This window comes from Thamnophis sirtalis, unplaced genomic scaffold (genome assembly GCF_051295495.1).
Source record: "Thamnophis sirtalis isolate CommonGarterSnake01/CBP01778 unplaced genomic scaffold, rThaSir2_p1.2 scaffold_2, whole genome shotgun sequence".
Lineage (NCBI taxonomy): Eukaryota > Metazoa > Chordata > Lepidosauria > Squamata > Natricidae > Thamnophis > Thamnophis sirtalis.
This window is the reverse complement of record NW_028261382.1, coordinates 33,931,251-34,001,209: the sequence shown is the minus strand read 5'-3', so window position 1 is coordinate 34,001,209 and position 69,959 is coordinate 33,931,251. Positions and strand designations below refer to the sequence as shown.

The 69,959-nt window shown below is 46.9% G+C and overlaps 2 protein-coding genes across 6 annotated transcripts in view; one reads left to right on the top strand and one right to left on the bottom strand.

Annotated features, from left to right (window-relative positions):
• Positions 1–21,323: 21,323 nt before the first annotated feature.
• Positions 21,324–60,067, bottom strand: GAPVD1 (GTPase activating protein and VPS9 domains 1). 5 transcript variants are annotated; one of them, XM_087704717.1, is made up of 27 exons: positions 59,966–60,067; positions 51,913–52,140; positions 49,311–50,154; positions 47,920–48,009; positions 47,432–47,566; positions 45,909–46,098; positions 45,355–45,435; positions 42,787–42,947; positions 42,006–42,135; positions 41,624–41,749; positions 39,779–39,952; positions 38,601–38,741; positions 36,860–36,994; positions 35,283–35,402; positions 34,145–34,222; positions 33,675–34,039; positions 32,790–32,877; positions 31,664–31,744; positions 31,198–31,320; positions 30,982–31,096; positions 29,763–29,872; positions 28,798–28,957; positions 28,427–28,614; positions 26,499–26,712; positions 25,678–25,750; positions 23,974–24,171; positions 21,324–22,622 (listed from the first exon to the last, which is right to left on the bottom strand). In XM_087704717.1, the coding sequence occupies exons 2-27, from the start codon at positions 52,095–52,097 to the stop codon at positions 22,482–22,484; spliced, it is 4,446 nt and encodes a 1,481-aa protein (XP_087560843.1). In that variant the 5' UTR covers positions 52,098–52,140; positions 59,966–60,067; the 3' UTR covers positions 21,324–22,481. The 5 variants fall into 5 exon arrangements, with proteins under 5 accessions (XP_087560843.1, XP_087560844.1, XP_087560845.1 ...); XM_087704718.1 differs by having other exon boundaries at positions 36,860–36,985; XM_087704719.1 differs by having other exon boundaries at positions 42,069–42,135.
• Positions 60,068–68,286: 8,219 nt separating this feature from the next.
• Positions 68,287–69,959, top strand: part of HSPA5 (heat shock protein family A (Hsp70) member 5) — a 7,196-nt gene continuing 5,523 nt past the window's right edge. The window contains exons 1-2 of the mRNA XM_014055110.2: positions 68,287–68,410; positions 69,884–69,959. The exon at positions 69,884–69,959 is cut by the window's right edge and continues 82 nt beyond it. Coding sequence (XP_013910585.1) covers positions 69,923–69,959 — 37 coding nt within the window. The 5' untranslated portion in view covers positions 68,287–68,410; positions 69,884–69,922. The remainder of the gene's footprint in view (positions 68,411–69,883) is intronic.

The window sequence follows — 69,959 nt, the reverse complement described above, 5'->3', positions numbered from 1 at the left end:
AACCACCTAGGGAGGTAGATTGAGAGAGAGAGAGAGACCAGGTGGCTTTTGTGACTAAGGTGGGACTAGAACTCACTGTCTCCTGCTGATTCACCCAAAGCCATGCAGCCAGCCTTCACGTCTAAGGCAAGACTATAGCAATAGCAATAGCAGTTAGACTTATATACCGCTTCATAGGGCTTTCAGCCCTCTCTAAGCGGTTTACAGAGTCAGCATATTGCCCCCACAGTCTGGGACCTCATTTCACCCACCTCGGAAGGATGGAAGGCTGAGTCAACCTTGAGCCGGTGAGATTTGAACCGCCAAACTGCAGATAGCAGTCAGTTGAAGTGGCCTGCAATACTGCACCCTAACCACTGCACCACCTCGGCTCTAGAACTCACCATCTCCTAGTGATTCCCCCAAAGTCATACAGCCAGACTTTATGCCCAAGGCAAGACTAGAAGTCTCCATCACCTGGGGATTGGCCCAAAAACATCCAACCAGCTTTAGGGCCTAAGGAAGAACTAGAACTCACCATCTCCTGGTGATTGGCCCAAAGCCACCCAGCTGGCTTTGGACTCACTCTCTCCTGGTTCCTCAAACATCTGCATAACCTGCTAGAGTTTGACACGGTGGCCATAGCGTATTCGTTGTTTGGCGGGGACTTTTCGTTACGTTATGTGGGGTTTTTTTTAAAGAGGTGGTAAGAATTAAGGGATTGTCTAGATATTAAGGGGATGCTGTACCTTTCAGATGGATCCAGAAGAAGACCTTAATTCACTCTACTGCTTTTGTGGTGTAAGGCAGGGGTCGGCAACCTTAAACACTCATAGAGCCACAAAGGTCCTAACCGAAAGCCCCCCGCTCAATTCTGGAGCCGACCAGAAGTCTGGTTCCCCCACCATAGAGTCTCCTAATGCGGCATCCTTTTTCCTCTGCTGACCGGAAGTCTGGTTCCCCCACCATAGAGTCTCCTCCTAGTGTGGCATCCTTTTTCCTCTGCTGACCGGAAGTCCGGTTCCCCCACCATAGAGTCTTCTCCTAGCACGGCGTCCTTTTTCCTCTACCTGCCCTAACCGAAAGCCTTATCCATTGTGGAGCTGACCAGAAAACCCGCTCCTTGCCATAGGGTCTCCTCCTGGTGCGCTGTGCTTCCCCCCCCCCCCCATCACCAAACCGGAAGCTCCACTCAAAATTGCAGGACTGACCGGCGACAGGGAGCCACAGCAGAGGGATGAAAGAGCCACATGCAGCTCCGGAGCCGTGGGTTGCTCACCCTTGCTCTAAGGTCAAGAAGTGAGGTGTTTTCAGCACCATGGAGAGCAGCACCCTCCGAGATTAGGAAATTTGGATGCAACAAAATTGGCTGGCCCTTCCCAGAGGGAGACTAGCAGCCACAGAACAGTCCTCAAATACAAAACACCCCCCCCCTAAAAAATCAAAAGCATGCTTCCCACCCCTCAAAAATAAAAATTCCCTTCAGCTCTCCACATTTTTTTTCCTTCTAAAGCTTGTCCGCGAAGGCCGCTTCAGCACCGAATTATATTTTGCATCTCTGTTCTCTCCTGCACGCGCAGACATCGTCATCAGCCATGAGGACTAGCGTCTTGCTGAATCCAATGAACGCAAATGCGAGCAGCAAAACCGACCTCTTGTTTTGGAGGTGGGGACGCCCAGATAACCATAACGGAAAGGACTGGTTCTAAGTCACTTGTTCTCAGCCCCTTTGTAACATTGAAACCATCGCTAAATGAATGGTGGTATATCAAGGACCACCTGTATATCTCTCTTTTAAAAAAAATGCATTCAGAAATTCCCAAGTCTTGTTTATTTTCTCATCCCTCCCTCTCTCTCTCCCTCTCTTTCGCTTAATTAAGTGGTGGGGGGAGAGAAAGACAGACCCCAAAGTGCTGTTGGGAAGACGAGAGACGTCCAGCTTCTTGTCAATCTGGGCTTTTTCCAATTGATAGCCTAACACCTTCATTTGGAGAAGAGCCTGCCACTCCCGTTCAAATTAATCGCAACTCTTCCCTTTCATTATTATGATTAAAAGGACCTCGGCGAAGGTTGAAGCCTGCGTGATTCGTGGCTTAAAAGCTTGCCGGCGTCAGGCGAAGATGGCTTCGCTTTCCCCTGTCTGGTTTGTGATGACACCTCAGGAAAAACACAGGATGAAACATTTAAGAGGGACGGTTGCAGGAATTGGGTAGGTCTAGTCCATTGCAAAAAAAGGACCAAATTTGTCATTTGTCAGTCTTCCAATATTTAAGGGGATGCAATAGCAATAGCAATAGCAGTAGACTTATATACCGCTTCATAGGGCTTTCAGCCCTCTCTAAGCGGTTTACAGAGAGTCAGCATATTGCCCCCAACAACAATCTGGGTCCTCATTTTACCCACCTCGGAAGGATGGAAGGCTGAGTCAACCCTGAGCCGGTGAGATTTGAACCACTGAACTGCTGATCTAGCAGTAGCCTGCAGTGCTGCATTTAACCACTGCGCCACCTTGGCTCTTAGCAGCCAAGGTGGCGAACAACGGGGTCAATCCATTCTCCAAATCACCTGAAGGCAGGACAAGAAACAACAGATAGAAACTCATCAAGGAGAGGAGCAACCTAGGAGGAATTTCCTAACAGTGAGAACAATTAACCAGTGGGACAACAGGCCTCCACAAGTTATGAGTGCCCCAACACTGGAGGTTTTTAAGAAGAGATTGGACTTACTTACTTGGACTTAATCTTCGTAAACGTCAACGTCCACAAGGCAGTGACCGTTGCATTGTGAAGGCCAAAGGCAGAACGTCACGGATTACAGAGTTGTTTATCCGTGTGTTGTCCTGCCATTGGATTCTCAGCTTGTTTCACGGTTCCGTCGCCACGGGAACCAACACTCCCCATTTATCCGGGCTTGTGACCGGCTATGGTTTCCCATAGGTTAAGAAGAGATTGGACAGCCCCTTGTCCAGAATGGTAGGTCTCTTGGTTGGACTAGAAGACCTCCAAAGTCCCTTCCAACTCTTGTTATTCTGAAAAAGCTAAGCACCCTTGTTCGGAACAATAAAACAAGTTGCTTATATTACAGTGGTTAAAATAAAGCAAGGGGGTGGGGGAGGAAACCAAGAAAGAAAGAAAAAAAGTAAGAATATGATGCATATGCTCCGCAATAAAGCTAGAACTTTAGGTACTAAAATACATCCCCAAAACTGGTTTTGGCTTATCGGCAGGTAGGGTTACCTGCAACTATATACAGTAATATTTTTAAGTACTTGTATAAGGATACTAAGGAGCGCGGTGGCTCAGTGGCTAAGATGCTGAGCTGGTCGGCAGTTTGGCGGTTTGAATCCCTAGTGCTGCATAACGGAGTGAGCTCCCGTGACTTGTCCCAGCTTCTGCCAACCTAGTAGTTTGAAAGCATGTAAAAGTAAAAACTGAAGAAGCGGTTAGAAGATTCGAGGCCGTTATAATGAATTTATTGGATACTAGCCGATAACCTGGCATTGTCAGGTATTTATTTATAGGGGGGAAATGTCTGGATCAAACGTAATTTCTAATGTTGGATTTTCCCCCTTACCAGAGGGAACCCCCTTGTGGAGTACTGTGAAGCTGTTACCATGGCAACTCCACTGTAGAAGCCATTTTACGGCAGTACAGTAGAAGCCATTTGAAGGCACAACATGTTGCATCTTATCAGAACACACACACACGGGGAGGGTGTTAGGGGTGTCTTACCCACCCCCACCCCCAGTATTTGTCTCCAGAGAATACGTCATCTGTGTATGCTTTGGTTGAAATTGCTCGAGGCATTCCAGAGTTATGCTGGAACATGCATATATAATATATGCGTTCTATTCTTAGGTAGGTAGGTAGGTAGGTAGGTAGGTAGGTAGGTAGGTAGGTAGGTAGGTAGATAGATAGATAGATAGATAGATAGATAGATAGATAGATAGATAGATAGATAGATAGATAGATAGATAGATAGATAGATGATAGATAATAGATTTGTAGATAGATATAGATAATAGATTTATAGATAGATTTGTAGATAGATAGATAGATAGATAGATAGATAGATAGATAGATAGATAATAGATTTGTAGATAGATAGATAGATAGATAGATAGATAGATAGATAGATAGATAGATAGATGGATTTGTAGATAGATATAGATAATAGATTTATAGATAGATAGATTTGTAGATAGATAGATAATAGATTTGTAGATAGATAGATAGATAGATAGATAGATAGATAATAGATTTGTAGATAGATAGATAGATTTGTAGATAGATAGATAGGATAAGAAGAAGCAGAAGAAGAACAGGAAGAGGAGGAGAAGGAGGAGAATAAGAAGCAGAAGAACAGAAGAAGAAGAATAGGAGGAGGAGGAGAATAAGAAGCAGAAGAAGAGGAGGAGGAGAGAAGGATAAGAGGGAGACTTATCTGCTAAAAAAACCAAACCAACCAGCAGCTCTTCACGCATCCCATCTCTCTAAATTTGCCAAATTCACTTTGAAAGCTATCTCAGCCAGTGGGGTCTCTCGTTCTCTCCTGACAGCAAATTACTGGGGCTGTTCTGTGTGGTGAAAAATGTTTTTTTTTCCTCCCCTACCTCTCTTTTACATCTGTTTGGAACGAATTGACAATCGACACAATTGGATCGCTCTGAGCTGGTACCATTTAGAAATAAAGTTCCTCTTTCCCCTTTCTCCATGGGGCTGGATTGCAGTTGTGTCCTTAAGCGGTTACGGTATCCAATTACATAACCAAGCGAACAAACTCACAACCAAAATATCAACGCAGGGGAGGCCTCTTCTCCCAAATAAAGAAAGCTGGAAGTTGTCCCACTGTCACAGGCTTCTAAAGTTACTGAACTTATCCAGATATTAATTTTTTTTTCAAGTTTATGCTGTCCACGGGTCACGGAATAGAGTTTTCCTAACACTGAATTGCATACTGTGTTTATTTTCGTGGCACGACAAAACCGCGCTCCACTAAAGTGCGCCCGATTAAACCGCGTTGCTGACATCATCAGCAGGGTGACAACAGCGACCGCGGAGAAAAAAGGGCGCTTTTAATAGCGCTTTGAAAGCAAGCCGATTCACGTTAAGGTAAGGGTTAGGTTTAGGGTTAGGTTTAGGGTTAGGTTAAGCGTTAGGGTTAGGTTTAGGGTTAGGTTAAGGGTTAGGTTTAGGATTAGGTTTAGGGGTGTTAGGTTTAGGTTTAGGGGTTAATTTTAGCTTTAGCGCTCGCAGCGTGCTTTCTTCGTCGCGCTGTGATGACATCAGCTACGCGGTTTCGTCGAGCGCGCTTTAGTCAAACGCGGTTTTGTGGTGGAACCGTTTATTTTATTTGTCATCCAGCCTTAGAGGTAACTCAAGGTGGATAAGCCTACCTAATGCCCCTTCATCCTCCTATTTTTTCCAAGAACAACAATCCTGTGGGGTGCATTGGGCTGAAAGAGAGGGACTGGCTCAAAATCACTTAGCTGTTTTTTATGCCTAAGGTGGGACTAGAACTCACTGTCTCCTGGTGATTGGCCCAAAGTCACTCAGATGTCTTTCGTGGCTAAGGCAGGACTAGAACTCACCGTCTCCTGCTTTCTAGCCCGGTGCCTTACCCACTAGACCAAACGGGCTCTCTTCCTTTAATCCCAATCTGACACTACTAAGAATTCTGGTTGTTGAAATTCAGATATCTGAAAATTGGCCAGGTTTGATGACTGCGCTGCTCTGGAATGATCCAGCTGTCTGTTTTCTTGGGGAGAAAATGCCAAAAAATAAAAATTAAAAAACCAGACAAAAATTGGTTTCCATCGGTCTGTCTCTGCCTGTTTTCCAGCTTGGTTTCAATTTTTCTGTAACTGTGAAATCAGTTACGTTAAGGAAAGGGTAAGAAATGTGCTTCCCATTAGGCCGAAGGAAGAAATGAAACATGACACAAGGCTACACAAAATCCATACTCACATATACTGTATATCCCCAGACCTAAGAACTGGATTTAAAGGAAAATAGGCAGGCAGGCAGGCAGGCAGGCAGGCAGGCAGGCAGACGAGATAGATAGATAGATAGATAGATAGATAGATAGATAGATAGATAGATAGATAGATAGATAGATAGATAGATAGATAGATAGATAGATAGATGATTGATAGATAGATGATAGATAGATAGATGATAGATAGATAGATAGATAGATATTGGAGATAGATGATAGATAGATAGATAGATAGATAGATAGATAGATAGATAGATAGATAGATAGATAATAGATAGATGAGATTGGAGATAGATGACAGATAGATAGATAGATAGATAGATAGATAGATAGATAGATAGATAGATAGATGATAGATAGATAGATAGATAGATAGATAGATGATAGATTGATAGATAGATAGAGAGATAATATAGATGAGATTGGAGATAGATGACAGATAGATAGATGATAGATAGATAGATAGATAGATAGATAGATAGATAGATAGATAGATAGATAGATAGATAGATAGATAGATATTGGAGATAGATGATAGATAGATAGATAGATAGAGAGAGAGATAGAGAGATAGAGAGATAATAGATAGATGAGATTGGAGATAGATGACAGATAGATAGATAGATAGATAGATAGATAGATAGATAGATAGATAGATAGATAGATGAGATTGGAGATAGATAGATAGATGATAGATAGATAGATAGATAGAGATAGGTAGATAGATAGATGAGATTGGAGATAGATAGATAGATAGATAGATAGATAGATAGATAGATAGATAGATAGATAGACAGACAGACAGACAGACAGACAGACAGACAGATGTGATTGGATGGATGGATGGATGGATGGATGAGATTGGAGATAGATGGATGGTTGGATGGATGAATGGGTGGGCAGGTAGGTAGGTAGGTAGGTAGGTAGGTAGATAGATAGATAGATAGATAGATAGATAGATAGATAGATAGATAGATAGATAGATAGATAGATAGATAGATAAATATAGCTAGACAGACAGACAGACAGATAGATGAGAGAGAGAGAGAGAGATGATAGAAAGATAGTTGAGAGACACACATAGAGAGAGATGGATGAAAGATGAGAGAGAGAGAGTTGGAAAACACAGAGAGACATACATTCATAGTGAGAAGGTGGTTTCAAGAAACTCTGCTCTATCTTTTCCCTGTTTGGTTTTAATGATTCCTGACATCCTGTCGGCCATATTGCCAAGTGTCTTCCTGAGAAATGGAGGAACAGATTGCCTTCTTGACAGCAAAGAGGAGGAAGGGAGGGGAAGGTGTGAAGCAGAGAAAAAGTGAGGAAGAAAAACTGTACCAACCCCAAAAGCTTTCTCCTCCCTCCCTCCCCCCTCTCCCTCCCCTCTCTTTATCTTGCTCCCTGATTCTCTCTGTCTCTCCTTCTCTCCTCTCTCATCACTCTCTTCTTCTATCTTGCTCCCTGTTTCTTTCTCTCTTGCTCTGTTTCTCTCTCCTCTGTCTCTTTCTCTCTGTCTCTTCTCTCTCTCTCTTCCTGTTTCTCTTTCTCTTGCTCCCTGTCTCTCAGTCTCTTTTCTCTCTATCTCCTCTCTCTTTTTCTCTCTCTCCCTGTCTCTCCTTTCTCTGTCTCTTCTCTTTCTCTCCCTTTTTTTCTCTCTCTCTCTCTCCCTGTCTTTGGGAATGCATCCATTCAGTTTTTAACAAGTTGGGTTTAAGCAGGACGTATCAACCCGTGTGCTGTAGGAAAAAGAGCAGGCGGACCTGGGCAGGGGAGTTAAGCAAGTCATCAGCCTAGAATCATTACATTCCCACAAATAGTCCAACTCTAATCTCTCTCCAATTCCATTAAACTCTTGCCAGGCACCAATTCAGTGCTGGCCATTAGTTAACTAGTTTTTGTGTATAGCCTTGAGCAATACATTTTCTGAACTGCACACTTAACCTATGATCCTTTTTTCAGAGGCGTGGGATTGTTGTTAAAGAGACAGTTTGGTCTAGTGGTTACGGCATCAGGCTAAAAACCAGGCGGCCACGAATCTAGTCCTGCCTTAGGCATGAAAACCGACTGGGTGACTTTGGGCCAACCACTAGGAGATAGTGAGTTCTAGTCCCACCTTTGGCACAAAGCCAGCTCAGGGACCTTGGGCCAGCCATTACCCACCAGCCCTAAGAAGGAAGCAATGGCAAACCATTTCTGGGGGGAAAAAAACCTCACCAAGAAAACTGCAAGGAATAAATAGTCCATCTTCGAGAATCGGACCCATTCAAATATAATAATAATAATAATTAAATAATTAAATATTAAAAAATATTTAAAAAAATTATAATATTAAAACAGCAACAAACTGGTGGGAACATCAGCCTGAAAAAGTCACCGAAAATCAGATGGTCAAGATCTTGTGGGATTTCCGTATACAAACCGACAAAATACTGGCGCATAATACACCAGACATCACACTGGTTGAGAAAAATAAGGTCACAATCATAGACATCGCAATACCAGGTGATAGCAGGGTCGCTGAGAAGGAACATGAAAAAATCGCAAGATACCAGGACTTAAAAATCGAAATTCAACGACTATGGCACAAACCAGCAGTGGTAATTCCAGTGGTAATTGGCACACTGGGTGCTATTCCAAAAGCACTGGAATTACATTTAAAACAGTTAAAAATTGACAAAATCACCATCAGTCAAATGCAAAAAGTTGCACTGCTTGGATCTGCACGCATATTATGAAAATACGTTACGACGTCCTAGGCCCCTGGGTGGGGCCCGACTAGTAACCAATGCCAAATCCGGCGAAACAACTGGCCGTTGTGATACAATTGTATAATAATAACAATAATAATAATAATAATAATGCAACTTCAACTTCAATTCTATTATCCTATCAACAAATTCTCTGCTTCCCCTCCACCATTTCAAAACTCCCAAATTTCTCTGTCTGGGGGATGCAGTTCTCTGCCTATTTACATAAGTACCCGAGGCTGTTTTCCCATCTTTATGCATTAGCTTGGCGTAAATATACACGAGAATTATTTCAACACTAATTCTGTTTGAAAACATTCGAACCGTGCCTGTATATTCCTGGCTAAAAGCATGTCCCTTGAGTGGTACGCGTATTTTGTTTCTTTTTTTAAAAAAGAAAAATCTGCATTTATAGTTTAACGTCACATTTATAAGTAATCTAGGTCTGGGATCTAATGCCTCCTTTTTAAAAAGCTTTAAAAATTTATAGTGTTTATCGCAAACATTTACGCAATCTTACAAAATGATTTGTAGTGAGCAGAAATGCTTTAGGAGGACGATGAGAAATGAGAAAAAAGGGTTTTTTTTTTTGAGGGGGGGATTCTCCTTCCAACGAATAGGGAAACGTTCTGATTTGGCATACTTTTCCATGGAATTTCCCCCCATAAAGAAATCTGTAGAATAGTTCATCAATGTGTTTCGCTTTATATAAATGCTCCGTATGATTGACTCCTTTGATTTTTTTTTAAATAATGAAAAGAGTTTTAATAAAGGAGAATATTTGTAGCCCAGCCTTGAAACGAAGGACCCTCGGCAGTTTTTTTTATAGACATCTCATGATCCAACTACGTAATGTCATCAGTGCCAGAGTGAGGTTTGTTCCCTGTTTATATATAGAGAGTCGCTCTGAGTTGGTTGTTTTCTCGCAGAGGCTTCATGATCCAAAACTAGGTAACCTCATTGGTTATTTCCTCCACTTGATTTTCCTTTCTTAACCTCACTTGGGTGACTCTAAATCTCCTTTTCTAGACTATCCTTTGCATGGAACTTTTAATACTATGCCTTTCCTGGTCGTTTCGAGGATAACAGAATAGAAAGTTGGAAGGCACTTCGGAGGTCATGTAGTCCAACCTCCTGCTCAAGCAGGAGATCCTATACTGTCCAGTCTCTTCTTCGAAACCTCCATTGATGGAGCACCCACAACTTCTAGAGGCAAGGAGTTCCACCGATTCATTGTTCTCACGGTCAGGGAATTACGTCTAGGTTGCTTCTCTCCTTGGTTAGTTTCCACCCATTGCTCCTTGTCCTGCTTTCAGGTGTTTTGGAGAATAGCTTGACTCCCTCTTCTTTGGGGCAGCCCCTGAGATATTGGAAGACTGCTATCAAGTCAGCCCTGGTCCTTCTCTTTGTTAGGGGAGACATATCCAATTCCTGCAACCGTTCTTCTTCGTAGGCTTTAGCCTCCTAAATCATCGAAACGAGCGCTAGGTGGCTCAGTGGCTAAGACGCTGAGCTTGCCGATCAGAAAGGTTGGCATTTCGGCGGTTCGAATCCCTACTACAGGTCTATTTGCGTGATCAGGGGGTTGGACTAGATGACCTCTTCCAACTCTGTTGCTGTTATTTATTATCTCTGTTGCTCTTCTCTGCCCTCTTTCCCGAAAAGGAGCAGGCGTTGGTCTTTGAAAAAACAAGTCACTGATCTGTACGCACCACGGAAAAACCCAATTGGGAGAAGAATGGCCTCTATTTTTCTCCCCCTACAAAATCTGGGGCAGGATGGGGGTCTTTTCTATGTGAATAGCTGGCACCAGGTCGGAGTCCTTTTTATTAAATTCACCAGCCTGTTCACTGGCATTATTCCGCAGCAGGGACCCTCTCCAAGCCATTACTGATTCTCCAGGAGGGGATCTTAAGTGCAATTCTGCCTTGCTTTCTCAATCTCTGTTCTGGCTTGCCTCTCTATTGTATCAAAAGCTCCCCCCCCACTCTCTCTCTTTTGCATTTGCTTTCTAGACCCCCCCAAAAAATATCCAACGTCTTAACTTTGGAAACGGAGGTGAATTCTCCTCCCGGCTCCCAACGCTGAAGGCCTCCTCCTCGCCATGTGGAAAGTTTCTCTCTCGTTCCCTCCCCGTGTCTGAAATCCTGATTATTTGCCACTAAAGTCTCAATCTCTCTCTCTCTCTCCCCCCCCCCCCGCCACATCTCTGGAAAGGCTGCCCTCCCGCTGGGAAACAGAAGGCATCCCCTGCCCTTTCTGATTGGAATTGCGTTGCCCCCGGGGTTGCAACCCAGCCTGAGAAGGAGACCTACTGATGGAAATCTAATCTAATTACTGCAATGGCAAGGAATGGGTTTGTGGTAATGACACTTGGAGTGGGGTTTTTTTTCCCCCCTTGGCAAAACTTCCCTTCACTTCCGCCCCCCCCCCAATCCGCCCTTTTCTTCTTCCTTCCAACGTTAAAAAGCTTTCGAGAATGGAAGAAAGCTTTCTATTTGAATCAGAGAAAAGAATGTCTCTGGAATATATCTAGGGGTACAGAGCCAGTTTGGCTTGTCGGTTGAGGCACGAGGCTGGAAAGAGGGAGACTGAGAGTTCTAGTTTTAGGCATAAAACTCAACTGGTTGACTTTGGGCCAATGACCAGGAGACGGTGAGTTCTAGTCCTGCCTTAGGCATAAAACCCAACTGGTTGAGTTTGGGCCAATGACCAGGAGACAGTGAGTTCTAGTCCTGCCTTAGGCATAAAACTCAACTGGTTGACTTTGGGCCAATGACCAGGAGATGGTGAGTTCTAGTCCTGCCTTAGCCCTGAAAGTCAATTGGGTGACTTTGGGCCAATGACCAGGAGATGGTGAGTTCTAGTTCTGCCTTAGGCATAAAATCCAACTGGGTGACTTTGGGCCAATGACCAGGAGATGGTGAATTCTAGTCCTGCCTTAGCCCTGAAAGTCAATTGGGTGACTTTGGGCCAATGACCAGGAGATGGTGAGTTCTAGTTCTGCCTTAGGCATAAAATCCAACTGGGTGACTTTGGGCCAATGACCAGGAGATGGTGAATTCTAGTCCTGCCTTAGCCCTGAAAGTCAATTGGGTGACTTTGGGCCAATCACCAGGAGATGGTGAGTTCTAGTCCTGCCTTAGGCATAAAATCCAACTGGGTGACTTTGGGCCAATGACCAGGAGACGGTGAATTCTAGTCCCGCCTTAGCCCTGAAAGTCAATTGGGTGACTTTGGGCCAATCACCAGGAGATGGTGAGTTCTAGTCCTGCCTTAGGCATAAAAGCCAACTGGGTGACTTTGGGCCAATGACCAGGAGACGGTGAATTCTAGTCCCGCCTTAGCCCTGAAAGTCAATTGGGTGACTTTGGGCCAATGACCAGGAGATGGTGAGTTTTAGTCCTGCCTTAGGCATAAAAGCCAACTGGGTGACTTTGGGCCAATCACCAGGAGATGGTGAGTTCTAGTCCTGCCTTAGCCCTGAAAGTCAATTGGGTGACTTTGGGCCAATGACCAGGAGACGGTGAATTCTAGTCCCGCCTTAGCCCTGAAAGTCAATTGGGTGACTTTGGGCCAATCACCAGGAGATGGTGAGTTCTGGTCCTGCCTTAGGCATAAAAGCCAACTGGGTGACTTTGGGCCAATCACCAGGAGATGGTGAGTTCTAGTCCTGCCTTAGCCCTGAAAGTCAATTGGGTGACTTTGGGCCAATGACCAGGAGACGGTGAGTTCTAGTTCTGCCTTAGGCATAAAAGCCAACTGGGTGACTTTGGGCCAATCACCAGGAGACAGTGAATTCTAGTCCTGCCTTAGGCATAGAACCCAACTGGGTGACTTTGGGCCAATGACCAGGAGACAGTGAATTCTAGTCCTGCCTCAAGCATGAAAACCGGTTGGGTGACTTTGAGCCAATCAGCAAGAGAGCAGACCTCTCATAGCTGTTCATCATGTTCTCATTTGCCGCAGTGGATGCTGGGGTTTTTCTCTTTGCAACGTTTCGGGGACCGCACGCTACCTTGGGAAAACCTTTTGGGGGAAACAGGGCAAAACGTCTAACCAATCGCAAATGAGTGGATGCAGCCCAAGGGTGCACAAACACACACTCACACAGCGTGCCCCGCTTCTCATTTCACCTTCCTTACACCGTCAAGGTCAGTGAGATTGAGCGGCTGCCTCTTCTGCCCCTGGAGGATGCAACCAAGGAAAAGGAAGGAGAAGAAAAGTGTCTTCCGGCATTCAGAATCCGGAGCTGCGATGCCCCCCAGGGAAAGCATCCTCCTTTCCTTCTCGGGCTCAGCCCATTAGTCATAAAGAGGTGAGCTAGAAAAGCAATGGCCAGGTCTCGGGGGGGGGGGGGGGAGCAGGGCAAATGCTGATCTCTTGAAATTCCAGGTAGGAAAAGGAAAGAAAAGAAAAAGAAATAGTGAGAGGAGGAGGGGAGGGAGGAGAAGAGAATATTTTTAACTCAGGATTGAACTGTGGGGTCGGCTTGGTGGTTTTCTTGCAGGGCACTGAGGATGTTACCTAGCTTGGTAATGAAAGGTCTGCAAGGAAAGCACCAGGTTCAGAGAGCACCAAGGATAGGGAGGGAGGAAAGGAAAGGAAAGGAAAGGGAAGGGAAGGGAAGGGAAGGGAAGGAAGGAAGGAAGGAAGGAAGGAAGGAAGGAAGGAAGGAAGGAAGGAAGGAAGGAAGGAAGGAAGGAAGGAAACGGTATAGGGTTTCCTGCCTAGGCAGGGGGTTGGACTAGAAGACATCTAAGGTCCCTTCCAACTCTGCTATTGTATAGGAAGGAAGGAAGGGAGGAAAAAAGATGAAAAACAGAGGAGGGAGGGAGGAAGAAGTAAGGAGAAGGAGGGAGAGAGGAAGGAAGGAAAAAAGATGAAAAACAGAAGGAGGGAGGGAGGAAGAAGTAAGGAGAAGGAGGGAGAGAGGAAGGAAGGAAGGAAAAAGATGAAAAAGAGAAGGAGGGAGGAAGAAGTAAAGGGAAGGTGGGAGAGAAAGGAAGGAAGGAAGGAATGAGGAAAAAAGAGAGAAGGAGGGAGAGAGGAAGGAAGGAAAAAAGATGAGAAGCAGAGAAGGAGGGAGGGAGGGAGGAAGAAGTAAAGGGAAGGAGGGAGAGAGAGGAAGGAAGGAAGCCCATCATAACTTCAGACGGTCACTGAGCAAGGACTACCTGTGTACAGCCTTTTATATTTAGCACCTGGCATTGAATGGCCTGCAATAATTTTTGCAACACCTTGAAACCTTTAGAATTTGCTGCCTTTTAAACATCCAGCCTCCCTTTGATCTTCCCGTCTCTTTAAAATCTGTCCGTCCCGTCCCCCCACCCACCCTAAAAGCCGGGAAGCCTTTATAAATAGCTCGCTGCTGCCCTCTTGAGGCCCCGGGGCTCAACTCCTACCCTGAGAAAAAAAGGGCTGGTCCAAATTTAACCTCTTTGGGGGCTTCTGCTGGATAAGACACCCCCCCCCCCCCGGCAGCAAACTCTACTCCTGGCAAACTCAGTTAGTGAGCCTCTGGTTAGAGGGCTGTAAGCCAAAATCAAGGGTGTGGTTTTCCCAGTTGCAATGGACCATAAAGGGTGAAGGTTGGACCATAAGGAAGGCTGAGTGCCAAAGAATGGAGGCCTGTGAACTCTGGTGCTGGAGAAGACTCCTGCATTGAGTCCCTTGGACTGCAAGGCCATCCAACCGGTCAGTCCTAGAGGAGATCAACCCTGGTTGCTCTTTAGAAGGCCAGATCCTGACGAGGAAACTCAAAGACTTTGGCCACCTAAGAAGAAGGAAGGACTCCCTGGAGAAGAGCCTCGTACTGGGAACGATGGCGGGCCAAAGAAGAAGGGAAGGGCAGGGAAGGAGGTGGCTGGATGGAGTCACCAAAGCAGTCGCCATGAGCTTGAATGGACTCCAGGGGATGGTAAAGGACAGGAAGGCCTGGAGGAACGTGGTCCATGGGGTCGCGATGGGTCGGACACGATTTTGCGACTAACAACAAAGCCAAACCTTTGGAGACAGAGATGGATTGGAGCTACGGTGAGGTGTGCAAAAAATAAATGAGGAAAATTCATGTTTTCTTTCTTTAAAAAAAGGTATTTGCCTTCTCAAAAGTCGTAAGGAAACTCCACTTTCGAAGGATGTCAACTCTTCTTAATGAACGGCGACTAAGGATTGTCAGGATTAAGGAGTGAAGGATTAAGTCTTTACAGACTACAATCCAGGGGCTGTGCAGACACAGAGATGGGCTTCCTTATGACTTTCTCCCAGCGTTCAAACGTAGGCAGGGTCTGAATGAGGAGGCTCTGCAGATGATTACTGCATCTCCAGCACGGATTCAGCTGCGCCCAGCAGGACGTCCTTTATGGAGCTGGAGCGGGTGGGTGGGTGGGTGGGTGGGTGGGTGGGTGGGGGAGGTCTCCCCATTGGCGTTTTCTTCTGCAGATGAAGGATCAGCCCTTGCAATGGGACTCTTGCGGAGAGCAACAAAGACTATGGGGAGAGGAGGGGAGGAAAGGGAAGGGAAAGAAAGGAGGGGAGGGCAGATGAAAGGGGAAAGAAAGGAAATGACAAATAAAAAGGGAAGGGATAAAAGATGAAAAGGGAGGGGAAGAAGGAAAGGAAAGGAGGAAAAGGAAGGAAAAGACAGGTGAAAGGAAAGGACAGATGAAAGAGGAAAGGAAGGGAAAGGAAGGAAAGAAAGAAAGGAAAGGACAGATGAAAGGGGAAGGAAAGAAAGGAAAGGAGGAAAAGAAAGGAGGAAAAGGAAAAGAAAAGACAGATGAAAGAGAAAAGGAAGGGAAAGAAGGAAAGTAAAGGGCATACGAAAGGGAAAGGAAAGAAGGAAAAGAAAGGAAAAGACAGATGAAAGAGAAAAGGAAGGGAAAGAAGGAAAGTAAAGGGCATACGAAAGGGAAAGGAAAGAAGGAAACGAAAGGAAAAGACAGGTGAAAGAGAAAAGGAAGGGAAAGGAAGGGAAGGAAAGAAGGACAAGAAAGGAAAAAGGTGAAAGGAAAGGACAGATGAAAGAGGAAAGGAAGGGAAAGAAGGAAAGGAAAGAACAGATGAAAGGGAAAGGAAAGAAAGGAAAGGAGGAAAAGAAAGGAGGAAAAGGAAAAGACAGATGAAAGAGAAAAGGGAAAGAAGGAAAGGAAAGGGCATACGAAAGGGAAAGGAAAGGAGGAAAAGAAAGGCAAAAGGTGAAAGGAAAGGGCAGATGAAAGAGGAAAGGAAGGGAAAGAAAGGAAAGAAGGAAAGAAAGAGGAAAAGAAAGGAAAAGACAGGTGAAAGAGAAAAGGAAGGGAAAGGAAGGGAAGGAAAGAAGGAAAAGAAAGGAGGACAAGAAAGGAAAAAGGTGAAAGGAAAGGACAGATGAAAGAGGAAAGGAAGGGAAAGAAGGAAAGGAAAGAACAGATGAAAGGGAAAGGAAAGAAAGGAAAGGAGGAAAAGAAAGGAGGAAAAGGAAAAGACAGATGAAAGAGAAAAGGGAAAGAAGGAAAGGAAAGGGCATACGAAAGGGAAAGGAAAGGAGGAAAAGAAAGGCAAAAGGTGAAAGGAAAGGGCAGATGAAAGAGGAAAGGAAGGGAAAGAAAGGAAAGAAGGAAAAGAAAGAGGAAAAGAAAGGAAAAGACAGGTGAAAGAGAAAAGGAAGGGAAAGGAAGGGAAGGAAAGAAGGAAAAGAAAGGAGGACAAGAAAGGAAAAAGGTGAAAGGAAAGGACAGATGAAAGAGGAAAGGAAGGGAAAGAAAGGAAAGGAAAATGAAGCCTGTTTAGTTTCTGAATCCAAGCAAAGATTGACTTGATATGAAGCTCCTTCAGGGATGCCCCCTTCCGTGTCCTCCAAATTATTGGACCCTCCCAATAAAACCAGAAAAATCTCTGATTTGATAGCCCAACTGAGATGGAGCCGATTTCATCCTTCACTTGAAAGTTTGGGTTTTGTTTTTTTAAAAATTTCCCTTTCCTTTCTTTTCTTTCTTTCCCCCCTCACAACAGATTTCCTCCAGTCACAAAATGAGATTATGATTGTAAATTAAAGTGTAATTAGGCTTTATGCTTTTATATTCATTAACTCTTCCCTGTTAATGATGCAAAGGCTGGCGATGGGGAGGGGGGGGGGAGTGGAAGGAAACGGGGCCTGATGAAAATCACATCCAGAAAATAGAAGTGTGATTTAGATAATGGCCGGAATGTATTGTTCCTTGCACGTAATTAAACAAATGCTCCCATTTCAGCTTAGGAAAAAAAGAAGAGGGGGAATGGATGTTGAGTAACCCTGGAGAAGGAAATCTGAAACGGATTGTGATGAAACGCTGGTCCGATGGCTGGTGGGGAGATACACACCCGGAAGACAAGCAGGGGGAAGGGGAGATGGAGGGGTATTGAAACCTCACAGGCAGAAGGAAGAGGAGGGGCTTCAGAGAGGATTTTTGGACAGGTCCCAACACATCGGATGCTTCTTCCTTTAAAAAAAAATTGAGGGGGGTCTCGCTCAAGGAGAACTCATGAACACAGCCCTGTGGCTTCCTTGGCAGCAGCGTGGAAAAGATTGTTAAGCAGAACAACGGAGTTGAAAGGGAGCTGGGAGGTCTTCTAGTCCAACCCCCTGCTTAGGCAGGGAACCCTACACCACTTCAGACAAAGGGTTAGCCAACATCTTCTTAAAAATTTCCACTGTTGGTGTTCTGAGCGAGGCTTCCCGGGAGCATGAAAAAACTCCTTGTCCCGATAAAAAACCCTTTTATTAATTTGCTGTGAATTCTGCACATTCACATCCAGCAAAGTCTTTCGAGGGAGGATTTACGGTCACAGACCTTATCTGGCTTGGAGAGTTGCCAGGACAATATCTGCAGAACTTGGCAAGGACCCTTGGAGAGTCACGAACCAATGAAGCAAACTAATTGTCTCCTGCAAACTCCACTCCCCTTTTGCTCCTCTTTTATATCCTCTGGGAGGGGCCATTCATCATCCACCTGTGGCCTTACTCCCAAGTCGACCCCTGTTCTTTAGCTGTTCCTTTCCTCTGGCCACTCTGCGCATAAGCACACTGGAAACAGGCTCCCGCTGTTCTTCTGCCTCACTGATGTCTGACTCTGAAGGCAGCTGATAACTGTCAGACGGCCCTGGCCCCTTCTCTGCCTCCGACACAGAGCCCTCATCCGAGCCTTCCCCAGACTCCAGGACTGGCCCATCTTCCTCCCCAACCTCCTCACTGTCCGAATCTGCTGCCAGCTCTGCTGGCTGCCAGCGGGCCACAACAGTTAAAGCATTCACAACTTCTGGAGGCAAGCTATTGATTAGTTCTAGATTGGATTTCTCTTTGATAAGGTTCCATCCATTGCTTCTTGTTCTATTTATAAAATACATTAACTCCTTCCTTCCTTCCTTCCTTCCTTCCTTCCTTCTTTCCTTCCTTCCTTCTCCAGCCTGATAGGCTCTTGAGTTGCTTCTCTGAATGAACAAAAGGAGTATCTGCCATGAAAAATGACGGGAGAATTCAATAACACTCGGTGGTCCTCCTTCCAGAGTGCATATTTTTTCCTCCTTCCCCCAAAAGACAAGCGACTCCTGGACATCTCCCTGGGTTTTCTTCCTGAGCTTGTTGGCTCAAGATGCATCTCCCCCTTCCCCAAATTCACCCTTGCAGGTATATGATTTAATGAAAGGCACAATAAGAAGTGAGACAATTAGGATTTCTGCCTCATTATCATGGTAATCTTATCAGTGGGATAATGAGGTATTAATGGAGATTTAATGTGCCTCTCATAACACAATCCCTTGGAGACAACTCATAAGGAAATTGCCGTAAATCCACTTAATGATAGAAAGGTCCCTCAACACCGTCTTCAAGGGGATGAAAAATGCGGGCGGTGGGCCTCAAGGTCATCTGGCAAGGAAGACCAGGCCAAGATGTGGCAAAGGGCACTCTGGCTGGTCCCCACTTTCTCACAAACGGCCTTCCAGGTGGCAAGGAATCTCTTCCCCTTTTATCTATTTAGAATGAGAAGAGTTGAAAGGGGCCTTGGAGGTCTTCTAGTCCAACCCCCTGCTCAGGCAGGAGACCCTACACCCTACTGCAGACAAATGGATACCCTACATCATCTTAAAATCTTCCAGTGTTGGAGCATTCACAGCTTCTGGAGGCAAATCGTTCCACTGATTAATTGTTCTCACTGTCAGGAAATTTGTCCTCAGTTCTAAGTTGCTTCTCTCCTTGATTAGTTTCCATCCATTGTTTCTTGTTTTGCCTTCAAGTGCTTGGGGGTATAGCTTGACTCCCTCTTCTTTGGGGCAGCCCCTGAGATATTGGAAGACTGCTATCCTGTCTCCCCTGGTCCTTCTTTTCATTAAACTAGACATGCCCGGTTCCTGCAACCATTCTTCGTATGTTCCAATCCCCTAATCCTCTTTGTTGCTCTTCTCTGCACTCTTTCTCAGCATCCTTCAACCGCTCTTCATACTTCTTCTTCCCCTTCTGTCTTCCTTCCCTTCCCCCTCTTTCCTTCCTTTCTGCCTTTCTTCCTCTCCCTCCTTTCCAACTTTCTTTCCCTTTCCTATCCTCCTCCCTCTTCCTTCCTTCCTTTCCTTCTTCCTTTTCATTTCCCTTCCCTTCTCCCTCCCTCTCCTTCCCTCCATCCCTCCATCCATTCATGGATGGAGTACTTGTCTCGAAATTTCCTCCGAATTTTTCCAAGAAGAAAAGCACGTAGCCTTGCAGAGAAGGAACTTTTAAATGAAGAGGAAAATTGTTTGTTTTTTTCTATTGTACTTTTTCTATTTTCTATTTTTTGCTCGTGTTTCCATTGGATTCCCTGCTATTCTGACATTCAGGTGGGAAAATGCAGGCCAGGCGAGGATCGTTTCAGAGCAAAATGTCCTTACTGACGTATAATAAAGTTCTAAATGGAATCAGTCGATAAAATTAAAAAAAAAACTTTGCATTGTACCCCTTCTAATAGATATATAAAAATCATAGACTAAACCGTGGCGAATGTAGAATCTTGGGACTTTTTATGGGGGGAAAGGAAAAAAAATGACATCGTAAATTGGATGTTATTTATAGATCTTTTTAAAATGGAATTTAGTTTGTCTCTGTAGAGGAAGAGCTGAGCTTAGGTTTTATATGTATTTGCTGTAAAAGAAATTTGATTATTTTGTGTGTGTGAGAGAGAGAGTGTGTGCACCTTTGTTTCTCTCTTTATTTTTATTTTATTTGCACTTGTCAGCCGTTTTCCTTCTCTATTCCATCTTCTATTTTCTCTCTTGACTCTTAAGTTTGTATTATAAAATACAATACAAAGTTATATGAAAAAAGAGCAGAAACTAACCGAGGCGTAGTAAGGGGATATGGCCACTAGGTGGTGCTCTAAACCCACCAACCTAACCCAGAGGACTTGATAGCCAGGGATTAAACTGATTTCAATGGTTAAGCAGACATTTAACCAGGATTCCTGAGCTGGGTGCAAGGGTGACATCATCGTGCCCTTCCCATTGCACTGCCCTGGCTCCCAAGCAGCCCAATGTAGCCTGGCTCCTGCCAATCAAGCCCAAAATCTCTGATGCTAAGCGAGACCGTTGTTAAGTGAATCACTGCGGTCGTTAAAGCTAGCAATACGGCTTGTTAAGTGAAACTGGCTTCCCCACTGACTCTACTTGTCAGAAAGTCGCAAAAGGGGATCATGTGGGACACTGCCACCGTCATAAATACGAGTCAGTGGCCAAAAGTCCCGAATATCGAGTGCATTGACCGTTGGGATTTTGCAACGATGGCTCACTTTTTTCAGCGCCGTTAACTTCAAATTGAATTGTTGTAAGTTAAAAGTCAGGGACGCGGTGGCTCAGTGGCTAAGACACTGAGCTTGTCAATCAGAAAGGCCGACAGTTCGGTGGTTCGAATCCCCAGCGCCGCGTAACGGAGGGAGCTCCCGTGACTTGTCCCAGAATCTGCCAACCTAGCAGTTCGAAAGCAGGTAAAAAAATGCAAGTAGAAAAAATAAGAACCACCTTTGGCAGTTCGAATCCCCAGCGCCGCGTAATGGAGGGAGCTCCCGTGACTTCTCCCAGCTTCTGCCAACCTAGCAGTTCAAAAGCACGTTAAAAAAAATGCAAGTAGAAAAATAGGCACCACCTTTGGTGGGAAGGGAACAGTGTTCTGTGCGCCTTCAGCATTAAGTCACGCTGGCCACATATCCACGGAGACGTCTTCGGACAGCGCTGGCTCTTCGGCTTTGAAACGGAGATGAGCAGCGCCCCCTAGAGTCGGAAACGACTAGCACAGATGTGCAAGGGAAAGCTTTACCTTTAAGTTAAAGTCTTGAGAGACTCAAAATGAAACGTACACGAAGCAACCAGATCATTAAAGACTTCGCCCAAACGCCTGCAGCATGTTTTTTTTTTTAATAGGAATAATCAAAATATATATTACAGTTTCTGGTTTTCGTTGGGGAGGGGAAAAAAGTTCATTTGGGATTTGTACAGTATACACAGTCTTCCAGAAGGAAAAAGCAAAGGTATCGAGACTTTTTTTATATATATAGATATATATAGATATATATGTATATATAAATATATATATATATATATATATATATATATATATATATATATATATATATATATATATATATATATATATATATATATATATATATATATATATATATATATTACCATTTCTTTGCCACAATCCCTTTTGTTTCTAACTTCCTGCCTTGTGCAACAGACAAATACTGAAAGGCTTTGTCGAATTTCGTTTGGAAAAAGAAAAACAAAAAAAATACCCCAAAAAAGAAAAAGAAAAAAGCTAGACCGATGAGAACTGAGAAAACGAAACAACCCCCCCCCCCCAAAAAAAACCCCACCCCACTTCGGGTGACTTCCAGTGTTAGTAAATTTTCACATTTTAAAAATAAATACGTGGGCTTTGATCTCCCCTCTCCCTCCAAAAGGGAGAAAGGGAGGGGGGAAAAAAATCAGCTTTAAATTCAGTAGGCAGTCATAAGCATTGATCTGGAGAAATTGTGTCCCGATTCGAATCCGTGGGCCGCCCGAGATATCCGGCCGTTCGCACAACCACCGGACGGCAAAGAGTTTCCCATTCGTGCGATTTGATCATGATTGAAACGTTTCCCTTTTCGGCTTTTTTTTTTTTTTTTGCTTCCTGCAAGCTCTTCCCTTCCGGCTTTGGAGGGGAGGGGGCTCTTCTTCTCACCGCCCCACCACCCCACCCCACCAGAAGATGCAGGCGAATGAAAAAGATGGTTAAGAAACCTCCGTCTTCGCTCCCAGCCCAGATTGACAAATAAAAAATATTGCGGCTTTATTACTATTCTTATTACTGGAGAAAGGAAAGGGAAATCATCCCGGGGAAAGGAAGAAACTTATCCGTCCGTTGAGATTCCCAGTGACAACAAAAAAAAGAGAGAGAGTCAGAGACTTCGGGGAGATTCCAAGATTCCTTATAAAATATGGTCCCTTTTGGAATCTCGCGCTAGTTCCTAAATGAAAGAGCAGGAAGGGGGCGGAAAAGAAACCTTTTCTTTTGGATACAAAAATAATAATAATAATGAGAAACGCATCCCAGCACTCCTATTAGTCGGATTAATACCGTATTTACACAGAGGGAAGGCGAGGGGTTTCCCTTTCCAATGCTGGCATCTCTCCGGTGGGGACCAGGAGAAATACATTCGTGAGGAGCTTCTACGTGGCCTCAGGGTGTCTCCCCCACCACCCCACCCCTGGAGCAGGAAAGGCCGGCTGGGCTCACTTGCGTTCATCGATGGTCTTGATGAACTCCACGGCTGCGGTGAACTGCATCCACCAATACGATTCCTCCCCGGTTAAAGAGTTGGCGTAGAAGCTGCTAATGTACTGGACGGTGGATAGGAGGCAAGGAGGGTTGGCCTGGGCAGGAAATCAGGAGAGAGTCCCATGGATTAATCAATAAAAGGGCTTGTCTCTGTCTCTGGAAGGCCACTGGCTCTTCAGGGAACGGTGGGAGGAGGCTAAAGTTCCAGCTGAAGGTATCTCCACGGTCGGGAAGGTGGGGGAGACGACAACAACAACCCGCCCGCTAACTGTGACTCTATTCGGGAGTGGACAACACTCAAAACAGAAAGGGGGAGGGGGGTTCTGCCCTTTCTCTCTTGCAACTTTTGCCGGGGGGGGGGCAGAGCAGGATGTCGGGGGTGGGATCACGATTTCTCGATAATGTACAGAGGAGGGAGGGGAGGGAAGGAGGGAGAAAAGGAAGGAAGGAATCTAGTTATAAGTGAGGAAGGAAGGAAGGAAGGAAGGAAGGAAGGAGGAAGGAAGGAAGGAAGGAAGGAAGGAAGGAAGGAAGGAAGGAAGGATTCTAGTTATGTGAGGAAGGAAGGAAGATGAGAAAGAGGGAAGGAGACAGAGAGAGAAAGGAAAGAAGGGTTACGAGAGAAAAATACGGAAGAGAATGAGAAAGATTACAGCAGCAAGGGAAGGAGGGAGGAACGAATGTAGTCATGTGAGGAAGGAAGGAAAGAAGGAATATGAGAAAGAGAGGAGAGAGAGAGAGAAAGGAATGAAGGGTTACGAGAGAAAAATACGGAAGAGAAAGATTCCAGCAGCAAGGGAGGGAGGGAGGGAGGAACGAATGTAGTCATGTGAGGAAGGAAGGAAGGAAGGAAAGAAAGAAGGAATATGAGAAAGAGCGGAGAGAGAGAGAGAAAGGAAAGAAGGGTTACGAGAGAAAAATACGGAAGAGAATGAAAAAGATTCCAGCAGCAAGGGAAGGAGGGAGGAACGAATGTAGTCATGTGAGGAAGGAAGGAAAGAAGGAATATGAGAAAGAGAGGAGAGAGAGAGAGAAAGGAAAGAAGGGTTACAAGAGAAAAATACGGAAGAGAAAGATTCCAGCAGCAAGGGAGGGAGGGAGGAAGGAAGAAAGGAAGGAATAAAAAAGAAAAGATGAATAGAAAAAGATTTGGAGAGTGAATTAGACCAGGGATGGAGGATGGGACGAAGGAAGGCTGATCTGACACAAAGGAGAAAAAAATTAAGTCCACTTTTGCAAAACCCTTCCGGGAGAAGAGAAACGCTCCCTTCGCTACCAACGCAAACATCAATTAAACAACCCAGTTTGAATCTTGCGCTGCTGGTTTGGGAGATGGTTCCCTCCCACTCCCCCCAACCCCGCCCCCCCCAAAAAGACAACCTCTAGGGACGACACCTTGGAAGTTACCTCTGGAGGAAGAAACCCCTTATGGTAGCTTCTCCTTACCTTGATGAGGACAAAAACAAGCACAGGAACGAAATCGTCCGCTCCGGGCACCGAGTCCTCGTTGGCCAAACTCAAGAGGTTCATGATGGTCGAACACATCCGCAAGACGCACTGGAGTTTGTCTCGGGGAGTCTTGTAGGCACTGATGGTGCAGATCTCGGCCTGGGCCGATGGCCAGGGGGCTTCCCGCAGGTAGACCTGGGAGAGAAGGAGGCGTTTGGCTCTTGAGGGACCTCATCCAAGTTGGGTGGAGAAGGTTCCAGATGGAGGACTTCAACTCCCAGCATTCTCCGCAATGCCTGTTGGGGGAATGCTGGGATTTGGAGTCCCCAGGTCTGAAGGACATCCAGGTTGTCTCGAGATAGAAAACTGTTCTGACTTCGGCTTCCCCAGCAGCACGAACCTGGGTTCCCGTCCCGAGAAATCCCTGTTATTGAATTGACAATGAATTCCTCTCCAGCAAAGTCTTTCCTCTCCCACAGCCTTTCAAGATAGTTCACAATTACTGACCTTGATCGGGCTTGGAGAGTGGCCAGGCCGGTAACTTTCAGATGCCGCAATACTTGGCAAGAATGCCAGGGATGAACTAATGGTCTCCTGCAAGCTCCACTCCCCTTTCTCCCCCCTTTTATTCCCTCTGGGAGGGGCCAGAGGAGAAAACCCCCTTTTATTAATTGACTGTGAATTCTGCTCATTCACCTCCAGCAAAGTCTTTCAAGGGAGGATTTACAGTCACAGACCTTATCTGGCTTGGAGAGCTGCCAGGCGGATCTCTGCAAAACTTGGCAAGGAGTCTCGGAGAGTCACGAACCAATTGAGTGAACTCATGGTCTCCTGCAAACTCCACTCCCCTTTCGCTCCTCTTTTATTTCCTCTGGGAGGGGCCATTCACCGTCCACCTGTGGCCTTACTCCAAGTCGACCCCTGTTCTTTAGCTGTTCCCTTAATCTGGCAACTCTGTGCATGTGCACACTGGGAACAGGCTCCAGCTGTTCGTCTGTCTCACTGATGTCTGATTCTGAAGGCAGCTGATAACTGGCATAGGGCTGGCCCCCTCTCTGCCTCCGACACATAGCCCTCCCTCAGAGCCTTCCCCAGACTCCAGGACTGGCCCATCTTCCTCCCCAACCCTCCTCACTGTCCGAATCTGCCGCCAGCTCTGCTGGCGGGCCACAATCAAAAAATCAAGCCACAGGTATCCACCTCCATGGTCATGTCTTCCCCCCACTACAGACTGTCTCAACTTATGACCCCAAGGGAGCCGGAAATTTCTAACTGCTAAAGAGATAGTTGTCCCATGAGTTTCATGCCCCATTTTATGCCCATTCTGGTCACTGTTGTTTTAAGTGGATCCCTGTGGTTGTTAAGTTAGCAATGAGGCCCGGGTCCAGCGAATCAGGCTTCTTCTATTTACTTTGATCAGAAGGTCGCAAAAGGGGACTGTGTGGCCCCTTGTGACCATCGTAAATAGGAGCCAGCTGCCAAGCGCCCGAATTGCGAAACATGGGCAAGGTCGTATTGCCGAAACACCAGTCGTAAGTCACCAAAAAGTCACTGACTATTGGGTTACACCTGCCAGCCTTCCCCTCTTCCCTGCTCCCCAACTGGCTGGCTCATTTTTGCACAGGTTTTAATCACGCTTCCTCTTGTAGCCTGGTGGATTCTGCAACCGGAAGGAAGGGATCTTTTGAGATGAGGGATTACCTCTGGGATCTGGAGAGCTTTATGGTTGGCAGTCACCACTTTGGACAATCTCTGGATGTGGTCATGAAGAAGCCTGGCAATAAACGAGAGGAGGAGGAGGAGGAGTGTCACTTCATTTTCTCTTTGTTACGTCTCTCCCCAAATCTCTTGGGCAACGCAGGCGAGCTTCACTTACGACCATAACTTAGAATTTCCACTCCTAAGGTGGTTGCTAAGGGAGCCACGTCCGATTTTATGACCTTTCCCTCCCCTTGCTGTGAATGTGAAGCAAACCACCGCAGTTCGGTGAATGATAAGGTCGTTAAGCGAAACCGGCTTCCCTGGTTCATTTTGCTTGTCGGAAGCCAGCTGAGAGTGGGTGCGGCGGCCTAGGGGTGGCGCTATCGCCTCACAATCAGGAGGCTGTGAGTTCGATCCTAGGTAGAGGGTGATAGTTCCTCTCTCTGGGGACGATGAGAATGGAGCTGCTGAACAAAACTCCGCCCTGGCGACAGGAAGAGCATCCGGCCAATAAACCAAATCCCACCCTGCAAGTGATTATGGGCTCATTAAATGAAGATGATGATGATGATTTCATTACCCAACTAGGTAACTTCATCAGTGCTAGAAATGTCTACAAGAGAACCACCAAGCACGGAGAGCACCGAGGACCCCTTCATTTCAACCCCGAGCTTCAGATATCCCCCTCGATTGAAACTCAGAAGTGTAGGGTGAGACCCCATAGAGTCTCCCCTGAAAAGAGCCGCCCCCTTCCCAACCTCCGTGTGGGCTGAAGACCCCGAGGACGGCAAGGAGGAGACTCGGCCGGCGAGCAGACTCACTGATCCCGCAGGATGTCCCCATCCTGGTTGGGGTAGAAGGCGAGCTTGAAGATGCGGTTCATGACGCTGCGTTCGATCACCAGCTGGGCGTCCTGCATCTGCTCCTCGCTGGCGTTCTGCCAGATGACGTCCTGGGCCATCGCCCCGTAGAGGAACTGCAGGAAGTCTTCCACCTGGGCCGTTTTGTCATCCGCCGCCGTCAGCTTCTGGAAATCTTTGGGCAAGGAACAGCGAGGGTCAGCGCTAGCAACAGCCCTTACACTTACAGTAGGTCACAGAAGTACCCCCCCCTTCACATTTTGTCAATATTTAACTCTTTCTGGCTGTGTGTTACGTTATTTTGAGGGGACAGTACATTTACACTGTTATACCAGCTGCCTACTCACTACTTGACATTGTAGCTAAGTGTCATTTCTTCAGTGTTGTCCCATGAAAAGATATCCTTAAATATTGACAAAATGTGAGGGGGTGTGCTCTTGATATACTGTATATTTGCTGGAACTGGGTATGTCTAGCCTGATGAAAAGAAGGACCAGAGGAGACATGATAGCAGTCTTCCAATATCTCAGGGGCTGCCACAAAGAAGAGGGAGTCGAGCTATTCTCCAAAGCAGTGGTCACCAACCAGGGGTCTGCAGAAAAATTATTTTTCTTTTTTTTAATATTGTAGTAAATACTATTCATCTATTTTAAAAAAACTTGTAAGTGTGGTCCGCGGGATTTAAAATTATGAATTGAGTGAGGCAGAGGAACAGCTGGAGCCTTTCCCGGTGTGTGCATGCGCAGAGCTGCCAGAAGAAAAGAACAGCTCAGAAATCAGGGTCAACTTGGGAGTAAAGCCACTTGGGAGGGTGAGATTGAGATGCTTTATTTGTATGCCGCCCTTTTCCCTGGGGGGACTCAGGGCGGCTCACAACTCAAGGGGAGGGAGGACAAACGAGTCACAAACATAAAAACGATACATCATTAAAAACACAACAGTCATACAATTCGAGTGGGGTTGAATCTTTAGCCCCAGCCTGTTGGGACAGCCAGGACTTAAGGGCTACGTGGAAGGTCTGGAGGGTGGTGAGGGTACGAATCTCCACGGGGAGTTCGTTCCAGAGGGTCGGAGCAGCCACCGAGAAGGCTCTCCTCCAGGTAGTTGCCAGCCGACATTGGCCGGCGGATGGAATTCGGAGGAGGCCTAATCTATGGGATCGTATCAGCCTAGTGTAGGTAATTGGCAGTAGGCGGTCTCTCTTCCTCAGAGACCCCAACCCTTGAGCCTTTTCCAAGTATATAAACCTGGAGTTTTGAGTGGAAAGGGGGTGGTGGTTTCTTCTATGTCTTGGCCCTGCCCAATTTCTTAATTCAAATGTAATTCAATGAGCCCAATCTTCATTTTCCCATCCTTGGGCTGTCAAGTAGAAGTATAATCGTTATTGTCATTGTACTTAAATACAACGAAATTGGTCAAACCTTCCGGCCGAGCCAATTAGACAAAGATGATTAGGAGACTGGAGGATAAAACATACGAAGAACAGTTGCAGGAACTGGGTATGTCTAGTTTGATGAAAAGAAGAACTAGGGGAGACATGATAGCAGTCTTCCAATATCTCAGGGGCTGCCCCAAAGAAGATGCAGTCAAACTATTCTCCAAGGCACCTGAGGGCAGGACAAGAAGCAATGGGTGGAAACTGATTAAGGAGAGAAGCAACTTAGAACTGAGGAGAAATTTCCTGACAGTGAGAACAATTAATCAGTGGGACAGAATTTGCCTCCAGAAGTTGTGAATGCCCCAACACTGGAAGTCTTTAAGAAGATGTTGGATAACCATTTGTCTGAAGTGTTGTGGGGTTTCCTGCCTAGGCAGGGGGTTGGACTAGAAGACCTCCAAGGTCCCTTCCAACTCTGCTCTTGTATCTGTATTGCATTGAAACTCCTCACCCTGAATGAACGCTCGGATCTTGGATTCTTTGCTCTCCAGGAGCAACCGGACGCAGACGGTGGTGAAGTAGTGGTTGGCCACTTCCTTGTCCCTCAGGACTCGCTGCAGCAGCCGTTCCAGGTGGGCTTGGGTGGTCTGGAGGCCCTGGCGACAACGGGTCAGGTAGGTGAAGTAAGGGGCCCGTTTCCTGCAACAGACCAAGACGGCAGGCCGACTTTAGCAGAAGGTCCCATCCTTGACATTCAGAGATGGGTCGTTTTGACCAGAAGGGACAACGCACGATGCCCCCCCCCTCCTTCCTCCAGGATGCCCCCATGAGCCTCTGCCCCAAATATCCGTTTTGAAAAGGGGAGACGGAGGGATTTTGCACCTGTAATCCTCAGCGATCGAGGCCAGCAATTTCCGGCACGTCTGGTTGTCAAACCGCCCGACGCAGCGCATGGTCTCCTGGAGCTGGGCCATCAGGTTCTTGTCCTGGAGGTTGATGGCTTCAGCCAGCTGGACTTTGAGGAAGCAGACGATTTCGTTGTCTGAAAGAAAGAAGGGAGGGAGGAGAAGGAGAAGGAGGGAAGAGAGAGGAGGAGGAAGGAAAGGAACAAGGAGAGGAGGAAGAAAAAAAGGAGTAAGGGGAGGAGAGGAGAAGAGAGGGAAAGAGAGAGAGGAGGAGGAGAAAGAAAAAAGAAAGGAATGGAAGGAGAGGAGAAGAGAAGAGAGGGAAAGAGGGAGAGGAGAAAGAAAAAAGGAGCAAAGGAAGAAGAGAGAGAAAGGGAGCAAGGAAAGAAAAAATGAAGGAAGGGGAGGAGAGGAGAAGAGAGAAAGGGAAAAGGGGAGAGGAGAAGAGGAAGAAAAAAGGAGCAAAAGGAGAAGAGGGAGAAAGGGAAAGGGAGAGAGGAGGAAGAAAAAAGGAGCAAGAGGAGGAGAGGAGAAGAGAGAGAGGAGAAAGAAAAAAGGAAGGAAGGGGAGGAGAGGAGGAGAGAGAAAGTGAGAGAGGAGAGGAAAGAAAAAATGAAGGAAGGGGAGGAGAGAAGAGAGAAAGGGAAAAGGAGAGAGGAGAAGAGGAAGAAAAAAGGAGCAAAAGGAGAAGAGAGAGAAAGGGAAAGGAAGAGAGGAGAAAGAAAAAAGGAGCAAAGGGAGGAGAGGAGAGAGAAAAGGAAAGGGGGAGAGGAGAAGAATGAATTGGGGGGAAATGAGGAGTTTCTTTGCAATTGCCCCCCAAATGGAGCGGGTGAGGGGTGGGCAGATCAGAAGTCTTTGCAGCCTCCCTTTCCATGGGGAGGGGAAGGGAGTGAGCCTCTGTGGGGGGAGGGGGCCAGGGCGGGGCCACCGGGGCTTCACCTTCGGGGTCCGTGTGATCGGGGAGGCCGTTCCGCGTGGAGTGGGGCAAGACGGGGAAAGCGACGGAGTCGGCGGAGCAGAGGGCCATGCGCAGCTTCTTCTTGGCGTCCCTGTCGGGAGCAAAAGATGGGCGTGAATAGAGGGCAGGAGGAGGAGGAGGAGGAGGAGGAGTGCTGCGAAACCTTCCCTCCTTCTTTCCCGATCTCTTTCTCCTTCCCTCTTTCCCTTAATTACTACTTCCCTTCCCCCTCTCCCTCCTTAGCTCCTTTCCTTCCTTCCTTTTTTCCCCTTCATCTCTCCCTCCCTCCTTTTCTTCCCTTCTACCACTCCCTCTTCCCCCTTTCCTTGTTTCCTTCCTTCATTACTTATTTCCATTCCACCTCTCCCTCCTTCCATTTATCCCCCTCCCTCTTTTCTTCTCTTCCATCTCTCCCTGCCTACTTTCCTTCCTTCCTTCATTACTTACTACTTCCATTCCACCTCTCCCTCCTCCTATTTACCCCCATCTTTCCTTCCCTTCCACCTCTCCCTTATTCCCTCATTTCCTTCCTTCCTACTTCCCTTCCATCTCTCCTTCCTTCCATTTTTCCCCTCCATCTTTCCTTCCTTTCCACCTCTCTCTCCTTCCCTCCCTCCCCTTTCCCCCCCATCTCTCCCTCCCTCTTCCCCTCCCTTTTCCCCTTCCTTCCTTCCTACTTCCCTTTCACCTCTCCTTTTTTCTGTCCTTCCATTCCTTCCTTTTTTCTCCTCCATCTCTCTCCCTTTTTCCTACCCTTCCACCTCTCCCGCACTCCCGCCTTCCTTTTCCCCCTCCATCTCTACCTGCCTCTTCCCCTCCCTTTTCCCCTTCCTTCCTTCCTACTTCCCTTTCCCCTCTCCCTTTTTCCATCCTTCTATTCCTTCCTTTTTTCTCCTCCATCTCTCTTCCTCTTTCCTACCCTTCCACCTCTCCCTTCCTTCCAGATTTCCATGTGCACACACACAGACACACAAAGCCCCCCCCCCCTTTATTAGTTTTCATTCATCCCAAGGTCCTTAAGCCTGTGAAGACCAGCCAAGGAAGGAAACGACCAATGAATCTAACGCAAGAAGAAGAATCAGACCTGCTCCTCTGCCAGGGGCCCTAATCGTGGCCTCCTATCCACTAAAAAGAAAGCTGAGGGCATCTTCTCCCCCAACCCCCTCCATGCAATCTGGTGCTTGAGCCCCCCGGAGGCACCTGTAGGAGAAAGTGGAGTCCTGCGGTTGAGCTGCCTGGCTGGCCGAATCCGGCATGTCATCGGCCGAGATGTTCTGCAAGGCGTCGTGGAGGCTCTCGTTGTCCCCAATGGCTTCTGGGAGGGGAAAAAAGGCATTTGACAGGGTAAGCGTGTCGTTCTCTTTCTCCCGCCCGCCTGCCGAAGGAAAGGGGCGAACGGCGAGAGGGGAGACTCACCGGTGCTGTCATAATTCACGGCGGCCCCCTCGCAAGGGCTGGCACGCTTGATGGCGTTCCTATACTTGTCCAGAATGTCTTCAGCCGCCTGGGCTTGAGTGCTCAGCCGAGGGCCGGAGTCGTCTGACGGATCAAACCAAACAGTCAAATGTTTTGGGCACCTGGAATCGTTCCAAGGCCTGAATGACCCTGGATAAAGTCTCCTTCCTCCTTCCTTTGGCTCTCAAAATTAATAACCAGCTAAACCCACCGTGGAGGGGGAAAAAAGAGGATGGCTGGAGATCTAAACACGACACTGAATTATGTTCCCCCAAAAAATATGAGAAATGTAAGAGAAGGAGAAGCAGAGACTGTCAGAATATTCATGAACGAACCCGCAATGGGTAGGCTCGTAATTCAAGGGCTATTTGCAAAGCGATAGGAAGGTTAGCAAGAACGGGCTAGAAGGACTGCAACCCCTACAAACCTTGGAGAGAGGGAAATCGGTCGGGCACGAAGTCATCCTTCTCCTTGTCTTGTTTTTCTTTTTTTCTAAACGGAATTTGAGCTGGGAAGTAAGCAGGTAATATGTTTTAGTTGGTACTAGATCCCTTTTTTGCATGGAAAGAAAGAGAAAGGAAGGAGAAAGAAAGAAAGGAAGGAAGGAAGGAAGGAAGGAAGGAAGGAAGGAAGGAAGGAAGGAAGGAAGGAGGAAGGAAGGAAGGAAGGAAGGAAGGAAGGAAGGAAGGAAGGAAGGAAAGAAAGAAGGAAAGGAAGGGAGGGAGGAGAAGGAGGAAGGGGAAGGAGAGAGAAGTTGAGACAGAATGGAGGGAAAGGGAAGGAAGGGAAGAAAGGAGAAGGGAATGAGGGAAGAAAGGAGGAGGGAAGGAAAGGAGGAGGGAGCTACAGAGAAGGAAGGAAATGGAGGGAGGGAGGAAGAAGGAAGAAAGAAAAAGAAAAAAGAAAGGAAGGCAGGAAGGAGAAAGAAAGAAGGAAAGGAAGGGAGGGAGGGAGGGAGGGAGGGGAGGGAGGAAGGGGAAGGAGAGAGAAGAAAGATGAGACAGAAGAGAGAGAAGGGGAAGGAAGGGAAGAAAGAAGGAGGGAGATGGGAATGAAGGAGGAGGGAAGGAAAGGAGGAGGGAGCTACCGAGAAGGAAGGAAATGGAGGGAGGCGGAAGGAAGAAATAAAAAGAAAAAAGGAAGGAAGGAAAAAGAAAGAAAGAAAGAAAGAAGTAAAGAAGGAAGGACGGACAATGAAAGAGAGAAGGAAGATGAGAGAAGGGAGGGAAGGGGAAGGAAAGGAAGAAAGGAGAAGGGAATGAGGGAAGAAAGGAGGAGGGAGATGGGAATGAAGGAGGAGGGAAGGAAAGGAAGAGGGAGCTACAGAGAAGGAAGGAAATGGAGGGAGGGAGGAAGAAGGAAGAAAGAAAAAAGAAAGAAACGACAGCAGGAAGGAGAAAGAAAGAAAGAAAGAAGGAAGGAAAATGAAAGAGAGAGAAGGAAGATGAGAGAAGGGAGGGAAGGAGATGGAAATGAGTTGAATGTTACTCTTTGTTGAAAACGGAAGATTTTAAAAAATAAAAGTCATAACAACTGAAGAACTATGGCTTCACCTTTGGGCATGGCTGAAACGAAACGCTTCCTCCACCAGGGTTTGTTTCGGTCTGATTTTTCGTCATCGCTGTCCTTCCGGTCTTCAATCTACGGGGAGGGAGAAATTAGGCTGAGCTGGGTTACAACGGGTAGGAAGATCTACCTTCCCCTGGGCAGTTGTGAAAACAGGAAGGGACTAAATAGTACATTGCCAAGAGATTCAGACATGGTAGCATAAAAGTCAGAAAGAAGGCAAACAAGCAGAGAGGGAGGGAAGGAAAGAAAGAAGGAAGGAAGCAAAAGTGAAAGAAAGGAAAGTGTTGTGGCCTGCCAGCAGAGCTGGCGGCAGATTCGGACAGTGAGGAGGTTGGGGAGGAAGATGGGCCAGTCCTGGAGTCTGGGGAAGGCTCTGAGGAGGGCTCTGTGTCGGAGGCAGAGAGGGGGCCAGGGCCGTCCGACAGTTATCAGCTACCTTCAGAGTCAGACATCAGTGAGGCAGAAGAACAGCTGGAGCCTGTTCCCAGTGTGCGCATGCACAGAGCAGCCAGACGAAAGGAAGAGCTAAAGAACAGGGGTTGACTTGGGAGTAAGGCCACAGGTGGACGGTGAATGGCCCTCCCAGAGGAAGTAAAAGAGGAGCGAAAGGGGAGTGGAGTTTGCAGGAGACCATTAGTTCATTCCTGCATTCTTGCCAAGTATTGCGGCGTCTGAAAGATATCGGCCCGGCCACTCTCCAAGCCTGATAAAGATCGGTAATTGTGAACTATCTTGAAAGACTGCGGGAGAGGAAAGACTTTGCTGGAGAGAAAATTCACTGTCAGTTAAATAAAAGGGGTTTATCGGGACGGGAACACAGGTTCGTGCTGCTGGGGAAGCCGAGGTCAAAGCAGACAGACCCCCCCTACCTCTCCCCTGCAGGAATCTTTGCTCGGAGACGAAAACGAAGACTGCGGTCCGGCGATCATCGCCACCCCTCCGATGTTGATCCCGGGCTGCCCCGAAAGCTCCCGCTCCTCGTTCCCCGCTCGCCTGTTCCAGCCGGGATCGCTCATGGGCCTCCGGGCGGACGAGACGATATCGGAGCTCCTGCTGCGCACGAGTCTTTCCGGGTAGGAGTAGCGCTGCTTGAAGGCCTCCGAGTCGAAGAGCATGGCCATGTGGGAGGTGAAGTTGGGGAGCCTGGCGTCGCTGCCGCCCAGGCTCCCTTCCAAGATGGGGGGGTCCGGCGGCGGGTGAGACGGCCGGGCGTAGTGGACCTTGGGCCTGACCACTGCAGGGGGAAAAGGCCACGGGGTGGAGGAAGGTCGCAAGTAGAGCTTGGGGGAAGGGGGCGGAGGAGCTGCTCGCGAGGGCTTCCCGCTTGGGAGAGAATTACCTTCGTGAGCCACCAAGGGGTCGAACATGGCGAGGAGGGAATCCGCTGGACAAGGAGGAGAGGTCAAGTGGCTGGCGCCTGAAATGCGAAGATCGGAACAAATTGGGAGAAATCGTTCGGCAAAATTCTTCCAGGGCTGAGAGACGGCCCAGCCACCGAATGCATGGAGCACAGTTTCACAGAAGGACAGATCTGGGAAGGGACCGCGGAGGTCTTCTAGTCCAACCCCCTGCTGAGGAAGGAGACCCTGTACCGTTTCAGACCAGTGATGGGAAAGCCAGGGGGAATCATCAAACTCGCATCTGGACAAACTGGTGCGACACCCAGAAAAATACAGCCTCCTTCACTAAATCCTCCAGGGGGGAATTGAAGGCAAAGGAGGTCCAGGCAGAAGAACAACAACATGGCTTTATCGGGGAAGGGAAAGGAGAAGGGAGAGGAGGAGGAAGAAGAAGAGGGATGAGGGGAGGAGGAGGAGGAAGAGGAGGAGGAGAAGAAGAATGAGGAGGAGAAGGAGAAGAAGAAGAGAGGGCGGAGGAGGAGGAGAAGAAGAAGAGGAGGAGGAAGAGGAGAAGAAGGAAGGAGAAGGAGAAGAGAAGGAGGAGGAGGAGGAGGGAGGAGGAGAAGAAGAGGAGGGAGAAGAGGAGGAGGAGGAGGAGAAGGAAGGAGGAAGAGAAGAAGAAGAAAAGACGGAGAAAAAGAGAAGGAGAAGAGGAAGGGAAAGGAGAAGGGAAAGGAAGAAAAAGAAGAGGGATGAGGGAAGGAGGAGGAGGAGGAGAAAGAGGAGGAGAGGGATTAGAAGAAGAAGAATGAGGAGGAGGAGGAAGAGGAGGAGGAGAAGAAGGAAGGAGGAGGAGGAGAAGAAGAGAAGGAGAAAAAGAGAAGGAGAAGGAGAGGAGGAGGGGGGGAGGAGATGAAGCACCCACAACTTCTGAAGGCAACTTCCATTCCACCAATTAATTATTCTCACTGTCAGGAAATTTCATCTAGTTTCCAGGTTGGTTCTCTCCTTGATTAGTTTCCATCCACTTATTTGAAATGGCATAGGGTTTCCCGCTCTGATGGGGGGGAGGGGGGGTTGGACTAGAAGACCTCCGAGCTCCCTTCCAGCTGCGTTGCTATTCTGCTATGCTCTTACCGTGCACCGCTTCATCCATGTCGGGGCTGGTGACCGAATCTTTCCCACCGAAGTCGGAGCTGCACTCGGACCGGAGATCCTCAATCTTGTTGGGGATATCCTCGGACGTTGCGCTAATACCTTTGAAGAGGACGACAAAGAGCTCTCGTCAGCTTGAAGTGTAAAAAATTGCAAAACGACTTGAGGGCAAAACTGGAGGCTATCCTGCTGGTTGAGTCCACAGATCTTCCGGGGACGTGACGTAAATTCCCAGAATTCCCCTGGACCAGCCCAGTCACGGCTGAGGATCGTTGAAACAATGGAGGGACACCCTCTGGGCCTATGGTCGGACTTCAACTCCCACAATTCCAAGGCACGCAGCCAAGGCGTAAAATTCTGGCCTCTAATGCATGGATGTCTTTTTTTTTTCTCCAAAAGGCAACTAACTGGGTTTTTTTTCCCCTTGAGGTTTCACTCCTCACCCAAGGAGCTTCTTCTATTCCTGAAGAACTAAGTAAGAACTGAAGAAGCTTCTTCAAAAGCCCAGTTAGCCTTTTGGAAAAGAAAACTTTGGGAAAACCATGACCCTGGTGATGGAGAATCTCTGTAGACTTTTAATGCATGGAGACTTCGATTCCCAACTCCAGCATGAAGTCTCCCAGAATTCTCTGTGCAAAGGGGAGAAGGTTAATCTAAGCTTCTAGGTAAGAGATGTGGTTCAAAATACCCAGATAAATTTCTGCTTTGCTGCTTCCTCTAAATCAGGGGTGACCAACCTTTCGGATCTCAGAGGCCACTAAATTCATAATTTTAAATCCCACGGATCACTAATATGATCTGCCTAATGACCGGCTGGGTGGGTGTGGCGAGGTGGTCATGTGACTGGGTGGGTGTGGCCAAACCAATGTCCATCATGTCGAGAAGCGCCTCGCCAGCCTCTACTCGCCCCTCCTCTGCCAACCTCGCCTGCCAGGCTCCTTAGGGCCCCAACAGGAAGCCGTTGCTGGAGCTAAGCAGCCACCAGGAGAAAGAGTTGGCAAAACAGCTCAGTTCAAATTGGATCGGACCGAGGAGGAGGAGGCTCAGCAGAAGCACCTCACTGAGGACTAGGAGCATAGGCTTTCCAAGCAGAGGGAAGATCTGTGGGAGTGAAAGGCCAGGTGCCGGCGCCTGGAGGCTCAGCGGGCTGACATGGTCAGCCAGTTCCAGGCCATGATGCAGTCCCACTGGAACGAGGCCCTCCGGCTCTTCACCACCAGCGGCTCTTCCCTCCAGCCTTCGCCCAAAGATCCCCACCAGGAGACCGAAGCAGACCCCAAGTGGGAATTTCTGCCCCCCTCTGACCCTCACAAAAAGACCCCAAAGGGGGAGACTCTCTGCAGCCACACAAGCATTTATTGCACGTATCCGTCCCAAGGGCCGTAGTTTGAGGACCCCTGATTTTAGTGCCATATAAAAAAATGCAAATAATTTTTCTGCGGACCGCCAACATTTTCTCATGGACCATCAGTAGGTGACCGCTGATCTAAAACATAAGCAATTTGACCCAGGCTAAGGAATCTTCTATTTTTCTGGGGGAGGGGGGGGTATTTCCTCACCTGACACCACACTGAGGCCCGGTGTGCTAGGCCGGGAACTGACTTCCCTCACGTCGGTATCATCGGAGGCACTTCCTACCCCCGAGCAGCTCTCCAATTCTTGCAGCCTTTCTTCCTGCTTGAGGTCTGGAGCCTCTAAAGAGGAGAGGGAAGAATCAGATTCACAACACATACAGTCCTCACCATCCTTCATTTAACGACCGACAAGTGTTACAACAGTGTTGGGGGTGTGGGGAAACAAACAGTCCTCACACTTACGACTGGGACAACATGCCCAGAGTCATGTGATCAAAATTTGGAGGGCACGGCAAACCAGCATATGGAATTTATGACAGTTGTGGGGCCCTGGAGAACTTCCAAAATAAATAAAGGAATAAAGAAGAAACGGTGTACTTCAAGACTTGGGGAAGATTTTGTGACTGGTTAGAGAAAGAATATGAATAAGATAGAAAAGAAAGGAAGAGAGAGAAAAAGAAACCCAGGTGATACACTATTAAATGAAAATGGAGGGGTGGGTGGGTGGAAGAAGGGGGAGCTATAAATGTAGTAAAGTACAAATACATAAGTATATGTTCAAAGAATGAGACATAGGTTAAAAAAAAACAGGTTGGAAAATATAACGAGGAAAGGGGAATGCAAAATGGCAAATATAAAGTCAGAAGCTGGGTTTGCTGGAAGGCCATCCCGTAAAATACACCCGACGGAAAAAGGAAAATAGGCAACCACAAAAATAGAAGAGGAAAGGAAGAGGAGAGGAGAAGAGAGGGAAGGAGAGGAAAAGAAGGAAGAGGAAAGGAGAGGAAGATTAAGAGGGATAGGAAGAGGGAGAGAGAGGGAAGGAGAGGGAAAGAAGAAAGAGGAAAGAAGAGGAAGATGGGGAGGGATAGGAAGAGGAGAGAGGGAAGAAAGAAGAAAGAGGAAAGGAGAGGAAGATTAAGAAGGATAGGGAAGAGGGAGGAAAGGAGAAGGAAAGAAGAAAGAGGAGAGGAAGATGGGGAGGGATAGGAAGAGGAGGAGAGAGGGAAGGAGAGGGAAAGAAGAAAGAGGAAAGGAGAGGAAGATGGGGAGGGATAGGGAGGAGAGGGAAAGAAGAAAGGAGGAAGGTGGGGAGGGGTAGGAAGAGGGAGAGGGAAGGAGAGGGAAAGAAGAAAGAGGAAAGGAGAGGAAGATTAAGAGGGATAGGAGGAGAGAGGGGAGGAGAGGGAAAGAAGAAAAAGGAAAGGCGAGGAAGATTGGGAGGGGTAGGAAGAGGAAGAGAGAGGGAAGGAGAAGGAAAGAAGAAAGAGGAAAGGAGAGGAAGATGGGGAGGGATAGGGAGAGAGGGTATGAAGGGGTAGAGCAGAGTAGGGGAGAGGGAAGAGAAGAAGGAAAGGGAAAAGAGGAAGGAGGGAGGAAGAAAGTAGAGAAGGAGGGAGGGAGAAAAGGAAAGGAAAGGAGGGTGGTAAAACCACATAGGTGTATGGGATGGTAAGCAAAGCAATCCCGATCATATATTTTAATATTTTATATGGAAAAACGAATGTTTTAAAAGTGTTAAAATTAAAATAATAGTTAATTAAACTATGAGAATGTAGACTTGTAAATATGTCCGTGAGACTAAAAAATGAAAAGAGAGAAGGATCCGTTTACAGGTTGCGGAAGGCCGAGAAGAGGGAGCCATCGGCTCCTTGCGCCCTTTTCCCTCCGTTTCTCCGTCCTTTTGCACGCTGGGGAAAAACGTTACCAATGGAGGATTCTTCACCTGAGTCACTCGGGAGGACCTCCACGCTCCAAGCTTCGCTGGTGGTTTCGGAGATGGTGGAACCCGTGCAGGGGTCAAAGAGCACCGAGCCGGAACCAGGCAAACACAGCAGGCTGCCCAGGACGTTTTCAGCCGCAGCCCCTGGGGGAGAGAAGTCACTGTGAACAGGTCACAAGGATGGATGGATGGATGGATGGATGGATGGATTGATTGATGATTGATTGATGGATGGCACAGAAGAATAGATAGATGACTGATAGATAAGTTGATGATAGATGGATAGATGGATGGATGGATAGATGGCACGGAAGGATAGATAGATAGATAGATAGATAGATAGATAGATAGATAGATAGATAGATAGATAGATAGATAGATAGATAGATAGATAGAAAGAAAATAGAGACAGACAGACAGATAGACAGACAACACAGAAGGATAGGATGGATGGATGGATGGATGGATGGATGGATGGATGGCTAGATAGATGACACAGAAGGATAGGATGGTTGGACGGATGGATAGACAGACAGACGGACAGTCAGATAGATAAATGAAAGATGACAGAAGGCTAGACTGATGATAGACAGACAGACAGACAACACAGAAGGATAGGATAGATGGATGATAGATGACAGGATAGATTGATGATAGATAATAGATCAGTGGTAGTCAACCTGGTCCCTACCGCCCACTAGTGGGCGTTTCAGCTTTCATGGTGGGCGGTAGGGGTTTGCTGTAACTCTGCTTTATAAATTTTATAAAGTAAAGTTACTTCCCTACTTTATAAATCACCATTACTGTGGAACCAGTGGGCGGTTAGAAAATTTTACTACTAACAGAGATACAAAAGTGGGCGGTAGGTATAAAAAGGTTGACTACCCCTGCAATAGATAGATAACAGAAGGATAGATTGATGATAGATGAGAGGGGGGGGGGAGAGAGAGAAAGGTGAGAAAGAGAGAGGGAGGGAGGAGGCAGAGACAGAGAAAGAGAGAGGGAGAGGGACGCACACACAGAGAGATGAGAAAGAGAGACAGAGACAGAGAGATGAGAGGGAGGAGGAGGAAGAAAGACTATCTACTATGGACAGGCAAGGTTCACTTTCATTCGCAGGACCATTTATGAATCAAAGGTTCCCTTTCACCTCCTTGCTCAACAGCCCCCAAATATGTTACCTGTGATCTCCTGCAAACGGTCTTCGTCAATATTCGGGTCGAAGTCACTTCCCAGCACGTCTGTGCTCCAGGTCTCGCTCACGGTTTCCGAGATGTCCCGGTCTTCGGTCAAGCCCATCATGTCGCGAATCTCAAATTTACGGAGCTTATCATCCAGGTTGTCCTGGGTGGTAGCTATTTGCCAAAAAAGAAAAAAGAAAAAGGACAGAGAGAAAGAGAGAGATTGACTGAAAAGTTTTGTTTAAAAAATAATTCTAAGTCGACCCTTGTTCTTTAGCTGTTCCCTTCGCCTGGCAACTCTGCGCATGCGCACACTGGGAACAGGCTCCAGCTGTTCTTCTGCCTCACTGATGTCTGACTCTGAAGGCAGCTGATAACTGGCATACAGCCCTGGCCCACTTTTTGCCTCCGACACAGAGCCCTCATCCGAGCCTTCCCCAGACTCCAGGACTGGCCCATCTTCCTCCCCAACCCTCCCCACTCTCTGACTCTGCTGCCAACTCCACTAGCAGCCCACAATAGTCCAGTTGTGTCCAACTCTGAGGTTCATCCCCGTTTCTTATCCAAGAGAGCCATGGGGTTGTCAGAAGACACTGCCGTGGTCATGTGGCCAGCGTGAGCAGATGCCAAGGAGCACAGAATGCTGTGGTGGTACCTATTTATCTACTTTCATTTGCATGCTTTCGAACTGTTAGATGGGCAGGAGCTGGAGCAAGGGAAGGGATCTCACCCTGTTGTGTGCTGTGCCCAGGGCTCGAACCTGGGCTGTCAGCTGACAAGCTCAACATCTTTTTTAATTTTTTTAAAAAAGATTTTTATTAACAAACATGTAAAATACACACACACAAAACTTAGACGTACACCACATTTATACAATACAGTGTGAACAGGAACTTCCTGTTCTTTATAATAGCAATTAGCAATCGATACCGCTCACCTTATATTATTTCCCCTTCTATTGTATTTCATTTGGGTTTCACCTTTCTTAACCCTCTTATTTTACTCATAACTATTATTTTTTGAGTTTTGTTGTATTCCTTCATTGATTTTTGTTTCTTTCCTCCATCCACCTATACCATTTATCCCATATCTGGTAGAATTCTGATTCTTCCTTTCCCTGTATTTCTTTAGTTAGTTTATCCATTTCAGCACAGTCCATAACCTTTCTTATTATTTCATCTTCGCTTGGGATAAATTTGTTTTCCCATTTCTGGGCAAAGGCAATCCTGGCCGCCGTAATTATATGTAGTATTATGTAACGTTCCCATGGTTCGCCCATGAGGCCAATGTTGAGAAAAGACAGGACACAACCTTTCTCGGGATGGAGCGACCCAGATTGGGGGTCTGAGAGCCCCTTTTATTGAGATAGGACAAAGGCAGGAGGAGCAATAGCATGTGGTTAAAAACAGCCTGTAAAAGTACAATTTCTAATCTACTGCTCAGTAGATTAGAAATTGTACTTTTGATATTTGATATGGTCAAATCCTGGGTGTCATTGGTAGGGCACATCTCAGGATGTTATGTTATGCACTATCAGGATGTTATGGGGTTTTAGGAGTTTGTTTTCTCCTGTGTGGTTCAGCGTGACTCTGCATGCCCTGGTATGAACTGGGCCACGGGTGACCACTATGCCTACACAAGGAATTATATTGCAACAGTATTAAATACTGGATTTCTTTTTTGGATTTCACAGACATTAGTCCTAATTTAAAAAAAACTATTCTATTTTAACCCGTTATTTCCTCTAAGCTCAACATCTTTAACCACTGAGCCATTACATGCCACCACCACCCACAACCTCTTGGGAGATATTTCTGCTAGGTAACTTTGCTGGTCGCTTCTCACCTTGCTCACGTTCCAGAAGCTGCAAGGCCTCGACTCCGTTACTTCCCGACGGGCCAGCCCCCGATTCGGAAACGGATTCTCCTTCTAAATCCAGGGAGGATACCGAATTGGAGCGATTGGAAGGGCCTGTTTGGAAGGAGGAGGAGAAGAAGGGGGGGGGGGGGAGAATGGGCCAATTAAGAGTTGCACCCCAGCCCCAAAAAGAGACACCCAATAAATGCAACAGAAGGAAGCCGAGGCAGAACAAAAAAGGAAAAAGGGCTAAACGCGCAAAATAATAATGATAATGGAGTTTTGCAACAGCGGGTTCGGAGATAGCAATGCACGAAAGCTCCGTTTAAACGCGTTTCTGATGGACAAGGAACAAAAGTGAGCCCTTCACCTTCGGATATGCCTTCCAGATTATCACTGCAGAGGGAAAACCGCAGGGTTTTATCAGGTTTACCGTGGAGTTTGGAATCGTCAACAGGAACATCGCCTTGGCTCCCATCGGCCAGCTGCATGTTTAAAACCTGGGAAGGAAGCAGAGAGAAAAGGAGGTGGGGGTGATGTGGGGTGTTTGAAACACATGAACGCCTGCATTCCTCTCCCAATTGGTCCCTGAGAAGCATTGTTGCAGGATTCAGAAGCAAGGAGCTGGGATTTCTCTTTCTGCCCTCCCTGGACGTAGCGAGGAATTTCCTTGGAAAGCAGCAGGGAACTCCTGTGCTTCCTTGGAAGTAGGTGTTGGGGCCTGCCAGCAGATTCAGACAGTGAGGAGGTTGGGGAGGGAGATGGGCCAGTTGTGGAGTCTGGGGAAGGCTCGGATGAGGGCTCTGTGTCGGAGGCAGAGAGGGGGACAGGGCCGTCTGACAGTTATCAGCTGCCTTCAGAGTCAGACTTCAGTGAGGCAGAAGAACAGCTGGAGCCTGTTCCCAGTGTACGCATACACAGAGTTGCCAGAGGAAAAGAACAGCTGAAGAACACGGGTCAATTTGGGAGAGACAAAGAGAGAGACAGAGAGGGAAGGAGGAGAGAGACAGGGAGAGAGACAGACAGACAAAGAGAGAGGGAGAGGGGGAGAGAGAGGGGGGAGAGACACACACAGAGACAGAGAGAGGGAGGGGGAAGCATTGGGAACTGAATCGCTTGAATAGACGCCTATTTCACCTTCGCTTATGTACCTCATTTTCTGACATCATTCCAGGGGTGATTTGTGGACCAGTCCCTAGAGAAATGACCAACACCTCTTCCGGCTGGACTTCCTGTATGGTCTCTTGGGAGAACCCATCGTAATCTGGATGTTGGTCCATCTGAATATGGGAACGGCTCCTGCTGCGCGTGGCTGGAACAACCACAAATTCATACGTAAATATCCCTTTTTGGAGGGGAGAGGAGGACTCAAGAACATCTTACAATTTAAGACAAGGGGGCAGCAGAGGGCAAGACTTGTGAGAGGTGAGGTGTACGAGGCAGTCGGACGGCGATCAATACAGGGAATTAGTACTGGCTAGAGCTACACCAAAGCTACACCACAGTGTAAGTCCGTTCTTTGGGAAGTGTTGTTGAGATCTCAACGTTGCACGAAACTTTGACATTTTCAGCGGCTGGAAATTCAAGCTAAAATGTTACTACCCCTCGGCAGAGAATTCCCTACTATAAGCTTGATATGATTTAAAATATGGAAAGATCCAAGGATCTGAACTGTCTCACCTTCCCTGTAATACCCAGGACAGGTTGTCTGAATTCTCTCCTACGGCCCAAAGTTCGTCTTACACCTGTATACGAATCTTTCTATAGCCTCCACTACGTTTCACGATTTAAATCATATTAATGCATCATGCATCCCCGGTGCATGCCAGCTTCGAAACATCATAAACCACCATCATTTAAAATGGCCCCATAACCCCCTGCGGGGTGGAATCTGGGCAACTGAATGGGGCGAGCAGAGTGTTTTGCTGGCCCGATGCCCTTCCTGTCACCAATGCAGAGTTTTGTTCAGTAGATATATTCTCATTGTGCCCAGAGAGAGAGAAATATCTTCGGCTACTTACCGTGATTCCCTGAAAATAAGACAGGGTCTTATTTTCTTTTGACCCCTGAAATAAGCGCTTGGCCTTATTTTTGGGGAGGTCTTATTTTTGAGGTGCAGGAAGCCTGTTTCCCCCCCCCCTTTCCGCCCCCAGGAAAATGGCAGGGACCAGCTCCGCATGCGTGGAGGAAGGCTTATTTTAGCGCATGAGCTCAAAATCCTAATTGGGCTTATTATCCAGGAAGGTCTTATTTTGGGGGGAAACAGGGCATCACAGTAGATTTCTTGGGTTGACCTCAACTGGTTGAGATATGTTATCCTGCAAAGCTTGGTTTAGAAACTTGAGGAAGGAGTCTGCCCATCTTTGGCCAAAGGGAAACCCAAGTATGTCTCGGGATGGCTTAGAATAATGTGTGAATCTGGATAATTCTGATTTTAATAAGCCTCAGTGGAGAGGGAGTATTGCAGTGTATGTGGAGCCCGATTCCAGTTGGTCTAGAAGTTAAGGCAACAGGCTAAAAAGCAGGAGACCATGAGTTCAAGTCCTTAGCTATGAAAGCTGGGTGACTTTGGGCCAATCGCCAGGAGACGGTGAGTTCTAGTCCTGCTTTAGCCCTGAAAGCTGGTTGGATGACTTTGAGCCAATGAGCACAAGATGGAGAATTCTAATCCTACCTTAGCTATGAAAACCGGCTGGGTGACTTTGGGCCAATCACCAGGAGATGGTGAGCTCTAGTCCTGCCTTAGCCATGAAAGCCAGCTAGGTGACTTTGCACTAAACACCAGGCGATGGAGAGTTCTAGTTCAGCCTTGGCCATGAAAGCCATCTGGGTGATTGTGGGCTAATCCCCAGGAGGCAGTGAGTTAATCACCAGGGGACAGGGAGTTCTACTCCTGCTTTAGCATTGAAAGCTGCCTGGGTGACTTTGGCCCAATCACCAAGAGACGGAGAATTCTAGTCCTGCTTCATCTCAGAAAACCAGCTAAGTGACTCTGAGCCAATCACCCGAAGACGGAGAGTTCTAGTCCCGCTTTTGCCATGAAAGCCAGCTGGGTGACTTTGGGCCAGTCTCTCTCAGCCCAACCAACCTCACAGGGTTGTCGTTTCGGGAGAAAATTGGCGGAGAGAGCTGTGTTGGATTATAGGTGCATCCCCGCCTTGAGTAATTTGTAAAAATGATGATGGCAGGATGCTAAATAAATGAATAAATAAATAACTAAATAAGCAAAGCTGCCCAGCAAAAAATGTTTCTTCACATGCGTTCAGAGAAGTAAGCCAGCATGGAAAGTTCCAGCTTTAAAGGTCAAGGTTCCCCTTGCATATATGTGCTAGTCATTCCCGACTCTAGGGGGCGGTGCTCATCCCCGTTTCAAAGCCGAAGAGCCAGCAATGTCCGACGACGTCTCCGTGGTCATGTGGCCGGCATGACTCAACGCCGAAGGCGCACGGAACGCTGTTCCCTTCCCACCAAAGGTGGTTCCCTATTTTTCTCCTGGCATTTTTGACGTGCTTTCGAACTGCTAGGTGGGCAGAAGCTGGGACAAGTCACAGGAGCTCACTCAGTTACGCGGCGCTAGGGATTCGAACCGCCCAACTGGCGACCTTTCTGATCGACAAGCTCAGCGTCTTAAGCCCCCGAGCCACCGCCTCCCTACCAAGATCAGCTTTGCAGAGACCCTAATCAACAGGAAGAAGCAGAGAGAAAGGACCACTACCCACCAAAAGGGGTTACGAGATTTATATGAGCGGTGAGGTTGGTAGCGGAGGTATCCCAGGCAGTGATGGTAGCCAATTGTTGTCCTGGATTGGCCGCATTGAAGAGAAACAGAAGAAAAATCGTTGAGAGGATACAAAAGACCCCAGGACAGTTGTAAATTGCAAACATTTGTCAAAGGAGCAACGAGGAATTATTCAGAAGGAAAGCACTCTAAAAACTGAAGCCCAGCAAATTGGATTTTTAAACAGAGGTAGTCCTCCACTTATGACAATCCATTTAGTGACCGTTTGACGTTACGACAATTGGACCATGTTTTTTCCCTTTTCAACATGGCAGCCTGATTCAACCACCGTGTGACTAACTTCACACAACGGCAGTGACTCGTTTAACAACGAGGGGAGGGGCAAGAAAGATTGTAAAATGGGGGGGCGGGAAATTCACTTAACGATTCGTCTTGCTTAGCAAGGTAGAATTTAGGGCTCAATTCTGGTTGTAAAAGTCAAGGACTGCCTGTGTTTTCTTTCCCCACCCCAACTGGTCAGCCTCCTGTTTTTACCGAGGGCCAGTCGATTTTTTTTGCTGGCTGGAGTTGTTGCAGGCGAGAGCTGCGGGGTGTTGTAAGGGGTCAGCTCCTGGCTCCCGCTCTTCCCCGGCTTGTTCTGGGGTAGATTTAAGAGCAGGTTTTCGAGAGCCACTCGATCCTCCTTCAGCTGATCGCCGGACATGACGTTCCGCATAAAGCTCACCTGGTTAAAAAAAAGATACGTATCAGCCATCAACAGGCACATAGAGATGAACAACGTCTTTTTTTAAATACGTTTTTATATATTTTTTTCAGTGTAAACAATCCATCTTCCATTAAACAGTGTGGGTGCAAATATTTAGTGCAATAACAATTAAAGTTTACAATCATATTCATTATCTGAGCTATTCCTAAACCTTAAATGTCTAATACTGTAATACTGTAACAATCCTCTTGATTTATTTAACTCTATTAATTTTATTTATTGATACATTTTCTATACGTTACACCAACATTTTTACTGCTAATTCTCCTATTTATTCTCTAACCATCGATAAAGTGATTCCCATATAATATAATAATCAGTTTGTTCTTTCTTTTTAATTGCCAGTGTCAATCTGTTCATTTCTGCCCATTCTAATACTTTCATAATCAGTAGGAATCTCTTCGCTTTTCCAATTTTGTGCAAATACAATCCTAGCTGCTGTTATAACATGAATAATCAAATATACATTGTTTTTACTATAAGTTTCTGATAAAATCCCCAACAGGAATATTTCAGGTTTTAAGTCAATAGGTTGTGTCATCTTTTCCAGCCACGTATGTATTTTAGTCTATTTTTTTTGTTTCTACGCAGGTCTACTACATATGATAGTACAAGTCAGGTGACATTTCCAACATTTAGCTGATTTAATGATAAATATTGTCTACACACCGCTCAAAAGAGACAACCCAAAAGCTTAAAGGGAAACCAAAACACCAAAGCAATGAAATTAACATTAGACCAACAATCAAGGAATCAACATCCCAATCCAGGAACTAACCAAGCTAACATTAAACAGCAGCCCAATCAAGGAAGACCAAAGTTAGGAATATAATCTAATGATTCGGTTGGCAATACATAAATCATGTAACAATGCTATATCTGTTTCTTTAAATCATACTGTAAAATGTGATTGGTTGCTGTTTTCCTCAATCGACCATAAGAGGGAGCCAGAATGACGGTTAGCTCTCTGTTCGTTAGATGCTGGGCTGATCTGATCGGAGTGTTTTGGAAGCTGGCTGTTAGAAAGTGCCGTGAGCTATTGTAAGTTTTGCAACTGCTAGCAAACTTTGAGTACCGGACTGTTTGTGTGTTTATGGACTATGTTATTTGGATTATCCTTAACTGAAAGATGTTGATGACTGACTGTCTTATCCGTGTATGACTTGGACTGTTTGATGGACTCTGATACCTCTATTTCCATGAAAGTAAAAGCCTATTTAAACTGCAGTGTCTCTGAATGCTGGTTTGTGTGTTCTCCAACACAATGCCTTTGGGTTCTGGGGACACTTACCAGCGTAGTAAGTTGGCTATAGGTCATATAAACCATTGTTCGACTCAGACCTTCCAGGAGGTTGATGGACGACATAGGCGGAGTTTCTACCGCCCGCCCGCCGATGACCACATCCAGGAATGAAGCCACACAGCCCTGTCAGGGGGGATATAAGCCATGTCGATCAGAGATTCTTAACAGCATCTCTCTCTGTGCCACTGTTTTACCTGCACGGCCTGGTTTTAGTGCTACACGAATTGCGTCTTAGCTGGGTTTCGTTGTGTAAAAACAAAGAACGGGGAATCAAAGACTCTTCGTTTAGCATGTTGTGCAAACCTCAATCGTTATTTTATTATTTGTTAAATTTTTAGCCACTCTACATGCGGTTCCTGCCATTTTATGGCTTAAGGAACTGCTGGCCACTTCAAACCCAATGGCTAAGTGGCTCCTCGGGAGGGTAAAACTTGAAGGCGGGCGGCGGAAATTTCAAAGATTCTCTGGATTTTTACCTTGTCAAATTTCCCCAGGTTGGCCTTGGGGAGGCGAGGATCTCCGTCTTCAGAGCCAATCATAGCCAGTTGCTGCAGGAGCCTCCCCACCTACAACAGAAAGACGGCTGAGGACTTTTTTCAATTGGCATGACGCCTAAAAGGTTTCATTAACAGCTGTATCTTAAAGCGGGAGGAAGGGATGGAGAAGATGGGAAGGGGGGGCGGAAGGGAGGAAAGAGACCGAAGAAGGAAGGAATAGGAAGGAAGGAAGGAAGGAAGGAAGGAAGGAAGGAAGGAAGGAAGGAAGGCAATTAAGAGAAGGAAGGAGACAAAGGGAAGGAAGGAAGGAAGGAAGGAAGGAAGGAAGGAAGGAAGGAAGGAAGGAAGGAAGGAAGGCAGGCAATTAAGAGAAGATAGGAGACTAAGGGAAAGAAGGAATAGGAAGGAAGGAAGGAAAGAAGGAAGGAAGGAAGGAAGGAAGGAGACAAAGGGAAGGAAGGCAATTAAGAGAAGATAGGAGACTAATGGAAAGAAGGAATAGGAAGGAAGGAAGGAAGGAAGGAAGGAAGGAAGGAGACAAAGGGAAGGAAGGCAATTAAGAGAAGATAGGAGACTAATGGAAAGAAGGAATAGGAAGGAAGGAAGGAAGGAAGGAAGGAAAGAAGGAAGGAAGGAAGGAAGGAGACAAAGGGAAGGAAGGCAATTAAGAGAAGATAGGAGACTAATGGAAAGAAGGAATAGGAAGGAAGGAAGGAAGGAAGGAAGGAAGGAAGGAAGGAAGGAAGGAAGGAAGGAAGGAAGGAAGGAAGGAAGGAGACTAAGGGAAGGAAGGAAGGAAGGAGATTAAGAGAAGGAAGGAGACTAAGGGAAGGAAGGAATAGGAAGGAAGGAAGGAGATTCAGAGAAGGAAGGAGACTAAGGGAAGGAAGGAATAGGAAGGAAGGAAGGAAGGAAGGAGACTAAGGGAAGGAAGGAAGGAAGAAAAGAGATTAAGAAAAGGAAGGAGACTAAGGGAAGGAAGGAAGGAAGAAGACTGAGGGAAGGAAGGAATAGGAAGGAAGGAAGGAAGGAAGGTAGGAGACTAAGGCAAGGAAGGAAGGAGATTAAGAGAAGGAAGGAGACTAAGGCAAGGAAGGAATAGGAAGGAAGGAAGGAAGGAAGGAAGGAAGGAAGGAAGGAAGGAAGGAAGGAAGGAAGGAAGGAAGGAGTCTAAGGGAAGGAAGGAGACTAAGGGAAGGAAGGAATAGGAAGGAAGGAAGGAAGGAAGGAAGGAATGAAGGAAAGAAGGAAGGAAGGAAGGAAGGAAGGAAGGAAGGAGATTAAGAGAAGGAAGGAGACTAAGAGAAGGAAGAGGGAGATGGGAGGTAGAAGAGTTGGGGGATGGACGGGAAGAGGGAGCGACACTGTACCTGCATCAGATTAAACCTTGCCACTTCATTGATGGGCGCATCCGAAATAATCCCGTACTGTTCCGGGTTGACCACCGCGGGGCAGATGAAGCAGGCCAAGAGGAGGTCGGTGCACATAGCCCGGACTTCGCCCACCTCCAGCCGCTCCACGCAGGAGAGCGTCTTGTACATCTGGGACATGATCCACCTCAAGCTGTGCGGGAAGCAGTAGGTGTTCTGCTTGAGGTAGCCAATGAAGGTGTTGACCAGGGCCACCAGCTTGGCCTCGTTGGACTCAACCATCTCCTGGACCTTCTGCCGGAACCTCTCTGACCCCTTCTCCCCGAAGAGCTTCTCCTGCTGGGCGGGCGAGAAGCGCTCGATGAGCTTGTTGGGGTCTGTCTCCAGGTGGTCCTCGTCCTCCACCAGGAGCTGCATGATGGGCTCGTGCAAGGTGGCCGTCAGGAAGAGCTTGGCGGAGAAGAGGCCCTCGGAGAAGAGCTTGAAGAAGATGCTGAAGGCGCAGGTGCCTTTCCGGAGCAGCCGCCGCGGGTTCTCGCTCTCCTTCAGCTCGAACTCGATCAGGTAGCGCAGGACCTGGAGGAGCAAGCTCTCGTCCTCGGCCATGATGCAGTTGCCGTAGATGGAGGTGAAGACAGTGTGGATGACATTCTGGATATTCTCCTGCGCCAGCTTCTCCCCGGCCACCAGGCAGGAGGCGATAAGGCGGGGGTTCTCGCGCAACCGGTGAAGGAACTCGCCATAGGCCGTCTCTTGGAAGCCCAGCTGCTTGTAGCCGTCCACAAACTGTGTGTCCTCCAGCACTTTGGCATGCTGGCAACACTCGGCCGGCGAGGCATCGGCACTGTAACAAGAGGAGGAGGGGGGGATTTCCTTACGGAAGTCCTAGGCACGGAGGAGGCGGACCACCAACAGACCAAAGGTCCTTGTCAGGCCTGCAGACCTCTTTTCCTTTGGGTCTTTGGCCTCCCACATTTTCTATTATCCTACTATGCATTTTCTATGGTGGGAAAGTGGGATTGTATGGAGTTAGATGATATGTAGCCATAACAACATTCTTTCTAGAAAGCCAAGGTCATCCTTTGTCTCTGCACCTCTGCACCTGACTGAAATGGGATGGGTGGAAGCTGCCAAGGTGTCAGTGGGAGATTGGATCATGGGATGGACCTTTGAGTGCGGGGGCAAGACCTTTCAACTGGGTGGGGAAAACTGGGAAGCTTTCAGATTCGGGTTTTCCCAGTTGTGCCAACATGGCTCTCTCAATAAATTGGAACTTTGAACAATCCTTTGCCTTGGACCCTGATTTACTTTGGGGTGCTATTTGGAACCAACAGTCCTCACCTTACGGCCGGCCCCTTAGAAATACACTCAAAGTTACAAGGGTCCTCCCCAGAAGAACGTACGACCTGGTTATGGAGAGCTGACGGCTGCCCTGCCCGTATCCCCGTGGTCAAAGGAGCTTTTGGGTGCTTGGTGGGCAACCGGCTAGCCCTCATGCCTCTTTGCAACATCCTTTTCTTTTTTGAGTGACGTTTTATCAACATGCCCCAATATCATCAATTATCACTGCATGAGGCAGTGTGGCATCTGAGCCTCAATCTTTTTGGTACAAAACCAATATCAATACAGATAAACATTAACACTAGATAAAGTCTAGTGTTATTATATGTATTGATATCAGCACGAATTCCTTCCTTTTTCAATTAATCAATGTTTACGACATCCTTCCAATAGCCATAACACTGTTCTTGGGCCTTCCTAATACCATCCTTTTTTTCAAAGTCTAATCTGGACCTCTGGCATTCACCTTAAATATGTTATACAAAATCACGAGTAACAATATTCTCCCTAATTCTATTTGCAGCATCTTGAAGTCACGTGACCTGTCTTTTAGGTGCTCCCCCCCCCCCCCAAAAAGAGCCAACTGGACTTTCTGTTTATTTTTCCTTTTGAAGACATTTTGCTCCTCATCCGAGAAGCTTCTTCGGCTCTGACTTGATGGTGGGGAAACTGAAGAAGCTCCTTGGATGAGAAGAGAAATGTCTTCAAAAGGAAAAAAACCTGGAAATGGCCGGGACTGGCTGCGCATGCGTTTAAATATTTTAGGGGAGGGCTTATTTTCAGGGGATGGGCTTATTTTAGCGCATGCGCTCAAAAGCCTGATTGGGCTTATTATGCAAGGAGGTCTTATTTTCGGGAAAACAGGGTAGGTTCGAACCCACAGCCACTTCTCGGCCGCCGCAACCGCTCTATTCCGAGCCGAGGTGGCGCAATGGTTACTGCAGGCCACTTCAGCTAACTGTTATCTGCAGTTCAGCGGTTCAAATCTCACCGGCTCAAGGTTGATTCAGCCTTCCATCCTTCCGAGGTGGGTGAAATGAGGACCCAGACTGTGGGGGTGATATGCTGACTCTGTAAACCGCTTAGAGAGGGCTGAAAGCCCTATGAAGCGGAATATAAGTCTAACTGCTATTGCTATTGCTATTCGAAGCATCATCAAGAAAGATGCTGAAATAATAGACCTTTTTTGCATTTTTGGGGGGGGGGAACACCCCGTTCTTTCGAAAAAGGGGGAAAGGTTGTGGCTCAGAGGAGTCGTTACCTGGTGATGATTAGCCGGTCCAAATTGATCCTCTGTTGCTTGGAGATCCAAGCGGTGTGATAGAGTTTCTCGGCCGTCTTCAGCACCTCGGCATTCAGCCTCTGGATCAGCTGCTTTTCGGAGTTCACGTAGAGCCGCTCCTGCTTCAGGTGGTGGGCCAAGGTGTGGATGTCCAGCTTGACCATCTTCAAAAGAGGAGGCAGCAACGGAAGAATCCAGCAAAGATAGCTGCCAGGCGGGGTGGGTGGGGGTGGGGGGTAGAAAACGGGAAGAGATGAGCTTGGAGAGGAAAACCACGATGCCTTTTCTATCCAGTCCCCTTCTTGTGTAACAGATAAGAACCCCATCCAGATGGTTTGTTTAACCAGCAACAGGAGATAGAACATAAGGATAATTGGAAGGGATCTTGGAAGTTTTCAAGTCCAGCCCCCTGCTCAAGCAGGCTTTGTACTATGCCTGCCTGCAATTCGGCAGTTCGAATCTCAGCAGGCTCAAGGTTGACTCGCCCTTCCATCCTTCCGAGGTGGTGGGTAAAATGGGGATCAAGATTGGGGGGGGGGGGAAGAGGCTGACTCTGTAAACCGCTTAGAGAGGGCTGTAAAGCACTACGAAGCAGTATATATATAAGTCTAAGGGGTATTGCCCTTCCTTCCTTCCTTCAATGGTGTGCAGTGGTTAGAATGCAGTATTGAAGGCTAATTCTGCCCGCTGCCAGGAGTTGACCAGCTCAAGGTTGACTCAGCCTTCCATCCTTCTGAGGTGGGTAAAATGAGGACCCAGATTGTTGGGGGCAAGAGGCTGACTCTGTAAACCGCTTAGAGAAGGCTATAAAGCACTGTGAAGTGGTATATGTCTAAGGGCTATTGCTATCCTTCCTTCCTTTCCTCCCTGCATTCCTTCTTTCCTTCCTCCCTCCCTCAGCCTTCCATCCTTCCGAGGTGGGTAAAATGGGGACCTAGATGGTTGAGGGAAAGAGGCAGACTCTATAAACCGCTTAGGATGGGCTGTAAAAGCACTGTGAAGTGGGATAGAAGTCTAAGTGCTATTTCTCTTCCTTCCTTCCTTTCCTCCCTCCATTCCTTCTTTCCTCCCTCCTTCCTCCCTCCTTCAGTCTTCCATCCTTCCGAGTTGGGTAAAATGGAGACCCAGGTGGTTGGGGGGCAAGAGTCTGACTCTGTAAACCGCTTAGAGAGGGCTGGAAAGCACTGTGAAGTGGAATATAAGTAGTGGAAGGAAGGAAGATGGAAGAATAAAAAAGGAAAAAAGGAAGATGCCTAGGGTGGAACTAGAACTCTCTGTCTCCTTGGTGATTGGGCCACAGTCAACCAGCCAGCTTTCATGGCTACAGAGGACTAGAACTCAGGTTCTCCCGCTTTCTAGCCCAGTGCCTTAATCACTAAACCAAACTGTAAATTACAGTTACTCTTAGAGGGTAACTATTCTTTCAGCTTTTGAAATTCTGAATTTATTGCTGGAATGGATGTCTAACATTATTGCTTCTTTGTGTTTTCCTGTTGACCGTGAGACCTTTTCCTCCATTAAAAGAGGATATATGAGAGGCAGCCCATCCATCTGTCATCCATTTACATTTTTTTTTTTCCCTGGGGAACAGCAATTTTCTCGGTTGGAACGCTTCCTTTTTCAAGACCTGGAATGAACAGACTTGCTGAAAGCAAACTCTTGTTTTATTTCTGACCTCCAGGCCCTGATAAGCTTTACGGAACAAAAGCTTGGTACGAACTTTGATTTTAAAAAAAAGTTCTATCTAGCAATAGCAGAAGCGTGCCGAGAATGTGGGGATTTTCACAAAGAAGCACTTTGATCTAAAGGAAGCCATTCAGCATTTCAGGGGAATGTAATCTCAGAACAGGCCCTTGTAAAACCATCTTGTGGAATGACCCGGAAAAAAGGAAGAGAGGGGAGGGAGGGGGGGAGAGATGAGAGAGAGAGAGAGAGAAATAAGAGAGGGGGAGAGAGAGAGGGAGAGATGAGAGACAGAGAGAGAAAGGAGGAGAGATGAGAGAGAAAGAGGGGGGGAGGGAGAGAGAGACAGAAAGATGAAAGAGAGAGAGAGGGAGGAGACAAAGAGAGAGAGAGAGAAAGGGAGAGAGACACACACACAGAGATGAGAGAGAGATAAGAGAGACAGAGAGAGACAGAGAGGTGAGAGGGAGAAGGAGGGAGAGAGAGGAGACACAGAGAGACAGAGAAAGAGAGAGGAGGAGAGATGAGAGAGAAAGAGGGGGGAGGGAGAGAGAGACAGAAAGGTGAAAGAGAGAGAGAGGGAGGAGACAGAGAGAGAGGGAGGGAGGAGACAAAGAGAGAGGGAGGGAGGAGACAGAAAGAGAGAGAGAGATGAGACAGAGAGAAAAAGAGAGAGAGACAGAGAGAGGAGAGAGAGACAGAGAGAGAGACAGAGAGAGAAAGAGAGGAGGGAGAGACAGAAAGGTGAGAGAGGGGGGAAAGGAGGAGACAGAGGAGAGAGAGGAGAGAAAGAAAGGGGGAGACGGAAAGGTGAGAGAGAGAGAGAGAGAGAGAGAGGGAGAGGGACACACACACAGATGAGAGAGAGATAAGAGAGAGAGAGAGAGATGAGAGGGAGAAGGAGGGAGAGGGAGGAGACACAGAGAGAGAGGGGGGGAGAGGGGGAGATGAGATAGAAAGAGGGAGAAATGAGAGAGAGAGAGAGAGAGAGAGAGAGAGAGAGAGAGAGAGAGAGAGAGAGAGAGAGAGAGAGAGAGAGAGAGAGAGAGAGAGAAATGGCATCTTGTTCATTCATCCAACTGTGTACATTTCAAGAGAAAGGAGGAAACGACAGAGTGAAAAATATTTTCTTATGTATGGAGACATTGATATCGCTCCCTTCAAGGCTATCCTTCAAAAGGGGCCTCCAGTGTGAAAGCTATTTATCGCTGGTTTAGAAGCTGAATATTCAGCAACATTAAAAAAAAAATACAGAGAGGGATTGTGGAAGGGACAATCTTCCCTTGAAATACAGCTGGAGAAGGAAACATTCGGCAAGAAAACCCGGAAAAAAATTAAAACTTTTTCAACTGACCTAGGAGCCCACTATGTTTCCACAAGATAAGAAATTCCGCACAAAGGGGGAAACCGCCGAAAAGGCCCCGTTTCTCGCCAAACCCCTTTTGTAGCCTTTCTTGCCGCAGTCGTTAAGTGAATCACTACCACGGTTTAAGTTAGTAACACAACTTAAGTTGTGAAGCTTCCCCATTGACTTTGCTGGTCAGATGGTCGCAAAAGGGGACATTAGAACTGTCGTAAGTATATGCCAGTTGCCAAGCCTCTGGATTTTGGTCATGTGAACACAGGGAAGCTGAGAAGGCGGTAAGCTGCTGTAACTTTGGCCACTAAACAAAGGACCACACATACCAGCCTGTGACTTTTTATTTTTTTAAAAAAATCTCCCTTGCTCTTTCCCCAGTGAAAATCCAGAGAGCTGGATTCAAATCTCACCCCCAAAAAATAAATAAATTAAGAATCAAAGCAAATTGCACAAGGATTTGAAGCAGGTTCTAGAAATCAGTTCTGGATGATGAGTAAGAATGAGGCTTGAGCTCGGGGAAAACAGGAACGGAACAGGGATGGGGGGTGGGGGGTGGAAGACGCAAAGAAATAATGACTGTGCCTCAAATCTCACTTTCATTCTATACACACAAACACTCCCTTTCAAAATGGTAGTCAGAAATTATAAATTAACAATGTCAACTGCATATAAAGAGAATTTGCATAAGATGTTTTATAGATGGCACTGGCCACCAGCAAGACTGGCGTAGATGTTTCAAGATAAATCAGCTAAATGTTGGAAATGCCACCAGACACCGGGCTCCTACTATCACATGTGGTGGACCTGCGCAGAAGCAAAACAAAAATGGACTAAAATACATATGTGGCTGGAAAAAGTGATACATCATCATATTGACTTAAAACCCGAAATATTTCTCCTGGGGATTTTACCAGAAACATAGTATAGTAAAGAAAATGTCCAAATTGGATCTGACCGAGAAGGAGGCTCAGCAGAAGCACCTCACTGAGGACTAGGAGCATGGGCTTTCCAAGCAGAGGGAAGACCCGCGGGAGTGCAAGGCCAGGTGCCGGCGCCTGGAGGCTCAGTGGGCTGACATGGTCAGCCAGTTCCAGGCCATGATGCAGTCCCACTGGAACGAGGCCCTCCAGCTCTTCGCCACCAGCGGCTCTTCCCTCCAGCCTTCGCCCAAAGCCCCCCACCAGGAGGCTGAAGCAGACCCCAAGCCTGAATTTCTGCCCTCCTCTGACCCACACAAAAAGACCCCGAAGGGGGAGACTCTCTGCAGCAACACAAGCGTCCATTGCACGTATCCGTCCCAGGGGTCGTAGTTTGAGGACCCCTGATTTAGTGCAATATAAAAAATGCACATAACTTTTCTGTGGACCACCAAAATTTTCTCACGGACCACCAGTAGGTGACCACTGATCTATTCTATTTGATTCAAACGGATGGTTCTAAGTCAAGGATACTAGTCTTTGCCTCAGAGTAGAGGAAATTCAATCTTTCTTATGGGTACATTCTGCAGTTTTTCACCTTTGTGAATATTTCCACTAGAATTCTTTCAATGGGCCATTTATGGTATGATCCTGAAAGAACCTGTTGGGAACAGATTGTCGTGGTGGGGAAAAAATATATATATATCAATGAGTTTTCTAAGAGTTGACAGGAACCTGATGGCCACCAAATTAATTAATCCATCATGATAGGAATAGACACAACATGTCCCTTAAGAAAAATGACCAGTTCTACTTCCACTTTTCCTCAGCAAATTAAAACAAAAACAAAAACCCCACAAATTTTTATAGCTAAACCACCGGGACGACTGTGGTAAATGGTTCGGAATTTTATAATGAAACTACCTTGAGTTTGCAGTGGTAAGTTTTACTTCCTCTTCAGACCAGATTTTCAAGTTTGTAACTGCATTAACTTATAAAGGTAAAGGTTCCCCTCGCACATCTGTGCTAGTCATTCCCGACTCTAGGGGGCGATGCTCATCATTTCAAAGCCGAAGAGCCAGCACTGTCCGAAGACGTTCTCCGTGGTCATGTGGCCAGCATGACTCAACGCCGAAGGCGCACGGAACGCTGTTCCCTTCCCATCAAAGGTGGTCCCTATTTTTCTACTTGCATTTTTACCTGCTTTCGAACGGCTAGGTTGGCGGAAGCTGGGGCAAGTCATGGGAGCTCACTCCGTTACGCGGCGTTAGGGGTTCGAACCGCCGAACTGCCGACCTTCTGATCGACAAGCTCAGCCACTGAGATATTTGATCCTAAAGACCGAAGGGGGTTGGCTGGAAACATTCTGGATTGCGAAGGAGGCTAAAGCATGAAACCGAAACGGAGGAAGAGGTTTATCAAAGGAAGAAAGAAACCAAGATTAGTGCACAGAGAAGGCAGACATGGCTAAATTGGGGAAGGAACAGGCAGGTGACGGCGGGCATCCAAGCAAAATAAATGGGGGGGGGGGAGGATGTGTCTGTCAAAGGATTTTGGGGTGGGTGGTGACAATAATACCCCAGAGCTTGGAGAGAAACAGAAAGTAGGATGGTCGTGCAAAAATAGAAAGGGTGGGAGGGCTCGGCAACCTGCAAATTGAAAAGAGGGAGGATGTAAGGGACTAGGCTAAAAACTGGGAGACGGTGAGTTCTTGACCCTCCTGAAAGCCAGCTGGGTGACTTTGGGCCAATCACCAGGAGACAGGGAGTTCTAGTCCCGCCTTAGCCATGAAAGCCAGTTGGGTGACTTTGGGCCAATCACCAGGAGACGGGGAGTTCTAGTCTCGCCTTAGCCATGAAAGCCAGTTGGGTGACTTTGGGCCAATCACCAGGAGACGGGGAGTTCTAGTCTCGCCTTAGCCATGAAAGCCAGTTGGGTGACTTTGGGCCAATCACCAGGAGACAGGGAGTTCTAGTCCCGCCTTAGCCATGAAAGCCAGTTGGGTGACTTTGGGCCAATCACCAGGAGACGGGGAGTTCTAGTCTCGCCTTAGCCATGAAAGCCAGTTGGGTGACTTTGGGCCAATCACCAGGAGACAGGGAGTTCTAGTACCTCTTTAGGAAAAAAAAAAGCCAGTAGGATGACTTTGTGCCAGTCCTTTCACTCTCAATTCAACCAATCTCACCGGGTTATTGTTATAGGGAGTCAAACAGGAGGAGGGAGTGTTGTAATATAGTTGCAGAGCCATGCTGAACCACACAGGAGAAAACAAACTCCTAGAACGCCATAATATTGTGATAGTGCATAACATAACATTCTGAGATGTGCCCTACCATTGACGTCCAGGATTTGACCATATATAGACTGAGCAGTAGGTTAGAAATTGTACTTTTACAGGCTGTTTTTAAGCACATGCTATTGCTCCTCCTGCCTTTGTCCTATCTCAATAAAAGGGGCTACCAGACCCCCAATCTGGGTCGCTCCATCTCGAGAAAGTTCGTGTCCTGTCTTTTCTCAACATTGGCCTCATGGACGACCCACGGGAACATCACATTTGGTAGCAGAGGATGGTTACTTCACAAGGGAGGAGTATTAGATCTTTTTGCCCTTTTGAGAACTTTATAACAAAGGTGGGATACAAGTAAATAAATAAATATCCATTCAGAGTTGCCCTCCAGCCACGAGACAAGCAGCAAATCAACTGAATCCTAATCCAATAAAGGCAAATAGAAAAAGGGCAGAAAACCAAGAAGTGTGTGTGGTGGGGGTGATAGATGAGAAGAAGAGATGGAGGAGCAATTAATGAGAGGGATGGACTAGGGGTGGGGAGGGAAAGGAAGGAAGCAAATAAGGGGGAAACAGACAGAAGTGGGGGGTTTTGAAAGGAAGAGAAACTTGACTTTGAGTTGAAAAGGGGGAGGGGGGACCCTAAAAGAAGCAGTAATGAGGGGAGGGATAAGCAAGAAGAGGCTGGAAAGGGGAGGGGGCAAAGGAGGAGGAAGTGTCAAAGGGTAATTGAGGAGGGGGAGGGAAGAAAAGGGGTGCAAAAAGGGGGAGTTGGCAGCATTAAGAGGAAGAATGCAAAAGTGGGGTGGGGCAGCAGGAAGGACAAATTGGGGTTGAAATGGGGGGGGGGCATATAAGCCTGTCCTAAGGGAAGAGGGCTGGGTGTCAATTAAATGTGTGTGTGTGGGGGAGAGGGACCTAAGATCGATAGGGGAGGGGGGCTGAATTGACAGGGGATTTGGGGGGAGAAGAGAGACCCCGATAAGTCAATAGGATGGGGACAGGGAACTGGGGGGGGGGGACTGAACTGACAGGGGATAGAGGGTGAGGGACCCCAAAAGCCAATTAGAGGAGGGGGGCATGGAATGTGTGTGTGTGTGTGTGTGTGTGTGTGTGTGTGTGTGAGAATTGACAGGGGATAGGGGGTGGGAGAAGAGGCACCCCAAAAGTCAATAGGGAAAGGGTGAGCATGGAATGGGGGAGGGCTGAACTGACAGGACGTTTTGGGGGGAGAATAGACCCCAAAAGTCAACAGAGGAGGAGGGCATGGAATGGGTGTGTGTGTGAAATGACAGATTTGGGGGCAGAGGGACCCCCAAAGTCAATAGAGAAGGGGGGCATGGAATGGGTGTGTGTGAATTGACAGGGGATAGGGGGTGGGAGAAGAGGAACCCCAATAGGTCAATAGGGAAAAGGGGGCATGGAGGGGGGGCTGAACTGACAGGACGTTTTTTTTGGGGGGGGGGAGAATAGAGGAGGGGGGAATGGAATGGGGGAAGCAGAATTGACAGGACGTTTTTTTGGGGGGGAGAATAGACCCCCAATGTCAATAGGGCATGGAATGGGGGGGCTGAATTGATAGGGGGCCTGGAGTGGAGCCTCAATGCAAAGACGGGGGGGGGCTAGAGAGGGGACGGGGGGGCTTCAAGGGCGACGCAAAGGGCAGGAGGGGGGGCGTGGGGCTCTGCCGCCCCCCCTTCCCACTAGGCCCCGCCACGAGGCCCGGGAGAGGAGCATGGGCCTCCCGGGCGTCCTCCCCACACCCCCGCCTCCCTGAGGGACCCACCTGAGGGGCAGAACCGCCGCCGCCCGCCTGCCCGCCCGCCTCTCGCCGCCGACGCTGCTCCGGACCCGCCGCGGACGCCCCTCAGCTCCGCAGCCGCTCGCCGACGCCCGCACTGCGCGTGCGCGCCCGCCCGCGGCACGCCGGGAAACCGAGTCCAGGCGGGGCACAGCCTCTCGGCGGCCGCCCTGCTGAGGCACCGGGAACTACAGCTCCCGTCGTGCCCCGCGGGTGGAGAAGCGGGTTACAGGTGAGAGGCGGCTGCTTTACCTGGCCAGGTGTGAAAGGATAGGCGGGGGGAGGGGGAGAGACGGGACTGAGGGGGGGGTGGCTTTTTGGAAAGATGCCCCACGATTGGGAAGGCCAGCCACAGGTTGGTCTAGTTTTGCTGAGCTGGGTTGCAAATCAGTGTTTTGTGTGTGTGTCCCCTCCCTCCCCACACCACAAAAAATATATCAGGTTTGAAAAGCAAGGTTGAACTTGATTAACCTGGTTAATATTGGGTGGCAACCTAAATCGATCCCTTGTAAAGTTAGATTAGGATGTTGGAATGACATCCAGGAATAAGGAATAAGGCGCTTCTTTGCCAAGAAAACTATAGGATGGATGGATAGCTGTGACCAGGGGGGCATTTGCCCAGGTTCGCCTGGTGCACCAGTTGCGCCCCTACCTGAACCGGGAGGCTCTTACAACAGTCACTCGTGCCCTTGTGATCTCTAGGCTGGAGTACTGCAACGTGCTCTACATGGGGCTGCCCTTGAAGAGTATTCAGCGACTTCAGCTAGTCCAGAATGCGGCCGCGCGAGCGATTGTGGGTGCACCTCGTTTCACCCACATAACACCTATCCTCCGCGAGCTGCACTGGCTACCTGTCGATCTCCGGGTACGCTTCAAGGTGCTACTTGTCACCCATAAAGCCCTTCATGGTAGTGGATCTGGGTACTTGAGAGACCGCCTACTGCCAATTACCTCCACGCGACCTATTAGATCTCATCGATTAGGCCTCCTCCGAGTTCCATCTGCCGGTCAATGCCGACTGGCAACCACGTGGAGGAGAGCCTTCTCGGTGGCAGCTCCGACCCTATGGAACGATCTCCCCGTGGAGATTCGTACCCTCACCACCCTCCAGACCTTCCGCACAGCCCTCAGAATCTGGCTATCCCGTCAGGCCTGGGGCTAAGACTGTAACCCGCCTGAATGGTATGAATGTTGTGTTTTAATTATATATTGTCTTATATGTTAAAAGTTTGTCTCCCCCCCCCCCTTTTGGGTTGTGAGCCGCCCTGAGTCCCCCCAAGGAAAAGGGCGGCATATAAATAAACTTCTACAATCTACAAACTTCTACAACACATTGGTAAGAGAAAGAGAGAGAAGGAAAGAAAAAGAAAGAAGGAAGGATAAAAAGAAGAGATAATAGATTGATGAAAGCTAGATGTAGTTAAAATGGATGAGCTGTGTGTGTGTGTGTGTGTGTGTGTGTGTGTGTGTGTGTGTGTGTGTATATATATATATATATATATATATATATATATATACATACATACATACATACATACATACATACATACATACATACACACACACACACATACATATATATATATTGAATTAGAGATAGAATGATATAAAATATAGATAGAAAGAATTAGAGATAGATATGAGAGAGAGAGAGAGAGAGAGAGATGGTGGTAGGTAGCAATAGCACTTAGAACTTGGACATATACCGCTTTACAGTGCTTTACAGCCCTCTCTAAGCGGTTTACAGAGTCAGCATATTGCCCCCAACAATTTGGGTCCTCATTTTACCTACCTCGGAAAATGGAAGGCTGAGTCAACCTAGATAGATGGGTGGGTGGGTGGGTGGGTAGATGGCTGGCTGGCTGGCTGGCTGGCTGGATAATCGATTGATGAAAAAGAGAGAGAGATTCATATAGTCCCCCAGAAATGAAATAGAAATCTGCTATAATAGGATCCTAATCATTACAGGGAGATAGAACTGAGATTTAATACATAAAGGATGGGAAACTACGCCTTAAATCTTCAAAGGGAAGCTGTAAGTTTGCCAAAAAGGTAACTCCCATTGCCAATTTAAAAGCTCTTCTCAACCTTCCTGGCCTTCAGAGGTTAGTTAGCAAATGGATGCTGATCCAACAAGAGTTTTGACATTTAAATTTTCAGTATCTCCTCCAGGGCAAGGAGTTAGATGGTTCTGTTTTGATTTGTTTTTAATTTCAAGTTGGTAAACAGTGCAAAGAACCAGTCTGGACACATTTGTTTAAAATGGGATGGGTTAAATGTTAATGCTAAGATTTCATTGGAAATTGTACTATTTTGTTTCATTCATTTTTGTTGTTGTTGGGTTGTTTACTGAAGTTCAAGAACTGTATTTGCCAGCATCTTAGCTTGGTTATTGGATTTACCCGTGTTATGGGTTTGCACCCAATACTGAACCTTAAACTAATCAAATGGGCTGGGGTTGATTCTAAGCCACAAAGAACCTACCAACATTTTGTTAATGTTCATGTATTGTGTGAATGCGGCTCTCGGTATGTAGTTGACCAGCTTCAGCATGTTAGGACACAGCTGATGGCCTAATAAATTGACATTCATGGAACAATGCAAAATATGCTTTGATTAATTTGATTTGTTATCTTAAATCAAAAGCAGCAAGCTATTGGATCCAATCATTTCAAATATTGTGTGCAGAAAAGAACTGTTGGTGGGGGCCAGTTTCTATACCCCCCTCCAGTAAAGACCCTCCTTAAGAAATGGGTAGGTTGACAGTGAACAGAAATTTAGGATGAATATAAATTATACCAGATTTTTATGAGGGGTGTGTGGTGGTATTTACTTTTTTGGTGACCCATGGAATTGATTTCTTGATTCTTGCCAGTAACAAGTAGAGGCAATGAAATATAATTGATTCTATGTCATTAAGATTGGTGTTATCAATAACAAGAAACAAAAAAATTATTTCAACTGTAAGGAAAAGAGTAGACTCTTTCCCTTAAAAAGAGATGTATTACAACATGTGTAACATGGCTCTTAATACCTATTTCTTTTTGAACAGTTGGAGGAAAAACACTACAGGTAGGCCTCGCCTAACGACCACCATTGAGCCCACCAAATTTCTGTTGCTAAGCGAGACATTGGTGAAATGAGTTTTGCACCCATTTTACGACCTTTCTTGCCACAGTGATTAAATGAGTCATTGCAGTGGTTAAATTAGTAGCGCGATTGTTAAGTGAATCCGGTTTCCCCCACTAACTTTGCTTGTCTGGTCACATGACCTCGGGACACTGCAACTGTCATAACTATGAGTCAGTTGCCAACTGCCTGAATTTTGATTTGATCTGATCTGAACTGCAATGGTCGTAAATGTGAAAATTTCGTTGTATTTAAGTACAATGACAATAAAGATTACTTTCTCCCAAATATGCTTTCTGTCGATTGTGGCTTTTCAAGAGCCAGCTCAGGAACATTTCCTGCCTGGCTCACTTCTATTTTTGGAATCCTTCGTGTGTAATCCCTTGAATGGCCATTGGCATTTCGGTTAGCAAAGGAGAAACAGTTCCGTTGACAAGCGAACAGAATTTCCCGCACATTCCAAAAATCGTTGGCTTGGTGCCCCATGCCAAAACGAAATATTATTAGGTTATGATGCAACTGAACATGCTTGCATTCAGCCAGCTGTTGTGTTAAAATGTGCATCTTTGAGCGCTTTTAAAAAGAAAATGGATTCGAAGAATTGAGCCGCTGATGGTTTATAATCTGAAAGAGATATCACCAGAGGAAATCTGGATGAGGAGGGCAAAGGAAAGCATGAGATCAAAGCTCTTGGCTCTTAAAAGTGAAATCTTCCCCAGCTTAGATGCCCAGCCTACTTGTTGGATATTGGCCAAGTCTAATATTATATAATATTTTGTCATATATGTAAATAAAGGAGACTATTACTCAAGAAAGACATGTTTAGAAATTATATCACTGCACCCTCTACCGTCAAAGGCGGAGTATAGACTTGAACTCAAAGGAAGAGAGTTATGATAAGGCTTGTTTGCTTATAGTAATGAATTATAGACATAGAATTTGATATGTGTTATATGTGTGTAATTTGTAGCTGCTTCTGACCCGAATAAAAAAGTAGCAAATTATGAATGCTTGTAAATAGATAATAACAAGAAACAAAAAAAAATATTTCAACTGTAAGGAAAAGAGTAGACTCTTTCCCTTAAAAAGAGATGTATTACAACATGTGTAACATGGCTCTTAATACCTATTTCTTTTTGAACAGTTGGAGGAAACACACTACAGGTAGGCCTCGCCTAACGACCACAACTGAGCCCACCAAATTTCTGTTGCTAAGCGAGACATTGGTGAAATGAGTTTTGCACCCATTTTACGACCTTCCTCGCCACAGTTGTTAAGTGAGTCATTGCAGTGGTTAAATTAGTAGCGCGGTTGTTACGTGAATCCGGCTTCCCCCACTAACTTTGCTTGTCAGGTCACATGACCTCGGGACACTGCAACTGTCATAACTATGAGTCAGTTGCCAACTGCCTGAATTTTGATTTGATCTGCTCTGAACTGCAATGGTCGTAAATGTTAAAAACAGACTTAAGTTATTATTATTTTCTCAGTGCCATTGTAAAAGCTCACTAAATGAACTGTTGTAAGTCGAGGACCCATCTATACATGTTTTTGTAACTTTTATTCTGCACAATTGTAGCTGGTGAATAGCAGCTGCAGCATGTGACTCTTTTATAAACAATACTAAGATTTAGTGGGATTTATTAGACCCTGCTGGGGTATATTGTCCAAATCCAGTTATACTTGTTTGCAAACCATTGGACTTAATCTTCGTAAATGCCAACGTCCATAAGGCAGTGACCGTTGCATTGTGAAGGCCAGGGGCAGGACGTCACGGATTACAGCACGCCATTGATTCCGATTTAGGGCGGCTTGTTGGGCATCGGTTATCGAGAAATGGAGTGGTTGAAGATCGTGAGCCACTTGAGATATCCACGTTTTCTTTGGGGCATTTCTGCGATTTTCCACCCATCCGGTCGCAGCGAGTTAATCGATCGGTAAAGTAATCGGCTATTGTCCATACGGCAAAAGTCCGACTGCACCTAAAGGCACCCAATACGACTAAGCCCACAGCTACCCTCGACTACGTAAATTTATCCGACTCCAACAGCCAAGCCAAATTTCAACTTTTGCTACAGAACAGATTTTCTCCTCTGTTAGCGGACAACATTGACGAAAACTGGAACTCAACAAAAAACTCCATCATTGATTCACTTAATGAAATCTGCCCAAAAAAACGACGGAAAATAAAACCTTTTGCAAACCATGCTTTATAGATGAAGATATTGCGTAAATTTGACCCACTATGGTTTAGTCCATACGTTTAATAAACCATAGTTTAGTATGATGTGTTTATTATGAAGTGGTTCAGTCATTTTGCTAAGTTGGATTCCTTTGGGCCAAATACATATTGGGATGCTACCAACTGTAGTTTCTTTAATAGCAATAGCAATAGCAGTTAGACTTATATACCGCTTCATAGGGCTTTCAGCCCTCTCTAAGCGGTTTACAGAGTCAGCATATCGCCCCCAACAACAATCCGGGTCCTCATTTCACCCACCTCGGAAGGATGGAAGGCTGAGTCAACCTTGAGCCGGTGAGATTTGAACAGCCGAACTGCAGAACTACAGTCAGCTGAAGTAGCCCGCAGTGCTGCATTTAACCACTGCGCCACCTCGGCTCTTAATGGCTCTTAAAACATGGCTTAATGTGACATATCTAGAATATAAAGATTGACAGGAAATAATCTTTGTAGGCCATTTGGATTGTCATAACGTATCATTTCCATTTTGTTTAAAAGTAATCTAGTGGTTAGGAAGGATTATAATAAAGCCGTTCATTAAATAAGCACAACCTTTTGTTAACAGGATACATTTTGTCATGTTTTATAAATTAGCAGCTTGATTGGACACATTGTCTGATGGCTCCCTGAGGGGAGTGTACAGCTCAGTGTGTCGAGAATTATGCCTTAATCCGGAGGAAATTGTAACGCAGAATGTGTTGCAATGTTAAGAAACAACAACATGACTCACAACCCCAACTACAGGGAAGCCCTCGACTCCAGACTACAACTGAGCCCAACATTTCTCTTGCTAAGTGAGACAGTTGTTAAGTTAGTTTTGCCCCACTTTACGACCTTTCTTGCCACTGTTGTTAAGTGAGTCACTGCAGTTGTCGAGTGAATTACGCTTCCCCATTTTGCTTGTCAAAAGCTCTTAAAAGGGCAACATGAGTTTATGCATTCATGTCAAAATAAAGGATGTTTGATTTTTTTTTTAAAAAAAAAGCTCCCAAAAGGGGATCATATAACTCTGCAACTGGCATAAGTACATGCCATTGCCAAGCATCCGAATTTTGATCACGTGACCGCAAAGAAGCTGCAGCTGTCTGTGAAAAATGGTCATATTTGGCAAACTGGCCAAGTATCTTGGCTCCCATGTCTAGATTTAATCTGGACATTTTTTAGTGGCTTTACTGTTTTCAGTTATTTTTAATATATATTTTGAATTGTAGGCTGCCCAGAGTCATTGACGGAAATAGAATTTAACTTTAACTTTAAATAAATTTATATGCCGCCCAATCCCATAGGACTCTGGGCGGCTTACAGAGACAAGTTAAAATAAGGAGTTAAAAAATAAAAAGAAACAATTTAAAAAGAAACAATTTAAAAACAACACACCATACACTCAATCTGGGTGGCGATGGACCTCATTCGTGGAGTCAACAGCCCCAGGCCTGCCGGAATAGCCAGGTTTTAGTGGCTTTTCGGAAGGCCGAGAGAGTGGGAAGGGTCCGGATCTCTACGGGTAGATCGTTCCACAGGGTCGGAGCAGCTACAGAGAAGGCCCTCCTCCGAGGAGCCGCCAGCCGGCATTGTCCGGTTGACGGCACCTGGAGAAGGCCCAGCCTGTGAGTTCTTATCGGCCGTTGGGAGGTACGTGGCAGGAGGCGGTCTCCCAGATATCCAGGTCCTAGGGCATGTAGGGCTTTAAAGGTGATGACTAGCACCTTGAAGCGTGTGCGGAGACCGATCGGAAGCCAGTGCAGCTCGCGGAGGATAGGTGCAACATGGGTGTATCTCGCTACACCCGATATCGCTCGTGCGGCTGCGTTCTGGACCAACTGTAGTCTCCAAACACTGTTCAAGGGCAGCTCCATGTAAAGCGCATTACAGTAATCGAGCCTAGAGGTGACGAGAATTTGAATACATAGCTACATAAATACATAAAATCTTAAGTCTACTTTGTAGGGTTGTTGCGGGAATAAGAATCAGGCGAAGGGGGGGGGAATCTCTGTGCGTCAATTTGTTTGCACCCTTGGAGGAAATGTTATTAAATACATGATGGCTAATAATAAATAACATAATAGTTAATCAATAATACTAAGTAAAGACCCAATGCAAAAGTAAATCGATTTGAATCATAAATCCATGTCCCGTAAATGAGCAATGCAGGGTAACCCCTTGTACACATACTAGGGAAAGTACAAGGTCAATCAAAGCACATGTTATAAAGCACACACGTGTAAAAGCCACATGTATGACGCTCATCCTTCAAGCCCAACATATGTGGTCCTGCAAGAGAGAAAAAAAAGGCCTTGAAGCATCCCTGAGCTGCTGGAGATCCAAGCTGAGGGACTCCTTGTGGGATTCAAATGCCCATAACCCCTAGGTAGCTTGCTGGCTGTGGATGAGGGTGACTGTAGTACTCCCTTTCATGGAGGCTGCTCCTGGGGAAGAAGCTCTCCATGCAAAGGGGTCATCCAGCTCCTCATTCTTTTTTCATCAATCCCTTTCCCGACCCAGCGCTTTATTTCAACACAACCCCCCTTTTACAACCCTGCTAGCGCCTGCGGAGGCCCGCTAGGCCTCGTAACCATGGTTACTCCCAGAACGACCCCCCTCCTCAGCGCCTTGTCGAGTAACGAACGTCTCGCCTGCACGTCGCACGACGTCTGCACCTGACCAATCGGCGCTCTCCGCTTGGCCCGCAGCGCGGCCTACCATTGGTCCCCGATGCCGGTAGGACGGCCCAATGAAGCACGCGGCGGCAAGCTAAGGAGGAGGAAAGTGGGGGGAGAAAGAAGAGTGGGATTAAAAGGAAAAGGCGGAGGTGTGGGGGGGAATGCGCGTCACGTTCCTAGCGGGCCAATCGGACCCGGCCAGCTTGCTAGCCGGCGACCAATAGGGAAGCTCCAGCACGGGGAAACGTACCAATGGCGGAGCTCCACGCGAGGCTGCGGGTGGCTATATAAAGCGCAGATGGGCGCCGGGGCCTGAGTACTCGATCGGAGCGTCGCAAGTTCGAGGGGAGACGGCTATAGGCGTTGACCGGCGGTGGGCAGCCTTTCTCGGCGAGATCGGTGAGGCCTGGCGGGGTTTCAGTGGGTCACGGCCGCGTGAATAGGGAGGGGGGTCTGATTTGGCCACCCAAGGCAACAAATCCCATCATCCACAGCCTGCAGGATCATGGGATTGGGGATCAGGAAGAAATGGGGAGGGGGCGTCTGATCCTGTAGCCCCCATCCACCCAGGGCACCAGGTCCCATCATCCACAGCCTGCAGGATCATGGGATTGGGGGGCGGAATCAGCAAGTGAAGGGAATGGGGCGTCTGATGGGGGCTCTGATTTGGCCTGTAGCTCCCACCCAAGACAACAGATCCCATCATCCACAGCCTGTAGGATCATGGGATGGGGGAATCACCAAGAGAAAGTGGGGGGCTTCTTGGGTGGGGAGGAATTGGGTCGGGGGCTGCATTTTATTGCAATATTCCATATTGTCATTGGGATCTATCTTTATTTGATGCCTGGTTTTATATATTGAAAAATAACAGCTGGGAATTAATGGGCTTCTCTTTTATTTGTTCCCATTGCAACGTTTTTCATGGGGTTTTTTTTCACTTACCCTCGTTTCAGTCCTCTTTTCAAACCCCCAAAGATCCCTTTTTCTTTTAAAATGTCATTTTATAGTTCTTAAAAAGAGGTTTATTCTATTCTGGCTCTCTTTTTGGGGGGGTGGGGGATTGATGCATTATTACAGGGTGGTAAGAACAGGGAGCTTATAGTCAGCTCTCGAACCTGGATGGATTATACCTAGAAATAAAGTCTTAATACATGAGAAGACCTGAACTCAGGTCTGGGAAACCTGATGCAACATTTGGGGGGGGGGGGAGGAGATCTGTTAGCATCCTTAGATGCTATATGGATTTATTTGAGGTTTTTTTTTTGAGCCTTGGTGGCTGGTTTCACCCAGTGTATGCCTACCTGGCATTTTATATAGAATACCAGTTGGAAGGGACCTTGGAGGTCTTCTAGTCCAACCACCTACTTAGCCAAGGAAACCCTACACCACTTCAGACAAATGGTTATCCAACATCTTCTTAAAAACCTCCAGTGTTGGAGCATTCACAACTTCTGGAGGCAAGTTGTTCCACTGATTAATTGTTCTCACTGTCAGGAAATTTCTCCTTAGTTCTAGGTTGCTTCTTTGAGAATTTTCAGGCTGTCTCCTTCGATTTAATGATGTCTGATTGTCCTTCCCACGCACACACCACAGCGGAGCCGGCATGCACTTAAAACGGTTCTAGAATAGTTGAGGACAATCTTTTTTTTAAAAAAAAAAAGATAAGAGTGCCTTTCATTTTTAACAGGGTTTTTGTGTGTCCTGCACAATCCAGAATACGGCTTTTTTTATCCACTGGATTTCTGTAGGCCGGTCTCCATCTTGTGTCGTCACTTCCCGGATTCTTCCATGAATGATGATGCAAAACCCTTGGGGATGATATGCAACGCCATTTGGTCTTAACGCTCTGCCTCGGGTTTTTTCTTCCTGCAGTGTTTTAACTCCCCTGTTTGGTGCGTGAGCCTAAAAACAATGAAGTATTACGCCGTGTTCTGTCTGCTGCTGGCAG

Bases quoted from the DNA above. Each gene is read 5' to 3' on its own strand.
- GAPVD1 (XM_087704717.1), bottom strand. From the start codon at position 52,097: ATGGTCAAGCTGGACATCCACACCTTGGCCCACCACCTGAAGCAGGAG. The intron at 50,155-51,912 runs GTAACGACTCCT...CTCTTGTTACAG, and splicing joins GACCGGCTAATCATCACCAG to TGCCGATGCCTCGCCGGCCG. The intron at 45,436-45,908 runs GTAAAAACAGGA...CGGCCAATCCAG, and splicing joins AAAAAATCGACTGGCCCTCG to GACAACAATTGGCTACCATC.